This window comes from Cavia porcellus, unplaced genomic scaffold, assembly GCF_034190915.1.
Source record: "Cavia porcellus strain 051 isolate PalLab524CR breed Dunkin Hartley unplaced genomic scaffold, mCavPor4.1 scaffold_9, whole genome shotgun sequence".
In the NCBI taxonomy this organism is placed as follows: Eukaryota; Metazoa; Chordata; class Mammalia; order Rodentia; family Caviidae; genus Cavia; species Cavia porcellus.
Genome location: NW_026947492.1, coordinates 2,480,502 through 2,552,590, shown reverse-complemented (window position 1 = coordinate 2,552,590; position 72,089 = coordinate 2,480,502). Strand labels below are relative to the sequence as shown.

Below are 72,089 nucleotides of genomic sequence, written 5' to 3'. Positions count from 1 at the left end.
ACCTGGGCAGCCTCTGTGGGCCCACCCCTCCAGGTCAACCTACTGAATGTTTCACTGCTAGGGTGTACCCCCAGGCACAGGGACCTGATTTGGGCTAGCCTACAGGATCTTAGTCCGTGGAGTCACCAGGCCAAGCGCTCCCCCCACTCCTGCTTGAGAGAGGAATATGTGACTAAAGTCACTGCAGGGCTGTGTTCCGGCTAGTCTGCCTGTTCCCAGAATGTCCTTTGTTGGAGCCTCCTGGTCTATGGTAGGGTCCCCATTCCTCTCACTCACCTCAGGTCGATGCAGGGCTCTCCGCCAGTCCCGCTCTCAACTCCGTCGCTGATTCCTGCTCTCAGAAGTTTTGCATGTCTCTTCCTGCTGTGCTGATTCAGACGCAGCTGCGGTAGCAGGAAATTCAAGTCACAGCTTTCAGAGGCGCAGGTTCCAGCTTCGGTGCTGAGATTTTATCCATTCTGTTTATAGCACTGGGATTGCATTTCCAGTTGGTTTGTCTCAGCTTAGTTCGTTCCTGGATTGGCATGGTATATCTCCCCTTGCTTAGGACTCCTCAGACCGCACCATTCCTGGATTCTACGCTGGCTAACTCAGAGAGCCTCTGTAGCTACTGTTATCTATCCACCATGTTCTCCTGGCTATCCTTAGTTTCTTTCAAGTAGTTTTGCCAACTTTCCATGGAGTTTTTAATTTCCTGGTAATCTCTTTGAATCTGCTTCATGTATTCTATATTTTGTTTATATTCTTCATCAAATGGTTCTCTCCTTTTTTTGAGCTCCTCCCTTCTTTTGTCTATGTCTTCTTGAGGGGTGCTTAGCATCTTATTTATTAATCTCATTATATCTTGCTTTGGCTAAATATTTCACTTTTGAACTCGTCTTGAATTCTAAGTTGACTATCTCAGGGAGCCTCTGTAACCTGCTGTTATCTATCCTCCATCTTTGCTTGAATCCCTCCCCTTTAGTTTTCGATAATGATCTTTTTTCTGATGTTTACTTTGTATATTTTAATAGTTGCTTTAATATTTATGAAATATACTTTTAACAGCACAGTCCAACTTCACATATTATGCCAGTTTATGGATAATATAAAAATTGGACAGAAATACATTTTAATTTTCTATTTCATTTCTTTACACCATTGTGGTCCTTCATTTTATGTCTACATGTATTATAAGCCTCAACACATTATTTTTGTTTTAAATGCTTTTAAGACCAGACAGACTGACCTCCATCTGCTGGATGCCACCACCAGAAGGGTCCTTCCTGTGTGCATCCAACGTGGGCAGAGACCCAGCAGATCCACATGTGCCTGCCAGGCACTGCTCTGCAAGGCTTTTTGCTGCAGGCAGGCAGCACGGGCAGAGAAAGCCAGCAGATCCACCTCTGCCTGTTGGGCATGCCACTGGAAGACTCCTTCCTGCAGGCAGCTGATGAAGGCAGGAAGAGCCAGCACGTCTGCCTCCTCCTGTCAGCAGTACCACCAGAAGTTTTCCTGCGGACAGCCAGAAGGAGTAGGGACATGCAGCCAGGTGAGTCCTGCACTTGTAGGCCACCATTGGAGGCCCTTGGTTCCTTTGAGCAACCATTATCCACTGGGAGAATGAAACAAACACGCCTGTGTGCCTGCAACAATCACAGGAGTCCCAGTGTAGACACATGGGCGGAGAGAAGCAGCCTCACCGCCGCACACCTGGCCATTGGGGCAGCCCAGTGTAGCTGATCAAGTCTGCAGAGGACCACCCCATGCCACGCTACCTCCCTGTAAATCTGGGTTTAGAGGAACCCAGGTGCCTGTTCCACCCCCCTACACCGTGGAGGGGCAGCCAAAGTGGGAAGTGCCTGGGGTCCCACAGCCAGATTGTTAGGAGGAACCCAGGAGAATGTCAAGACGAAGGAGGAAAAGGCAGTCTCAGACCTCCAGCCTACACGGAACAAGTCTGGGAGACATAGTCGTGGGAAAAAAAAGGAAGTCACACAGCTGAAATCACTGAAGGAATAGCAAGGGAAGAAAGGAAACAACTTCACGAGATTGTAAAAGCAAGAAAATTAGAAATAACATCTCAGATAAAAGAAGAAATCAAAACAATGAAAGAATTGCTCAGCATATCTGAAGAAGACATAGATAAAAGAAGAGGAGCATAGGAAAATGATGGAATCCTTGAATGAACAATATAGAAAGGAATTGCAATGCATGAAACAGATTCAAAGAGAGATCCAGGAAATTAAAATGTCAACTGAAAGCTGGCAACACTGCTTGAAAGAAACTGAAGATAGACTTTTAAACCTGGAAGACAGGATTGCAGCTAGTGATCATATAAGGAAAGAGCTCTTAAAAATAACAAGGAATCAGTAAATAACAATTCAGTGATTACAGGATGATGGAAAGAAGCATCATTTCAGAGTGATAGGTGTCAGTGAACAAGGGGAGGTCAACACAAATAAAGTTAAACGGCTGTTTACAGAAGTAATAACAGAAGACTTCCCGAACATGGGAGAAGGATCTGGCATGCAGATAAGTGAGGCATACAGGACTCCAACTAGCCATAAGCAAAGTAAATCCACACACAGACATATCATAATCAAGACCCCAAAAATCCAGCACAAGAACAGAATATTAAAAGCTGTTAGAGAAAAGATCACCTATAAAGGAAAACCAATCAGAATCACAACAGAACTGTCAACACAAACCATTTAGTCAAGAAGAGCTTGGAGTACTGTGTGTCAAATCCTCAAAGAAAACAACTTCTAACCCAGATTGATCTACCCAGAAAAACTATCTTTCAAAATTGATGGAAAAATAAGATACTTCCATGATAAAGAACAACTGAAGGAATTCAGGATCACCAAACCAGCCTTACAGAGAGTGTTAACGGGTATTTGAGAGAGAGAAAGTTTACCATGTTCCAGGAACAACAGCAGAGGAGGATCACCCAACATGACAGGCAATTGCATGAAGGGGAAAGTGGAGGGCCAAGAACAGAAGGCTAGCATGACACAGTTGAACCAATGTATGTTGGTTGTAACCATTAGTGTAGATGGCCTCAGGTCAGCAATAAAAAGAAGCACAGGGAGAGTGGATCAAGAAAGATCTATCAATACACTGATACAAGAATCACATTTAACTGGAAAGGAAATTCATAGACTGAAAATTAAAAGAGAGAAAACAATTGTTCCATGTGACAGGAGACCAGAAAAAAAGCAAGAGTAAGTTATCCATCAGTCTCAGAATGAATAAGAAAGATTTGGTATTTTCATACAATGGAAATCCTAGCTATAAAGTAGAATAATCTCAAAGTTCTTGTAGGTAAATGATGCAACTGGAGATCTTGTTCATGGTCAAAACAGTTTGAACTCACACAGGTGAACCCTAGCATAAAAACAGGAGGAGTTAATGGGATCCAGAAAGCAAAATAGTCATTGTAAAAGTGATAGGGAGGAGATACCTGGGAGGGAAAGGTGATAATCTTGTTAATTTTGAATTGTCTTGTCTTAACTCTTGTATTGTCACAGTTCTGTTAGGTTTGGCTTTGTTCTGTCTTGTTTTGTTAGATTGTTCTTTGTCTGATGGCATGGGCAGCTATTTTGAACATAATGGGATGGTTATGGTAATCATGATTGGTTTCCAATTACCCTATTTTGAAGCCTTATAATGCTTTCATTCATTTGTTTAATTGGTTTTATTCTGTTTTGTTTTGGTTTTATTATGTGTGATGGTATGAACAACTATTTTGAAGAAAGTGAGACATTATGGTAGCCATTGCTGATTTACTATCTTCTTGTTTTGAAGTTCTATCATGCTTTTATTCTTTTGTTTTGATCGATTCTATTCTGTTGTGTTTTATTTGATTTTATTAGGTGTGATAATATGAACAACTTTTTTGAAGGAAATGAGATATTATAGTAACCATTGTTTATTTTCTGTTTTCTGGTTTGGAAGTCCTTTAATGCTTTCAATCTTTTGAATGGTTTCCTAGTAGTTTGTTATGTTTGATACTATCGTATGTGAAGATATGATCAACTATTTCAAAGAAAACAAGAGACATTATAGTAGCCACTGTTGATGTCTTATGGTCTTGTTTTGAAGTCCTGTGTTGTTTGTATTGTTTGGTTCTGTTCTGATTTGCCTTTTTTTGGTTTTCTTTTGCTTTTGCTGTAGTTTATTTAAAATAAAAAATGACAACTCAGAAAATAGTCATTTAACTTATATACAAATTTATAATTGACAAATTAAATACATGCATTTATGATTTTCAACAACTTTGAAATTTTTCACCAACTGTTTCTTCAAAACACATATCTAGGTACCTTGATAATTTCTGTGTGGTTTCTCAGTATCTGTTTTTTTTCCCAGTTTCTTTTTTTTGGTTTTATTTTATGTGTCTTTTTAGTATGTCACTGATTTCACTAATCTTTCCTTCTGTGATGTCTAACTTGATGCTAATCCTATCCATGAACATTTTCTTTTGTTTTTTTTTGTCTCTAGAAATACTATTGAGTTTTTTAAAAATCTTCCATAGCATCATATGTTCATGGTTTTCTTTAGATTTCTAAACATATTGAAAATATTTATAATAGGGTACTAACTCCATCATCTTTGTCCTTTTTGACTATTTGTACTAGTTGATTTTATCCTTATTATAAATCAAATTTTATGCTCATTTTTATGTTTATTCTGGTAAGTATTGGATTATGAACATGGTGAATTTCATGTTGAGTGCTAGATTTTGTTTTATTTCTTTAAAAAATATTGGGCTTTGTTCTAGTATGCAGTTAAATTACATACAGTTTTGACAAAGATTTTCACATAAGAGCAAGAATTTTTAAAACTCTTTAATGGGAAAATTCTGGAGTAGTTTTTTTTGCATGATTAATTTTGCTTCACTCCAATGTACAACTTATCTGGTATCCTAAAACTGAAAGTTCCACAAATTCATCAACATCTTTCTAATGTTGGGTATTAAGAATTTGAAAGACAGCCTTTCCTGTGTGATCTCAGTTCTGCTTGGTAATTATTCTTTCCCCAGAAGCTGATTTTTCCGTGACCTTGTGGAGTTTCATTCTGACACAAAGATTTGTAGTGAGTTCAAAACTCAAGCAGACCCTGCCCAGATTTTTGTTGATTTTACTCTATGTTGCTCCCTGTCCTTCATGTTCTGTCCTACAAATTCTGTCCATCTCAATATCTTCAAACTCTTCAATTCAGTGATATTTCTGGGTCTGTGTGGGTTTTGCCTGTCTGTGTTATACGGTAGAAATTGTCTTCGAGCTAAAAGCTGCGGCTTTTGTTTTCACGTCTCTCACGATCACAGCTTCAGGCTACTCATAGTTAAATATCTAAATCATTTTTTGCCTATCTTCCTAGTTTGTAGAAGGTAACCGGAAAGACTCTTATTACCTCATAGACAAAAGGGAAAATTCCAACTAAAACTTTATTAAGAAAAATCTCATGAACATAACACCATTTCTTGTATAGTATTGATACTCTTCCATGTCAGTGCATAATTTTAATCATTTCAGTTATATTTGAAAAATTTCTGGGGGAAGTTATAAAATTACAGGATGCTCAAAGGCTTTACATTTCCAATGCAGAAAACAACCAACCAGATTTAACTCAGTTGTGGAATCTGTGCCTTGTTCCTAGAGAGAAGCTCATAGACTACGTAGGTTAGATTCTCAGACCTTAGGAAAATTTTTAGAAGCTGCAGGTACAGTTTAATGCCTTACGCAGAATGCAGGGTTGCTATCTCCTTTATGAGGAAAAAGATACTATTGCCGTTACGGTCAACTGCATTTAGATTCTATTTGTTTGCTCTTGTCCCTGTTGTAGTGATGATGCAACATATTCCCCAGTATTCTCACTCTAGGAAAAGAAAACCTTGGCCACAACTGGAAAGAGAGTGCTTAGTTCAGATACTTCTTCAGAAAAAGGCCAACAGTGGCTCGCTTCCCAATAATGAACAGTATAGCACAGCAAGCAGTTTACTAGCACTAAGAACGATGAAGGGGAATGATGATGGGATGTGTGTTACTGGATGAGCTAACCAATCTTTTAAACAATATTCAGTGGGTACTGGGGTATGAAAGATGCAAAAATCTGTTGCACTAAGATGTTCCTCTTTTCTGTTTTTGAGTGTTCTTTTGCTATTTTAGAGGGTACTTTTTGTTAGATCCACTCCAGTGCTTAACAAGATGTGCTACTGCTTAGCCCACTGAGCATCTGAATACGAGCTTTTCCAGTTTCTATTAGGAACATGCATCCATCATTTATAGTTGATTAAGAACTAAAGTATGATAGCTCTTCTCAGATATAAAAAGAGATAATGAACTCGAGTGAACCAGTTTTGATTCTTTATCTGTTCATGGCCTAGGATCACTCCCACCATTTTGTGTAGGTTTGTGTAATACCATGTAGTTTCAGTGAAATTTTCTGCTTAAAGAAAAAGTATCCCAGAAGATTAGCCCCATCATAGAGCTGAAAGACTACTTGTCTTTAAGCATTTTAAAAAAGACTGATTATCTTTAGAGAGCTGAAAGAATTTATTCTGTGACCTCACAGACTAAATTTGTAGTGGCTTTATTGGAATATTTGATTTTTAATTTCAATAAATTTCTATAAAATGTTAAAGCATGGCTATTTCAAAATCATTACAACTGTTCCTTGGTTAGCTACAACTGTATTCTAGCACTAGATGCTACTGTTTAACATTATTGGTTCTATTTAGTTTTGCTTCCTAGTGGTATAGAGTTCAAAAAGAAAACATACAGATATTTGGATGTATGTTAAACATGCTAGTTCATTTTGTGTCATCAAAGCAAGGAAAAATATTATTGAATATCAGTTGGAGAAGGCATGCCGGATTTTATCAAGTTCAAGAAGAGAAATTTAGCAAGATTATAATGTTAAATAGTTTAAGATGATAGCAGCTAAAAGCAGTTCTTATGGGCTTTCAGGGCTATATAGTACAAATATTAGAAAACTGGAGGGTATGCCAGCTTGGAAAAGCAAAAGATCTTCTGATCCTCTGACATATTCCTCTGGGTGACTACTTGGTTTCCAGATTAGAAATGAGCAACTTGTTTTTCTAAACATAAATGGAGAGAGCAATTCTGAAATTTCTGGGATGGTGTAACTGAGGTAAAGGAGCTACTTCATGAGGCTGTGGAAGAAATCTGATCAGAAGTAACAACTCAGGTTAAAGAAGCTGTGAAACATAATAAAAGGGTTGCTGAGCATCCTGAAAGGCATAAATAGAAACAACGAGCAGCATAGGAGAGTGAGGGGAACCTTGAAGGAACAATATAGAGAAGATTTGGAATGCGTGAAACAGACTTAGATCTCCAGGAAATTAAAATCTCCACTGAAAGCTGGCAAAACCACTTGAGCAAAACTGAAGACTGACTCTCAGACCTTGAAGATAGCAATTGCAAAATGAAAGATCTCTTAAAAATAACAAGGAACCAGGAAATAATCTAATGGCAGTAAGATGATTGAAAGAAAAATAATTTAAGAATTATAGGCATCAGCGAGAAAGCAGGAATCAACACAAATTACATAAAGAGATTATTTATAAAAGTAATAGCTGAGAACTTCTCAAGCATGGGAAAGGGACCTGACATATGGATAAGTGAGGCATATAGAAGTCAAATTAGCCATAACCAAAATAAATCTACACCCAGACATATCATAACAAGATCCCAGAAATTCAGCTCCAGAACAGAATGTTAAAGGCTGTTAGAGAAAAGAAACAGATCACCTATAAAGGAAAACCAATCAGAATCATGACAGACTTCTTTACACAAACCATCAAATTAAGAAGAGTAAAGTATTTCAAGTCCTAAAAGACCACAACTTCCAACCCAGATTGATCTACCCTGCAAATCTATCTTTCAAAGCTGATGGAGAAATAAGGTACTCACACAAACCAACCTACAAAGAGTACTGAAGGATATTCTAGAGAGAGAGAGAAAAATTACCACAGTCTCAGGAAGAGCTGCAAAATGGGTCACCAAGTGGGGCAGGCAGTTGGATGGAGGGGAAAGAGCAGGCAGCCAAAACAGTGTTGCAGACACGAACCAGTGCACATTGGCTGTAGCCATCAATGTAGATGGCCTCTATTCACTAATAAAAAGAAGCACAGGCAGAGTGCATCAGGAAGCAAGACCCATCAGGATGCGGTGTACAAGACACACATTAACTAGAAAGGAAATTCATGGATTGCAAGTCAAAGGGGAGAAAACAATACTTCATGCCACAGGGAACAATACAAAAGCAGGGATAGCTTGTCTGTCAACTGAGAAACAGGTAAGAAAGGTGCGGCATTTTCATACAATGCTACTCAGCTAAGGAAGGGTATTCTTGTAGGTAAATGAATGAAACCTGCAATCATCCTCTAGGGTGATGGTTTGGACATCATGTTGTCTCCCTAGTACAAAAAACTGAAGAAGTCAGTGGGGTCCAAAGTGTACAATCGATATTTCGAAAGTGAAGGAGAGGAAACTTCTAAAAGGAGAAAGTGGTAGCCAATGTTAATTTCTTATTATTTTGTTTTAAAGTTCTATATCATCCCATTGTTTTGTTTTGGTTGGCTTTCTTCTGTTTTATTTGTTTTGATTTTAATAGGTCTGTCCCACTGCTGTTTTGAAGATAACAAGAGGCATTATGGCAGCCATTGTTGACTTCCTCTTGTCTGTTTTGAAGTCGTATATTGCTTTCACTGTTTTGTTGTGATTGGCTTTATTATGTTTTGTTTAGTTGAATTCTCTTAAAAAGAAGGAAATAGGACAGACAATACCTGAAGTAATAAATAAATTGAATACTTAAAAAGATACTAGTGTTCTAAAATTCAGGGCTAGCATCTTACTGTGTGTGAGGATTAAATGAATCAACCTATGAAAAGTAATTAGAATCGTCCCTAGCACATGGTAAGGTTCCATGAGGGTTGGTACATCTTATAGCATTCATTAGAATAAGCTCCTGTTCTCTCTCTCTCTCTCTCTCTCTCTCTCTCTCTCTGTCTCTCTGTCTCTGTCTCTCTCTCTCCCTCTCTCTTTCCCACTCTCTCTGTCTCTCTCTCTGTCTTTGTCTCTTTCTCTCTGTCTCTGGCTCTCTGTTGTGTCTCTGTCTCTCTCTGTCTCCCCCCAAGGAACAGAACTCAGGAAATGCTTGTCAGGAAGGTGCTGTGCCCTGAGCTGTATCTCCAACCAACTCACGCTCCCTCCCAGTCAGTCCCTCATTGGGAAGGAAGTGGGAGGTGGTGGACGGGCTGAGGCAGGCCTTGGACAGTCAGCTCCTAGCAGTCTTGCCATTTGGACCGTAACACTGTATTGTATTTCATCATTAAGCTGGAAGCTCATGACGAAGCCTTCTGAAGTGACTGACTTGATCTTTTCCGTGCAAACTATTTTTTCCTGTACTTTGAACTTTAGCTTCGTTTCTGCCTGTTCTGCTCTTTTCTTTGAATATTCTAAGCAGAATAAAGAAAAGACAACATGAGTAAAGGAAGAAAAGTGATAAGGAGAAAGGAGCTTTTGAGTAAGAAAAAGAACTAAGGTTAAGAATTTCGCCTCTGAGAACTGCAGGCGTCTGTGCATCAGGCTCCCTGGAAGGCCCACAGTCCTGATTCCTGTCTTGGATCCTGACTCGGTGTTCTTCAGTGAGGCGCTTGCCCTGGCTGCCCTCTGCCTCTCTTCCCGTCGTCTGTGCTTCCCGTCTTTCTTTTCCTTCCCTACTTCTTGTTTTATGGAAAACAGATAAAGCAGAATTGCATAGTACAATATTAGGGAGATAACAATAGTTCATACATTGTGTATTGTCATCTTCAAAACAGAGTACAAGACCTGGACATAAAATTCTCCAATTTGTATTTGCTCATTTCCTTTTCAATGATCTATGAGATGCTGACAGTGTACCTAACTTGCATATTTTTCTCACTTTTCCCTTTCCCTTATCCTAGTTCCTTCTACCTTTTAAACAATTTCTTCTCATTTCATAATACCTATTGTACATTTTAGATCCTATTTACTCTCTCAATTTCTTACACAAGGGAGACAATGCGATGTTTGTACATGTGAGTCTGATTTATTTTACTTATGAATATGTTCTCAAATTACATCCATTCATCTGCAAAAGGCTCAAATTTATCCTTCGTTATGGCTGAGTAGTACTCCATTGTATAAAAAGACCACATCTTTTCTTCTTTTTTTTTTTTGCTCTTTTTCGTTTTTTTATCGGTACCAGGGATCAAACTCACGACCGCCTGCTTGCAAGGCAGGTGCTTATGCCACTGAGCTAAATCCCCAGCCCCTGTGACCACATCTTTTCTATCCATTTCTTGATTGATGGTATTCATGTTGTTTCCAAGATTGGGCTATCTCAAATTGTGCTGCTGTAAACATGGGTGCACATACATTGCGGGGTGTGTGTGATGTTTTTACTCTTCTGGGAATATACCCCAAAGGAGAATAGCTGGCTGGAATAGGACCTCTAATTGTAGGCTTTTGAGGAATCTTCATACTGAATTCCAAAGTGGTTATTTCAGTCTGTACTCCCACCAATAGCGGAGAAGGGCTCTTTTCCCCCACAGCCTCTCCAGAATTTGTTGTTGGTTGATTCATTCTGGAGTGAGTGTTGTTTTAATTTGCATTTCTCAAGTGACCAATGATGTTGAGCATTTTTGCATATATTTATACATTATTTGTATTCCTTCACCTGAGAAGTGCATATTCATCGCAGACAACCATTTTTGGATTAGGTCTTTGAATTTGGAGGAGGGATCTAATTCTTTTCAGTTCTTTATATGTTCTAGATAGAAGTCCTTTGTCTAAGAGAAAAGGTAGTCTTTTCACTCCATTGGTGATTCTTTTTGATTTGCGTAAGTTTTTTAATGAGATTATATCCCGGTTGTTGATTCTTTGAAATATTTCCCATGCAGTTTGGGTTTTATGGACTCTGCCTAGACCTGAGACTTCAAGATTTTTATCTACTTTCTCTTCCGGTAGATTTTATGTTTCTGTTTTAATATTTATTTATTGTTTTGTTTATTTTTCTGTCTTAATATTTAGATCTTTAATCCATTTTGAGTTGCATTCAGTGCATGGTGATAGTCATGGGTCTAGTTTTAGTCTTTGGCATGTAGAGAGACAGTTTTCCAGTGAGCATGTTTGACCTTTTTGTCAAAGATAAGGTGACCGAGTATGTTTGGAGCTGTGTCTGCATTTTTCAATCTGTTTCACTGTTCTTGAAATCTGTTTTTTTTTTTTTTTGCCAGTACCAAGCTTATTTTATCATATTTACTTTGTAGTATGATTTCAAGTGAGGGATTGTGATGCCTCCTGCCTGCATTTGTTGCCCAGTATTGCTTTTGCTGTTCTAGGTTTCTTCTGGTTCCAAATGAATTTTAGGAGTGTTTTCTTTAGTCTTGTGAGGTATGCTAATGGTATTTAGATCAGGACTGTGTTAAATCTGTCCAACAACTTTGGAAGTATGACCATTTTCATTGTCCTGGCTTTTCCCGTCCATAGTAAGGGATAACTTTCCAATTTCTGATATCCTCTTTGATCTCTTTTTTTCAGAGTAATGTAATTTTCAATATGTAGATCTTTTACTTCATTTGTTAGATCGATTCCTAATTTTTTCATTTTTGGATGCTATTGTGAAGAGTGTGATTTCCCTAATTTCACTCTAAGTGATTTTGATGCTTATGTACAGGAAACTGTTAACTTTCAAGCGCTGACACTGTATCCAGCTATGCTACTGAATTTGGTTATTAAATTTAGAAATCCTGCAGTGGAGTTTTTGGGGTCTCCTATTTGGAGTATCATGTCACCCGTGGACAGTGATAAATTAACATCCTCCTTTCCTATCCTCATTCTTTCTGTTTTTCCTCTCCTAATTTCTCTGGTTAATGTTTTTAGAACTGTATTGAATAGGAGCGGTGATAGTGCACAGCCTTGTCTTGTTCCTGATTTTATTGTGAAAGCTTTCAGACTTTCTGTAGGATTTTAATCATGAATGTGTGTTAGACTTTTCTAACACACATTCAAGATTTTTCTGCATCGATCAGGTGACTTTTGTTCTTGGCTCTGTTGAAATGGTGTCATGCGTTTATGGATTTGTGGTCATGGTGTATAATATTCTTACTGATTTGTTGCATTCTCTTTGCTAGTACTTTATTGAGGATTTTTGTGTCTATGTTCAATTTGGAGAGTGGCCCGTAGTTCTAGTTTTTTTCCTTAGGATTTTCTCTGGTTTTGGTATCAGGGTAATACTTGCCTCCAGGAATGATTTAGGGATTATTGTTTCCCTTTCAATTTCATTAACGAGTTTGAAGAGTATTGGGATTCAATCTTTCCTAAATTTCTTGTAGATTTCAGCCATGAGTCTGTCAGGCCCTGATCTTTTCTTTGTTGTCTTTAATTACATTTTCAATTCCATTGACCAATCCTGGGTCAGTCAGAATTTTTCTATCTTCTTGATTCAGCATTGGAAATTCATACATATCTAAGAATCTGTCCATTTCTTCTGTGTTTTCTATCCTATTAGAATAAGCATTTTAAAGAAGGTATTGATTATCTTACAAATTTCCACAGGATTTGTAGTAATTTCACCCTTTTCATTTCTCCTTACATGAATTTGAGTTTTTCTCTCCTTTTTTGATAATGTTGGCTACAGATTTATGAATTTTATTTATTCATTCATTTAGAGTACCAATTGTTTGATGAAACATTTTTTGTATTGTTTTGTTAATCTCAATTGCATTAATTTGTGTTCTGTTCTTTATAATTTCCTCCCTTGTATGGAATTTGGGCCTGACTTGTTCTTATTTTTCTAGAAAACTTAGGTGCAACATTATGTTGTTTATTTGTGCTTATTTTGTTTTCTTTTTCTTTTTTTTCCCACTGGTACCAGGGATTGAACTCATGGCCATGCGCTTGCAAGGCAGGCGCTTACAATGCTGAGCTAAATCCCCAGCCCCTGAAGAAGGTATTTTTAAGTTTTCATGTGTTTATGGAGATTTTTGTGGTTTATTTTTCTCATTAATTTCCAATTTCATTGCTCTATGGGTAGATAATATGCATGGGATAATTTCAATTCCTTTGCATTTACTTTAGCAGGTTATATGGGCTAGTATGTGGTCTATTTTAGAGAACGTCCTATGTGCAGCTGAAAATGTATATTCTAATGTTGGGCGGAACACTCTGTAAATATCTACTAAATCCATTTGGTCGCAGATTTAGTTCAGTCATATTTCTTTGCTTTTTTCTGTCTAGTTGATCATCTCTTTGTGAAATGGGATATTAAGTATTCTGATTTTAGTTGTGCTGTTGCTTGTTGAATTTTTATGTCTATTAATGTTCATCTTACATAGTTGGGTGCTCTCACTTTTAGTGTATACATATTTATGATTGATATTTCTTCTAGAATTTTCCCCCTAAAAAGTATGTAGTGACCTTTTTAAAAATCTCTTTTTAAATTTTTTTTTATTTTAAAGAGGTTAAGACAAAAGAGGGCATAACAAAGCAGATCAGAACAGATGTAAGCAACACAGCACTTCACCACAAGACAAGCCATAATTTACAGTAACTACCATAATGTCTCTTTCTTTGAAATAGTTGAGCATTACTTCAAACATAGTATCAAACATAACAATATAGTATAAAACCATTCAAGAGAACGAAAGTATTACAGGGTATTCAGAACCAAATAACAGAGAACAAATACTGGCTACTATATTATGTCATTTTCCATAGAAAATTTGTTTACACTATCACACATAATAAAATCCAATAAGATACAATATGATAGAACCAGTGGAAACAGAAGAACAAAAGCATGGTAGGATTTCAGAGTAAGATAATATTAAATCAGCACTGGCTATTATAATGTCTTATTTTCTTCAAAATAGCAGTTCATACTATCGTAGATAATAAAGTCAAACAAACCAGGAAAAAATCATTCCAACTAATGAATGCAAACATTATAAGGCTTCAAAGCAATGTAATGGGGAATCATGATTACCATAAACTCTTATGTACTCTTACCATTTCTTATACTAGGGAGACTATACGGTATTCATACATGTGAGTTTGGCTTATTTTGCTTATGAGTATGGTCTCAAGTCGCGTCCATTTATTTATAAATATTTCAATGTGATCATTCTTTATAGCTGAGTAGTACTCCATTGTTAAATCTCTTTTGATCATTCATGGTTTGAGGTTCACATTGTCTGCAAACAGAACAGCTGCTTCTTTCTGGGTTTCTGTCACATGGAGTATTGTTTCCCACCTGTTGACTTTTCAGTCTATGAGGTTCCTTTTGAGTCAATATGTTTTTTGTGTACAGCGTATTGTTGGCTCCTGTTTCTTGATCCATTTGGCCAGGTTGTTTTTTTGATTGATGAATTGAGCCCGTTTTTGTTGTTGGTATAACTAATATGTATGAAATTGACTTTGTCTTGTTATTTTCTTTCTATTGTTTCCCTGATTTTCTTCTCTGTTTAATTGCTGTCCTGCCTGGTGGTTTCTTTCGGTTGTTCTTGGAGTTGTGGTCATTTTTATCTCTATCTAGAATGTTTTCCAGTATTTTTTCTAGGGTTGGTTTGGTGGTCATGGATTTCTTCAGTTGTTCTTTGTCATGAAAGTGTTGTATTTCTCCGTTAATTTTCAAAGATAGTGTTTCAGGTTTCATCAAGTGGGGTTGGAAGTCATTTTCTTTTAGGACTTGCAACACCTCACTCCAAGTTCTCCTTGACTTGATGGTTTGTGTTGAGAAGTCTGCTGTGGGCTTTCCTTAACAGACTGTTTCCTTTCTCTAACAGCTTTTAACAGTTTTTCTGGTGCTGAATTTTTGCAATCTTGATTATTATATGTCTGGGTGTAGGTTTATTTTGGCTATGGCAAACTGGAGTTTTATATGCCTCACTCATCTATATGTGATTCTGTTCTCATCTTTGGGAATCTTTTGCTATTACTTTAAAATTTTTTCTTTTGTTGTTGTTGTTGGCTGGGGGCCAAACTCACGACCTCGCACTCGTCAGTTAGGTGCTTGTGCTGCTGGACTAAATTCCCAGGTCTTTCTGCCATTATTTATGCAAATAGTGTTTTATGTCATTTGTGTTGACGTCTGCTTTTTTCATGATACTCGTCATCTTTACCGTTTTTGCATTGTCTCGGTTATGTTGAATTGTTATTTCACGGTCCCTTGTTATTTTTAAGAGATCTTTCCTTTTGTGATCGCTAGCTGTGATCCTTTCTTCAAAGTCTTAATGTCTGTCTTCAGTTTTGTTCAAGTGGTCTTGCCAGTTTTCAATGAAATTTTTAATTTCCTACATGTTGCTTTGATCTGTTTCATGTTTTCTTATTTCTTTCCTACATGGTCATTCACGGTTTCTATCATTTTCCTTTGCTCTCTCTTTCTCTCTCTCTCTCTCTCTCTCTCTCTCTCTCTCTCTCTCCCTCTCTCTCTGGTATTGGGGATCGAACTGAAGACCTTGCACTTGCCAGGCAGGTGCTTATGCCACTGATCTAAAATCGTCGGCCCTCTCTGTCTCTCTCTCTCTTTTAAACCATGTCTACTCCAGATGTGCTGAGCAACTTCTTTATTATGGTTGCCATTTCTTCTCTTACCTGAAATTATTTCTGAACTGGCATCCTCTATAGGCTTATGGATGTTTTTGGACTTGTTTCTTTGCTTCTGTTGCTAGCATTTCTAAAATTTCAGGTGTGTGTCTTCCATTTTCCTCCTCTTATGATGTCTCTTGGACTTATTCTGGGTTGGAGGTTTGAGATGCCATTTTGCGTCTGTGTCTTGTCATTTTCTCTTTCACAAATTTTAATTTTGTTTCGTGTGTTGATTCTTGTAAGTTTTTGTAGTATGTAGCTATATCACTAAGTCAAGTCTTCTCTAGGAAAAGTCTGTTCTTGAAGGATGTCTTCTGTGTGTAGGAAGTTCTTGGTTTGTGTCTGTCTCAAGAGCTTGTCTTCCCAACTAACTAAGAGTGAGATATTGATATGTTTGTCTTGGTCTCTAGTCCTTTACTGCTGAGCTGTGGGGAAGCTATTATCCCAGAGCATCCCAGTATTGTTACGGAAGGGTAAATGGCTGATCACAACTGCTGCGATATCCTTGTTAAAGTAGCATAATTAGCAATAACAATAGCATCAAGCCCACTTTAGAAACTAACAAATTTGTAGGTACTAATTTTGTGTCTTAAGCCATAGGAGCAAAATCTATTATATAACAGAACCAGCCATAAATTGGGAGATTGTATGCAAAGTGTTTCCTCTTGGTAGAGTGGTTTCATCCTGTGCTGGGTAAGTTTAAAAAGGATTGTGGATAAAAGGATGATAACTTAAAAGGAAGTAGAAGCAATTCTGGAAGACAAAGGACGATCATGCAAGCACTGGAAGAAGAGGGCAGCATGAAGGCGTAAGCAAGGAAGGGTCTGGATTTGGTCTCTGGGTTGGGGGGCTGGGATTAGTTTTCTATGGCTGGAGTTCTACCCAGCCATTTAGAAAAGAGAAAAAAGAAGAAGGAGGAGAAGGAGAAGGAGGAGGAGGGGGAAGAGGGGGAGGAGAGAGAGAGAGAGAGAGAGAGAGAGAGAGAGAGAGAGAGAGAGAAGGGGCGGCACCACCACAGATTCTATTCTCTGTTTTTCCCCAAGCACAGTGCTAGTTTCCCTGGCTTTCCTCCGGCTGGCTCTTCCTGTTCTGGCTCCTTTGGACTGTCCCCCACTGCTGGGCCTGCTTGCCCCTCCTGTGTGTCCTAGCGGGATCCACGGTGTTGCCGGGATTCCTGCTGGTTGCTTGGTCCTGTGCGTTTAAAGTGGAGGAGCCAGGCGCCTGGATTCTCTCTCCTGCCCATTCTTAGATGGAGATCATTTGACGTTTCTTTGTAATTATTTCTGGGTTATTTTTGCTTGTAGTTAGAGATGATGCCACTTCAACATTTTGAAATTGTTTAAAATGTTTAAATTTTGAAACCTAAATTTAATTAGTTTACATATATGTTCCTTAGTAGTCTAAATTTATGATACTTGTATAAAGTTGGTATTTATAAAGCTATTAGAATATTTTGGTTTTTTATTTATGTTTATCTTATAGGAGTGATATGATGTTAATTTTTCATATCTATAGTAATGTGTTTCTAAATCTTTATGATATATTTATGGTATATTTTATAATTGGGCATATATGTTTGTGATAGATAATATTTATTATGAGTTATGTCTTCTTATCAAAAGCCTCTATGACATTTAATGCTTTTTTCCCTGGATTTCTACTTTGATGCTTGTATTGTGATTTATGGGTTTTTCTTCTATTTTTCTTTTTTGCAGTGAATATTGACTTACTGTGTCTTTATTTCACTATCAACTTTTCTGAGTCACTTTGAATATGTATCTCACATTTTTAAGAATTAGGGGTTGAATCCTCACACTAAACTACATTCTGAGCCCCTTTTTACTTTTTGTTTTCCGACAGGGTCTCCCTGAGTCATCTCCATCTGTGAATCCTTCAGCTGCATTTCTTGTTGTCAATATGCATCTTCGTGGTATTTTTCTAGAGATTACATGGGTTGTGCTTTCTGAGAGCTTTCATATTTGATTATGTGCTTTATATTGGTATGAAAAGGACATTTTGCTGAGAGTTAGAACTCTTTTTTTGGCACCAAGGACCAAACTCATGACCTTGCACTTTGCCAGGCAGGTGTTGTGCTGCTGAGCTAAATCCCTGCCTAAAGATAGAACTCTTGAATCATAGCTATTCCCCTTAAAAATTAATGTGAGTCCATCTCCTTTGGCTTTTAATGGACTGCAGAGAAAACGTCCACTCCAGCTTGCTTGTAAGTGCATATGTGGGTATGTGTTCCCTCACAGATACTCTGGAGGTTGGAAAGTATCTACTTGACAGTTTAACACCTGGGATAGGATAGAACAGGAGTGTGTGTGTCAGCGAGGTCACATGTGGACCAGAAAGGAAAGAGGGATCTATAAATCTGTCACGGAGATTATGTTAAAATTGTTGTACCAGAGGTCAGATTTCTCACGTTTGTTTTTTCCGTTCACCCTAGCCTGTACTCCAGAGACACAGGATAGGGGTAACGTCCTTTGGGATCCTCTTTCCTGGGGGTTCCACTTGCCTAGAAGGGAGACGTGTCCTGGCATTTTGGGGGGCCGTACTTCTAATGTCCACGTGTATTTTAATATAACAGTAGCCAGATAGATAAAGGTTTAGACAAGAGAAGACTTTTGGAGCCCCAGTGTTGCTTGGTAGCCCTACTCCAATACACGCTACAGTTGTTCTACTAGAAAAGTGACCCTGTCTCTGTCTTTTTTATGGTCCCTCTTGCTCTTTTAAAGGTGACTTAGGGTCCTGCTTCCTCTCCTTTGTCAGGAAAGCACTTTCCAGCATCAGCACACCCCTGAAATCCTGGGCAAGGAGCGCGCTGAACAGGCCGCCAGCTTTCCTGGCGTCCGCACGGGCTTGCTTTGCTGCCCTAGCCGGAGAGGCTCTGAATCCGTCGTTCTAGCCCTCTGTTGCTTCTCCTTAGCTCTTGTGTTTTTCCCCATCAGGGATTGCTAATGAAATTTCTCAAGAGCTGCTTAACATCTCACAGTGCTGCACAAGAAGAGAAAACCCTTCCTTCCGGGGCGCAGGACTGAGTGGGCTCTCGTGAGAGTGTCTATCCTGCTTTACCTTTACTTACAGACAGCATCATCTGCTCACTTGCTGAGGTGTTGGCAGTATAATTTATTTTTAGTACTGAGACTTTGTTCTAATAGTTTATCTTTAGGATTTTATCTCTTTCTGGGAAAAGGATTTCAAATAGACTTTTCATTTCTTTGTAAAAGGCTAGAGAAAATAGGTATAAATTAAAACTTTTGCATTTTCTTTCATTCCTAAGAATCAGGAACACTCTGATTTCCATAAGACGTCTTTGCAAATTCGTTTTTTATATTGTTTTCAGCATAAGATTAAGCTCATCCAGCCTTTGATGGATTCAGATAAGTTTCCTCCGGACTCACCCCCAATCTGAAAATGCTCATTTGGTCAGCCATGTTGTCCTGAACCTGGTAACCACAGCAGCTCCGGAGGGATGGGGTGTGTGCCTGACAGAAGTGGCGGGAGTGCTTGCAGCCACCTGGAGCCATAAATCATGTGACTCAGTCAGTGTTCCTGAGGTGATCATGCTCTCTTAGAGACACAATTTATTTTGTAGATTATTCCTGGAAAAATGTCATCTCCCTGGCTTCTCTGTGCCTTCCAGGGTACTGCTGGATATCTATCTGCATCTATCTATCAGGCGTAAGTACCCTCAAAAAGCTAACAGGTTTCAAAAATAATTGGAAAGATAAATCTCCTGCAAATTATTATACAAAAGCAAACATGAAGAATCTTTGGGTTGTTATTGCTGCTGTGTATTTTTGTTACTATAGTTGATGAGTTGGCTCTAATATTGTTGAATACTTGTGCATTGATTTACAATTTCTTGTCCCTATTCTTTAAGTAATTCTCTGCTAAAATTATTTTATGTACTAGCAGCTACATTTCAGCAGTTTTCAACATGGCACCTTAGCTGTCTTCCTAAGTGTTATCTTTAAACTATTCCTACCAAGTGAGATTTAGATTTTGAATGTTATCTATTTATATCATCTTTTTAAAGCATTTTATGGTAAAATTATGCACTTGCATTTACCTTGTAAGGAATTAGAGTGGTATCCTTATTTAGAACATTTTCATTTCTTTCTGACATTTAGTAAGCTGTTAGAGAAAACTGATGTGTAGCTTGCTGTCTTCCAGTTACATCAGTTGTTTGAATCAGTGAGCTGAGTGTGAATACATTAAACTTATTTTTAGAATGTTCTTTCTTATAAATGCATCATGCACGTCATCGTCTTAGCCGCCTCACGAATGTGGGAAGTGAACTTGTCAGATATCACTCCCTTCCCAGGGTCAAGCTTAATTGAAACTTTGAGAAGGAGATAGGGAACCACTAAAGAAAACTCCAAGTGATTCAAGTAGTGATATTTATAAATCTCTGAGTCAGCCATGACTCAGCACGGAAGCACCAGCCCCAGGACACAGTTTGGTTAAAGCAACAGTGTAAAATTGGAGCTGAGACCCGTTGGGGCTCTTGTTTGACATGTTGGATATTGGCATTCGGAGCAGGCAAAAATTTGGAGGAAAGACCCTTTCAGTCTAGAATCATTTGTGTAACTCTTACAAACTCGAGCAGTAAACTGCCTTACTGATTCCCTCTCAATTAAAAAAATATTAAAGGCAGAAAAAAGACATCATTAGTTAATTTGAGATTAAAGTTTGAGGTCTTCTTAGATTTTTTTAAAAAATTAGCATTTTTAAAAACTTTATAATGTGTCACAACTGCCTACTATTGGTCTTACAATACCTGTTTTATAAATGATGGGCTGAGCTTGCACAAGTTAAAAGGCTTTAATACAACTGGCAGACAATTTTCAGTCAAGATTGCAATTCCAGTGTTTGCTATCAGACAGACCCAAGTTCTCTACCCTGTGGTGCTTCGCATGACTGAATGAAGTACAATAAATTGCTGATCTTAACTAGGCCACTTCAAATGAGCCAAAATTCCAAACCCAATTTTGGTTTAAAGTAAACTCTCTCAAATTTTAATTGCTAAGTGATAAGAGGTAACATTAGACATCATTTTAGATTTTTGGAGGATGACAATAAAACCTGTCTATCTTTATTTTGGTACTGGTAAAATTATATTTGGCAATTTGTTTTCCCTTTTGAATTTTGAAGACAGATTCAGGTCAAATTTGTCATACATGTGATGACTCCTAATATGTATATCTGAGAACCTTTCCTTCAGAATTACAGAGGATTACAATGAGTTTTCCCAGTGTGTATGTGAGGGGTAAAGATTTGGGGCTTATTCTAGCCTTTGGCACTGTGGGAACAGACTGCTATGGGGCCAGAAAGGGGTCAGAAAGCCTCAGGCAGAGCAGCACTTTGCAAGGCAGCCCGTCTGTCCGGTTCCCAGGGTGGGACTCTGCACAGTGCAGCCCCATGTGGCTTCACAGCAAATCTAGCTCCTTGCGTAATGAGACCATTTTGACTGCTGGCCAAGGAATGTTAAGAAAGAGAGACAGATGACTGCAGAAATCCTGCATTTCACCCTTTAATATGGCTAGCACTTAGAGCTGCAGAAAGGAAGCCTCACGCTGGAGTTCAAAGAGCAGGCGTCACGTGATCATCCACACTACTGCCTGAGAGCCAGAGAGCTGTCAACTTTTTATTTACTCCAGCAAGAATGTTAAAAGAAAGAAACCGCTACTATCTACTCTTATAAAAGTAACGCCTCTTTAAAGCTAAAAGGAGGAAGGTCGTTACATAAAGGCTGACGTTCACAGTCAAGGGCAGCCGTGTTCTCCTGTGACCCCAGCACTCTGCGAAGCTGAGACACGAGGATGACAAGTTCTGCCTGAGCAACTTAGCAGCTAATGAGCCTCTCTCTCTCTCTCTCTCTCTCTGTGTCTCTCACTGTCTCTCTCTGTCTCTCTTTCTCTCTCTCTGTCTCTCTCTCAGTCTGTCTCTGTCTGTCTGTCTGTCTCTCTGTGTCTGTCTGTCTCTCTATGTCTCTCTCTCTCTCTCTCTCTCTCTCTCTCTCTCTGTCTCTCCCCCTAATCTCTTTCAGAGATTGACCATGGGAACTTTGTACTGAGCTATCTCTCTATCCTTGTGAAAGAGAGAGGCAGGCAGACAGACAGACAGATGCAGAGACAGAGATAGAGACACACAGAGAGAGAATGAATAACCTTTAGTTGAAATAGATTTAATGTCTTTCCAGACTCACCCTGCTGCTCTTATCTCACTGTTTGCCTCTCCCTGTCAGGGGTCAGAGCTGCCTGCAGATGACTGCTGACCACTCCTGCAGGTGTAATGCTCTGAAGCTGAATAACGGTCCTAGGGTTTTGATTCATTCTCAGATCTTAGAGAAATCTTGGAAAATTTACCTTAAAAATGTAGCCCAGGACAGGGTTATAATCCATATTGAAAACATGCTGAAACTGAAGAAAGGCATGTTTGCCAAGTCCTGGAGCTGACTCTGGGGAGGGGCCCGAAGAGGGTACAGAGAGATAATCCAGCTCCTCTTCAGGGCTGCAGCGCTCCTTACCCCAGAAGATACAGTGTTGGGTAGGCGCATCGCAGGCCGAGAGTCGGAAGCCCGCTCCTCCAGAACCAGAAGCCTCTGTGTGGTCCACTTTGGAACAGCCATCCCTGGCATTGTGCAAGCAGTGTCTGAAAGCCAATAGTGAGGTCTCCAGGTGTTTCCCTGCCTGCCTGCCTCAGTGGGCCTGAGATCCTCTTGATGGACTCACCTGAGCTCACAGATGCCGTGCGTGTCGTGCGCCCAGGAGATCAGCAACTGTCAAGACCAGACCAGGCTGCAGTCTTTTAAACTAGAACTACACCTAACAGTGCTCTTCTCCAAAGACTCGTTGCACCTGAGAGTCTGTAGCCAAGAATAAACCTGGCCATCCACAGCGAACACAGGGATAAATAAAATACAAAAACTGTGAGTGACTATTTCATAGCTCACGATCCAATCAAGGCCCGTGTCTTGAGAAAAGATTTCTAGTAGGTTTTGCTTCGTGCATCAAGCTTTTGAAATATTTGGGACTGCAACTCTGTGAGTGTTAGACCTGCTTCATAACTAATGCCTTCGTGTTTTATCTCTTTCTTTGTCTTGCTTAATGCTCTTGGCCTCAAAAACTGCAAAGTCGGCTGATAAAGACAGTGGTGGCTGCTTTCCTCACCTGCCGCTTTCCCTGCTTGAAAACAAACGTTTTCCTGACGTGTTTATTTACTTCCCCCAACATTAAAAAGCACTTTAAGTGTGTTTTGAAAATAGGAGCGTCTGATTTTTAAGTCCAGTTGAAAGCCCTTGTGTTCAGACGAATCCAGTCCTTCCACCTGTCACGGAGTGTCTGGGCCTGTGACTTGGTTTCTTCCATCCTGTCTCATGCATGTCCTGTTGTTTTCACTGTTAGTCTTCTCTTAATGTTGGCCGCACTAATCCTCCCCTTTCCTTATTAAATGTAAGGATCTTACCCTCCTGCCTGGCTTTTCTGGGGTCACTCTCCCACCCTGTTCACACCTGGGGCACCACTTACTTCTCTGCCACTATGTAATGTGCGAAAAGGTGCCAGCCGTGGCCTCCACTACAGTGTTTTAGTCCTCACTGCCCTCATCCACTTTTATAATGTTTTTGCTTCTTTATACTAATTTATATAAAGCCTTAAGAAAGTTTTACTTCCTCCTCTATGTACTCCATCCTCTCCACAGTTTTGTGAGTTTCAGAAGCTTGTAGGTTTCCTCTGCATGATGTTCCTTCTTTGTGTATAAATATTTATTTTCTGATTTTCCATATATATAGGCACATGTACATGTGCACATGCCTGAGTATACGGTGTGTGGGGGAGAGACACAGAGAGACAGACAGAGAGACACACCCCCACCTAGGTGTTTTCTCCCACCTCTGTAATACTGGGTACTCTTCTGACTTGTGTTTTATTGTCTTAGAACCCTCTCCGAAGTGTTAATGAATATGCTTGCACACGCGCCTGTCTTTCACCCCCAGAGGTGAACTCGGCTCTCTCAGTGGGCGGGGCACTGAGGCTGGAGGCCTGAGTGTTTTACGTTCTTTGGTCATCTTCTGTCTCGTGCGTCAGTCTAATTTGTGTTGGTTCTAGTATGTAATGTAGTTATGTCTGGCAGCCTGAAAATATTTTTAGACTTGAATTTAAGAACTTTGCCAGGATATGTCAAAGTGTTTATTTTACTTTTTAAAATTTCCTCACTAAATCCTGTCTGAAATTCAAGGACTCAAGGAGCACTTTAAATTTGCAGAACTGAGTCTTTCTTCAAGCCAGGGAACGTTTCACCTTTTATTTCCTTAGTTAATGCATTTCTACATCTGTCTTTCCCTCCTGTGGAAGTCATATTATTGTTTCACTCTCAGCATCTGTCCTCCAAACTCCTAAAAACTGTGTTGTAATGTCAATTCCTTTGTATTTTTACTTTGTTTTGAAATCTTGTTTACTTGATCTTCCAGGCTTATATCCAGGCTCCAAAAGAGACTAACAGCCCTTCTAGTTCATTGTGGGACTATGAGAAGTTAAAATACACACACATACACACACACACACACACACACACATACACACACACACACACTCATGCACAGCAGTGACGAAATGCAACCAAATGGATTAGGAAGCTGGGGCAGAGAAAATTCATCTTCCAAGATCATACAACTAGTGTTGTACCTAAGATTTGAAGTCAGGCCACTTAGCTGTTAGAGTTCATAACCTTGACCACCCTTTTAGTGAAGACTATGCTTGCTGTTGAGCCTGTCAAACCAATTAAGGCACTAGGAAGATAATCACAGGGTAGGATTCTGGATGCACTGTGAGACTTGGGCCAAAATTCTGCTTATCACCTGACTTCTGTAAGTCCCCATTGGCCACACTGACATTTTGGATTCCCAGGAATGATCGTCCACTTAGAGCCAATTTTCAGTAGTTCAGAAAAGTTTTTCATTCCGTAGAGCACAGTCATCCTCGTAATCAGACACGTTCCACTTGGGGAAGGGTGGGTGGAGGATTCATGGCACTGTGGCATCATGTCCCTCCTCAAAGGGATCTACAACATTTTGCTATGGTGTCCTTTACATTTAAGTAAAGAAAAGAATTCCAACTTTGTGGAAATTAGACGTGAAATTCTTGACTTGAGCAAGTGGAAATACAGACACTATTGACTGAAAGGGAAAATTGCCAGTTATCCAAACCTGAGTGGTAGGTGGCGCAGAGATCAATTTAGGGCATTTTAATTTTGAGACATCTTTTGAGCAACCTCAAGGTGTTGGTGTGTAGATGGTTGCAGAAATGAACCAGGATTTCTGGACATGTAGATCTGGCAGATACCAACATACATAGTACTTAAATGCAACCTGTCCTCAGAGAGAGTTTGTGTGGGAACTGAGGAGTTTTACGGGACAGACCATGGAGAAAAGAATAGATAAACTAGCAATGCAGACAGCTCACGTGTCATAACAAACTCCAGACGGAGAGGTATTTCCAAAACTGAATGCGATCAACTGTATCAAATACTGCCAATACGTTAAGTCACATGAGAACTGAAAAGTGACCCCCGAATTTCATAATGCGGAGCCCATCAACGACCTTGGAAAAGCAGTGTGAGGACGAGATGTGATGAAAGCGTGATTATAGTGTGGTAACGAAACTGGGGAGGAAATTTAGAGACGGCAAGTAGGGAAATCTTTCAAGAAGTTTTGCACAATGAAGAGAATGCAGTGTTCAAAAAGAGCATTTTAATAAATGATAAAGATCAGGCTACATTTGTATATCACTGGAACTGACCCAACCAAGAGATGGGGAAACTCTAGAACAGAGAAGGCAATATTTCTAGAGAAATTTCTAAGCTGTTTAATTATGCATGTGAATCAAACCACAAGCTCTAAACCATAGAGCTTGATTAGTTTATCACCCTTTATTTTATCGTATTGCCTTCAGACGTAGTTGATCCTCACTGCTAAATCTTTGTTAGAAAAATAGGTCTTTATGGACCTTCCTGGGGGGGAAGCTCCATTCTTAGTCTTATGTTTGTTATTGATGCAAATGAACTTCACACGGTGACTCATGAGAAAGCCCTCTGAGAACACCATCAGCCAGGGCTCCAGCCAGGGAGATGGGGCGAGGAGAGGGAGACGGCTAAATTCTAGGAACTAGAGAACATTTGTTTCCATTCTTCATGAGACATCAGCAGCATCGCCCGCCTTCATGCAGTTTGTCTTGCCCTGATACACTTACGTGCATTTCACTAAGAGACACCCGAGTTTGTATCTTCCATTTAAAATGCTGCAAGAGAACATAATCTAGACTTCAGCATACTGTCCAAGATCCCTATGACTTGACACCTGCTTACCTCTCAAATCGCCTTTCGTCCTAAGCTCCTTCCATACCTAGTGGCCTACAAGTGCCTCATAACTGGCACAGCCAAGGTGCCGTGGTGTGACATGCCTCTGAGTCAGTCGTACCGTTTGGATCACGCATGGACCCCAAAGCTTGTGCCCATTTTGGAACCATCATAAGGTAAAGAAACTTGAAGAGGTGAAGCCTAATAACCCTACTGGTCATATGTGAGTGTGCCCTTGAAAGGGACAGTGGGACCTAGGTCTTATCTTCTGTCCTTTGTGTCCTGACCAAGAAGTGAACGGCTTCTCTCTACGACACACTGCCTGATGGGATGCGATAGGTCACAGACAAAAGAACCCGGACCAAGATGAGCATGGACTGAAATTCCCAAAATGGCAAGTCACAATAAACTTTTCCCCTGTAAGATAATTATCTCAGGTGTTATGTTACAGAAATGGAGAGGCATTGGTCTCACGTCGTGCCTGGGCCATCCTTTCTCTCTGTCACCCTATTCCAGACCTCCTTAAAGACAGAGCTCACGTCAGGAAGTCAGTCATTCTGACACCCGTGTTACCTCAGCCGCCACCATCTTCTTCTGGCATTTGTACATGCCTGTCAGCGCTGCACGTGGACTATAAGCTCTGTGGAAATAGACACAGTGTACTATGCGTCATTTCATTACCAAATGTGACTCATGGTTGGAGCTCACACACGTGTTGTCTGACTGACTCACTGAATGTGTGGAAGAATTTGTTTTACTTGCTGGAAAAATGCAAGGAGTTTGAGAATGCTTGACATTTCTTACCATTAGCGTTGGCAGAGGCTACTCATCATGTCCTGTGTACTGTGGCTTCGGATTCACTACATGGTAACTTAGATTGATGTACGCAAATGCTTTCAAACTCTTAAGAAAAATGCACTCTGGGAGAACATAGTCAATTTGTTACCTAAAATCCATTCTTAGGTCATCACAGGGGAAGTGAATGGACCCCAGAAAAATTAGAAATACTTAGTGAAAAGTTGATTACAGAAAGCTTATTGAATGATTACTTATAAAATTTAGTATCTGTAAGAGAGTTTCACTGACATAAATGCCAATGACATAAGGTACAATTAAGCATTTACTATAGCAAATAAAGTGCCTCCAAGATACTGACTCTGAATCATATACAAAGAGGATACGTGTCGCTCAGAAACACACGGGCGTGACAGGCGGGACTCACTGGTCAGAGCCACACACTTTTGTCTTTACCATGTATTTTCAAGTCCTGCCGCACAAAGGTGAATAGACTACATCTCTTCTTCCTGGACCCCCAGATCTTCTTCAGTCCTCTGATTTTTGTTTTTCAGCCATCTCTGTTTTTACTATTTTTTTCATAAAGTCTTCAGTGGTCTTCTGATGAAAAAATCCATGGTCCCAGCCTACTAGAATCTCTGGAATATTTAATATATGAGCAAATAGCTATTTATTTACCACCTAACAAGTGTCAGCATTTGGCCCTGACTGGATAAGTAGTAATAAAAAAAGCAAAGCCTCGTGTCTCCCAAGGAGACCCACCGCAAAAACAAATCATAAAACAAACAGACACACAAACAAAAACAACTGAACAATAATCCTGACCATAGGTGGTTTATCATGTAGCAGATAAATAGGTATTGGGGCTGGGGATTTAGCTCAGCAGCACAAGCGCCTGCCTTGCAAGCCTGCGGTCCTGAGTTCGATCCCCAGTACCAATTTAAAAAAATAGGTATTAAATAAATAAGCACAAATAAGCATTTAATTAAAAGTAGTGACCAGGTGCTATAAAAAAAGAGCGGTGTCCTGAGAATAGTAACAGTGAACTCGAACGGAGGAGACCGGAAGAGAAAGTCCAAAAGGGGCGGGGGCCAGAAAGAAAAGAAAAAAGAAATAAAGAAAAATCCAAATGAAGAAGGTAAACTTGGAAATCAAAGATAACTTGGAAATTATACTTGATTGGACAACGTGAGTATGAACTTTGTTTGATCAGCGGCAGATAAAGACTAACTTACAGCACTTTTGGTCATACGGAGGTGATTCAGAAGAAGAGAAAGTTACTTAGTCATTCATACAAGGAGTGTGAAATTTATTTTGTATCCTGGCAGCAAACAGAGAAAAGATCTTGGCTTCCTGCTCAAGACACTGATTCTGCTAAATTTCATTCGACACACATGACGGACACTCACTAAAACCTTCTGATGCATAACGGTGCTTTCCAGATCTTTAGTGGTACACAAACACGAGTGTCTTCAGGTCTCAGGAACGCAGAAGATGACACTGGTGCCTGGAAGATGCTTTATAATTTATGGTTGCAGACAATCAGTGTGAAAGAGAAACTGATAGTGTTTTTTTTCCAGAAATGAAACTCTGTTTTGTGGTTTGCACATGTGATTAAAACAAGACCAGTGAAGGGGACTCATCACCCCTGTTTGGGCTTTCCTGGATCTCAGGCCTTTTCATTCCTTATATAGAAATAAAACAATCCAAAGGCTTCCCAGGGATTCTGATGTGCAGCTATGTTTGAGAATGTCTCAGCAGGCCTTATTTGCCTTCGGTTTCTTTTTACACTTTAGACAATTTTTTCTATGAAAATTAAACAATTAAGAATCATTAAAAAACTAAGCTGATCACTTTTTTAAAAATTAGTGTAGGCGCAGTCATCACGTTCCTTGTGTGGACTGTACGTGGACACAGCACGTCTCAATCGCTTTTTCATTCCTTTGTCCTCCTGCTTCGCACCTCCTCTGGGTCCCCTCTCCACAGGAGAGAGATCTATCTCCTTGCTTCCTATTATCTCTTTTATTTTATTCTTTGTTTATAATTAGAATATCTCAAATGATCATTTTTATTGTAACATAAAAAGAGGAGCTCAGGAAATCTCCGTCAGCAGTGACGGTGATCTTACCGTTCTGATTCCATCAGCCCACATCGCGGGCATGGTGAGTGCTCAGTAACCCCGACGCCACGGCTGGCTGTGGCTGGAGAATTCGGAATTTATAACTAAGGGGACGTAGTGTCTACAACACAGTCCGCATCTAATGTTCTTACTGATGGAACACATGTTCCGATGAGCGTTTCCTAAATAGACTCCTGGGAGCCATGTCGTTTTACCCAATCTCCCCTCATTGTGTCCTCCTTTTCCTCTAGCAGGTGTTTATGTAGATTCATAATCGATAATCAGAAACCCTTGAAGCCAGATGTGATTTGGAATTACAGATGTCTCAGACCTCAGAAAGGATACAATCTGCATTCCGTGTTTTAGATACCTCCCTTAGAGAGCATGTTTGGAAGAACATGCTGTAATGAAACAAAGTCTTTGTATTTCTACAGGAAACTCAAGACTGCTCCATAAAATGTGTTGAATGAACACTGTAAGTGGCCTCACACTTGCTTGGTTCAGGTTTTGTCACAGAGTGGGTTGCTGGAAACTTCGTAACGAGAAGCCTTTAGAATTTTAAAGCTGTTTGCATATTGGCTTGTGGATGCAGTATGGAGGGCTTTCTTTTTATTTAAAGAAAAAGAAAAAAAGGTAGAAATAATACCAAATTCCAAAAAAATATTAGCACTAAGAAATCACTAGTTGAGAAATTACATATTGTCCTCTTAGAAATTGTTGTTCAAGTTATTAAACCAAAGCATGAAAAGTGAACAATGAGAGTGAAAACCGTTCTGTTCAAGGATCCAACAAAAACTTAGTAAATGATCATCTATCTTACACACTTACACATATATGTACTTTCCTTCTCTTTCATTTTTACAATATCGATTATACATTTTAGATATCACTCTTTATTTTTATTATTTTTTTACACTAGAGGCAATGTGATATTTACTAATGTGAGTCTTGTTTATTTCACTTATGAGAATAGTCTCCAGTTGCCTCCATTTACCTATAAACACCTCAAGATCATCCTTTTTATAGCTGAGTAATATTCCATTGTATAGAAATGCCTCATCTTTTTCGTCCGCTCTGCGGTTGATGGGCATTTTGGTTGTTTCCAAGCTCTGGCGATTACAAATTGTGCTGCTATGAACATGGGTGCACATATATATCACTGTGGTATGATGTTTGCAGTTCTTCTAGGAAAATAGCTAAAAGGGGATAGCTGGATCAAATGCTAGTTTTTGAGGCATCTGCACACTGATTTCCATGGTGGTCTTACACACCAGTCTACGCTCCCACCAACAGTGGAGCAGGGCTCTTTCTTGCCCACAGTCCTACCAGCATTTGTTGTTGGTGGATTTCTCGATGTAGTCGTTCTTCCTTTGTTAACTGAGAGATTTTTTGCTGTGATTTCCTCCACAGCCTCATGGCTTGTTTCCTTTCCTCCCTTGCTCTGCTGCAGAGGTTGCAGGTGATGTCTTCCAGTGTCTTCTGTGCAGGGGTCTCCTGTGTGTGCTCTGGATGGCTTGGAGGTCTGAGATGGCCTTTTGCCTTTTGTCTTTTCCAGCTTTTGGTTCACATTTTGGTCTTCTCAATCTTGCCAGTCTGGCCTGTCCACTGTGTGAATTGTAGTCAGTGTCCTACTGTGTGTCTGGCTTTCAGCGAGTTACTGTGGGCCCCACAGGGTGAGGGAGGGACCAGTCTCTGAAGTCCTCCTGCTGGGCTAGCGGGCTGAGCTCTGGATTCTTTTTGGGCTAACTAGCCTCAGGGTACTGATGGGAACCAGCTCTTAGCTTGTTTTTGCTGTTTCGGAACTTTCCAGGCCTCCAGACCAGCTGTGACCTGAGCCAGGGTACTTCTGTGTTACTGTGGGTCTTGAAGGCCAGGTGGGTTCCAGCGGGTAGGAGGAGGCCTCACTGGCACTCTTGTAGGCCCGCCTTGGGTCCTCTGGGTGGAGGCGGAGCTCGCCCTTGTGGTGGGAAGGAGTTGCCGAGGCTCCTGCAGGTCTGCGGGGGTCCTCTGGGTGGGCAGAGGGTTCACCGAGACTTTCACTGGCCTGCCAAGGTCTGCCAGGTGGGTGAAGTTCTCACCCAGACGCTCGCTGGCCTGCTGAGGTCTGTCAGTCCAGGGAGGGGTTGTTGAGACTGCTGCCTGCCTGCCAAGGTCCTTCGGGTCGGGGGAGAGCTCCTGGACCCACTTTTCTATGATATATAATTATATTCTTTTCAGATATAAAACTGGTTATAATTTGCTTCTCTGCAACTTTGCATGAGAGAAATATCCATTTCTTAGAGGCTAGTCCAACTTCAGGCCAACTTACCCTATTGAGCAGAAAAAGAAATCACAGGAAATAATACTAATTCAACTCCACAGTTGCCAATAATAGAAAACTTAACAGCATAAATTCAGATCCGTATGCTTCTATGGTCATTAACCAAGAATGGTCTATTTAAATACTAGTATCCAGAGAAGGTATGATTTTTGCCTACAAATTTATTTATTACTATGTATTTTCTTTCTTCCATCAGACTACCATTGTCCCAACATTAATTCTAAATTTTACGTCTGTTTGTTTCAATAATCCTGAGAAACAATAATAGAATGCTTGCATACTTTTTTTTTTTTTTGCCATGAAATGATACGTGGCTGGTAATGTCATCCACCTTATTTCCAATTCCTCTAAGCCAGTTAGGGTTAGGTTGCAGCAAAGGCCACCTACAAGCAAAGAAGGGATGAAATCTTCAATCTCTTTTGAAATCAAGAGGTCACTCTTTTATGTCCCATTTCTTCTCACTCTGTAAACAGCTCTCATTGATGTGCTTTGGGGAGGGCTCCTCACTGAATATGGTGTCTGCTGTGCCAGTGGTGACGAATGTCTCATGAAACAGACACGTCCACCTGTATTGTTTGTTTATAGTTCTTGGGTGTGCAGGCTTTCTGTCTCTCTCTGTTTCTAGGTCTTTGGTTTGTGAGAGGGCTTGCACCTCAGAAGTGTTGCTGGGGCCAGTTTTCTTGTCCTAAATCTGGCATCTTTTTCCTGCTAAGCTAAATGGTGTCTGTTCATCCAAAGTGTGTATCTGAGCACCTGTCACAGGGATCTAGGACAAGGAAACACACTCAGGCATCAGTGGAAAGTGTGTGTGATTGACAGGACTGTGCAGCTATACAATTCTTAATTTTTGTTTACATTTCATCTGTTAACTTAATGGTATGAGTATATATAGTATTGATTCAACTAATAGAGACACCCTAGGGTTGAAAATACTTCTTCACTGATGAAGAGTTTCCAAATGATTATTGTATTTCAAAAGATACTCACCACGTTTTGCCCATATTTCCAACCCTAGCATGTCTTGTTTGGATGCACCACTGTCTTCGTTTAGTAGGTGTTTTTGGTCCTGGATTCCTCATTCAAAAAAAAAAATGAGCAGATAATAGAAGCTTTTGAACCACATTTTCATGAAGATGGCAATGAAGTGTAAGAACATTTGATGCTGATTTAATTCATTTTGCCCTGGGAACACACAGTGACCTGAATAATAAATACACTTTAAATTGGAAAGTCACTGTTTCAGTGTGAGTTATAATGTTAAAACTACATCTTGCATTTCTGCTGATGGGTAAGAAGATCTTTATCAGGTCAATGCGACTGAATCATGTTAATGTATCTTGCTTTTTTAAGAGAAATAAAATATTTAAAATAATTTTAAGGGTTTGAATCTTATTTTAGAAATGATGAGACTGCATTCCAGGAGCTATAAATCTAGGAGTTTCATAGTAAACAAAAGACAAGCGAATAGTGGAGTAGTTAACATTTACATAGGCCATTTTCCAGAAAAGCTCATTGCTTTGGAGCTCAGCACGTTTTCACGTAAGGTTAGTGCTAACAGAAATGTGGCTTTCTCAGGCTAGTGATACACATGCAGTTGTGGGGCACAACCTCTGTGCACCCAGGGGTTGGTTCAGTCATGGATTTAGAAACTGGTAGATAGGTCCTTTGCAGGCACTAGTCTCTGCTGTGAGGGCAGGCTGGAGCATGAACACTGCAGGTACGTTCCGGTGATAGCCCTGGGCTCCCAGCCTTTCGGTTTATTTGGGGCTGATTAATACCCACAAAGCCACGTTCCTCTGACTTCTTGCATGCTTATTGAATCTGTGTAATGCTTTTCAGTTTCCTCACAACCACCGCGCACCATATCCCTCCAGGACTCCTGACAACTGTGTAATAGATCTGCCTTACATCTACTCTTTCCTGATGTGTTTTCATAATGTAATCACACTGGTCTTTTATTTTATTTTTTAATTTTTATTTTATTGGTATATGTTTATAGTACTTAGTGATTACACTTTGTAGGGATACCAATATATATATGCAAGGACACAGTTATATAAATTGTAAAGGCACAGTTATAGAATAGCAAACTTATAGACATGTTATATCAAGTTAAAAATCGTATGGTAGCCTCTGCTCTGCTCCTGCTGCTTGTCACATACACCCGGCTAACTTCAGTCAGCCTTGACTGTCGGGGTGCAGCTGCTTTCTTCTGCTCGTGCACTGGGCCAATTTGCTGTTCCAACTTGCTTCAAGGACTTTGTTGAGGATGAAGTAACCCAGGCAAGGACACTTTTCACTTTGCCCGCTCCACTTAGCCCCTCTCCTCTCCTCTCCTCTCCTCTCCAGGATATGACAGCAGCACTTCCTGTTAAGTAAATATATTTGGAGTGAACTTGATGACAATATGTGACTTAATTCATGTAACAACCCGCCATCTTCCTGTGCTTCCTGTTTGTAAACTGTATTCAAACTGGACCAAAGCTGGCTCCTGCCTGGCGATTTGACCCTGCTGTAGTCCCCCAGCCCATGGACATAAAATCTATACAGTTTCCTTCCAGATTCCCTGAGGCAAAGAGTCTTTCATCCGGTTTGATACTGATTTTTCTGCAGCAATTTCTCTTGGGAAGTTGGTACGTAGACGCAGGACATCATAATTCTGTTTCTCAGCTTTTGCTCCCTCCCCCTTTTCCCTCCATCTCTCGGTCCCCTTCACTTGTGCAAAGGATCAAGCTCCTTATTTCTTGTTATGTTTTATTTTGCTCTTTATTTATATTTTATGTTTTTTACATAAGAGAATCAATGAGGGTCTGATTTATTTCACTGAATACTATAGTCTCTTTAAGAGGTCCTTTTGAAAGGAAATCATAGCTATATTGAAATCTGCCAGTGATTTCTTATTGTCCTGACAATAATCCTAGATCCATAATGAGGTCTCTAAGGCTGTTGTAATATGGTCTTTCTCCACTTCTCCAACCTCATATTGGGCAATTCTGCATACCAATCTTACTTCTGCTGCCAGACTTTTGGGTGCTGGAATCTCCTTCTAGAAATATTTTCTGGTTTTTTCCTGTTCTGGACAAATAATTGGTCAAGACAAGTGCAAATGTAGTGAAGCTTTACATTTATTAAAGGTTGGAAAAGAAAAGTGTTCTGCAGAACAACGTGGAGCCAAGAAAAAAATAGCTCCCCACGGGACAGTGAGCTACTCTGAGAGGGAACACCAGCTACGAGCTCCTGTTGTATTTTCTACTTACTACTCAGGCTGCTGTTGGGTTTAGAACATCCCACGGGAAGCCTGCTGGGGTTCTTGGGAGAAGTCCACGTGCAGGGTGTTGAGAACGGTTCCGTGCATGTGTCCTGGGATTTTGTAATTGAAAGGTCACGCCTGCTTCCTCAGCCACCCTGACACGCCCTAACCTCCAGCCTCACTTCCATTCTAGTGTGCACCATCCAGGTGTATGTTTGTGTATTCAGTGATTGCATTTCTCCCAGAGCCTTCAGGCATGATGTTTCCATTTCCTGAACACTTTTCCCTCGGTTCTTTGCCTGGTGTGTTCTCAGAGGGCCAGAGTAAAAACTCCTCATCACACAATGCTTATGGAGGCCTTTAATAGACTGATTAAAACAACTAGACTCATTTTCCCTGGTAGTCTTCAGCATGCCCTAAACACACGGCCATTGTTCAATGTTTCATAAAATGTCATTTTGCAGATGTTTATAAGTTTCTTAGAGCTAATGTTTTCTTTCATTGTAGCTCAAATTATAATCCAAATATGAATTACATCTTGATAATTCTTACCAGAGTAAAGAAGCTAATCAGTATATTTAAGCTCTATGAAATGTTATTGTTAAGTGAGCAAATCACTCTCCCAAACAAGTGGCTATAACGAAAAGAAGACTATTTATTGACATTTCAACAAGCAGTAATAAAACAACTAATACAAATTAGATGCTATTGAGAGGTCATTGATGGCAGTCTGTAGGGCACAACTAGTCCAAACGTTTTGTTCAGCCCATACAGTATTAAAAACAATTTTTGAGACAGTATTTAAAAATTGAGTGAATAAAAGTAATTAAGACTTGCAGATTTTCCTAACACTTGGGAAGCTCTGATGATCTGAGGTTTGTATTTTTCCACTCTGTTAACCATCAGCTCAAGTCGAATGGAGGGTAGAGTTTGGTTTTGGCCTGTTAAGCTGCAGATTGCTGAGACCTACCCTAGGACATTTCTCATGCAGCAAGTGTGGGATGGGCCCCAAATCTGCGTTTCTGTCAAGTTCCCAGAGTGACACTGATGCTGCTCCCCAAGAATCTACACCTGAGACCTTGAGAATCTCCGAGTTTGGAAACGTGCCTCCCAGCTCACCACATTTCTGTTTCTTCCTGATCCTTCTCATCTGCGTATCCAGTGTGATTTATTTGCATGCTTCTATTATTACTTCTGGTATATAGAGAAATAATTTTCCCTCTGTGTCTCTCCTGAAAGTAAGGAAAAAGCCACCGAGGAATATTTCAACCTCTTTACTTGGGGAACATTCGGTGTCCTTCACTCGTGTGCATTTTCTACATTGCTCTGGAACCTTCTGAGTTTGGAGCACAGTTCTGTGGAACTTTTCACAGCAAAAGAGTAAAGTTGAGCTATGGAATTTTGACTTTCAGGCCAGAGTTTTAGACCCTGACTGCTGCTTCACAGCTCTGTGGCCCTGGGAAGCTTCTCATGTGTCATTACTCATCTTTAACAAAGACTTTAAGGACACCTATCCAATTGGGTTATTGTAGGGTTAAAAAGCTGAGTGGGATGTGCCTAATACACAGTAAGTGCTCAAGAACCTTTTCTATCAGTGTTATCATTGATATTTTAATGTTACTGGAATTTCAGGGGAAAAAGTCTGGCTCTGGGGGCCTCCAATATTCCAGGCCACTCATCCCGTAACTCCAGTCATAAAATGAGCACCGGCGGAGGACAAGAAATCCTCATGGTGGTGCTGAGAAGCACGAAGCGGTTCAAGATCTTTCTTTAGGGTCTTATAAAAAGTGAGAACAAAGGTAGGGTCGAGGGTTTGCATAGCTTGAAAATACGGAATTCTGGTCAACATGAGATAGAACCAAGTAGATGAGATGGAATATGTATGTGGAATATAATTTTTGAACTTGTGCTTATAGTGTCTTGATGATGTAGGTAAAGATGTCTCTTACTGTACACATGTGGAGCCCAGAAATCCCTGGAGTGGAGACAAAGATCTGAGAGCCACTAGCTAGCATGGTTGTTAAAAGTTCCCATAGTAGTTGGCATGTCACAAGAGTAGAGTTTTTAATGGGAGGAAAGGCTAGCATGCAAGGAGCACTCATATTTTTTTAAAAAGAAGAAAAAAGAGCTTACAAGATGACTGAGAAGGAAAGGTCAGGAAAGCAGGACAAAGTCAGAAGAGTGTGGCACTTCCTGGGACGAAGAAACTCCTGAACAGGGAGGATTCAGCCATATTTGGAAGCTGGCCTTTGATGGTGACACTAACACTGATGCATGATTTTTTTTTTTAGCAGTCTTAGCTATCAAAGTATAGAAGAGGAAAAGGAATGGTCTAGCAATGAGACGTTTGCAGATATGCTAAAAGAGAAGAACAAGGACAATGGGAAATCAGCTGTGAAGGAGATTAAATTTAAAGTAATATGATGTTGAGTGAGTAATCAAATTTTGGTTGTCCTGAGACTCCTGAGAGGAACAGTTGCAACAAATACAAAATCTAGCACAATGAAAAACTAAATAGGGATTCATGCACACTCATAGTTCAATAAATTAAGGGTTGAGTAAAATACAAACCAAGAGGAGTTCCTTATGATGTGAACCTAGATCTACACTCCAAGCATCCCCTTTTCACTCCAAGCATCTCTTTTTCCTAATGTGTCAATAAATATTTAGCACTGTTTCTTTTCCAAGAAGATGTTTTTAAAGAGCAAACTGTTGTACCTGTATTTGTCTATCAGGGCATAAGATAACCACACATAAGTCTAATGATATTCACACATAAAAAATAATTTTCAACTTTTGTAGTTGGCTTTTAATTTTCTAATACTATTATCCTTAGAGCTACCACTTATAGCACTTTTAAGTGTGTTAGTTACCAGTGGTTTGTATGCATAGTAGGTCTATGCCAGCAGCACGGCCCTGGAGGACTGGAGGTTCCTCTTATCCTGCTGTGTCACTTAGGCAGGGAATCTAAAAGGTAATGAGCCAAACTGCCTAGACAGTGCACAAAGCCACCTTTCCTTGGCGTACTAGCACGTCCCCAGGGGAAGCACTCAGAAGGAGGAACCACCCTGGACCCCCGGCTTTTCTGATTGTCTCGTCTTCATTCTCGTTGCTTTCCTCTGACCTCAGAGAACCCTGTTTAGGCAGATAGCCGGGGAGATGAATGCCCTTTGAATTGTGCTCCCACACATGCGTTTTGCTGCACACCACCCACCATTCTAAGTTCCACCTTTTAAACATTCGGACAAAAGTGCTCATGGGCCATTTCTGCTTTCTCCGCCGTGTTGCTTCCCTGAGGCAGCTAGCTGAGGATCGCCTCTGTGCCCAGAAAAGGGAAAGATCAGTTGATAAATGTGCTACAGTAACCACTCTACCACATCCGCATTAGACTCTTTATTCTTGGGCGACAGAATTAGAAAAGTGGTATGATGTGAAAGGAGTCATCTCAGACCAGAGGTCCAGCCTGGTAGGAGGCCGGGAGATGGCTGGGAGCCTGCGCATTAAGGTGCAGTCTCGTCTTTTGCTCTTTCTCCATGAGGTGGACCGTTCTGTGTAGTCACAAGCTGTTGCCATGATGTGCTGCTTTTCTGAAAGCACAAAAACTGCAGGACCAACCAAGTACAGGCTCACAGCTCCAAAGCTATAAACAAACCATTTCTCTCTATAAGCTGATTATCTCAGGTATTTTCTGTAGTAATGGAAGACTGACCAACACAGACATGCTATGCTGGATTTTGCATATACCCTTCTTTCCATCTAGTTTGTAAACGCTTTGAATTCTACAGTATGTGACTGACTACAAGGCTCTGACTAGCTAGTATCAGTAAAACTTATGATAATGGGTTCTGTAAACTTTCAGAGACCGCCCACGATACCTTAATGCTCCTGACCCCAAGGTGAGAGACTGAGTGTCACCAATGACTGAAATACGATGTTGAATCATGAACAGAGAGTTGAGAGTTGATCAGACCTAGCCAGGCAGAGATGTGAAAGGTTCAGCATTTCAAGAGAAGAAATATAGTCAGGTTGCCATCAGATAATAGTTTTCAGTTTGGGTCAATATTATTTCTAAAGCGTCTCAAAGCTAGAAGTCCAGGGCTCTTTTATCTCGATGTCTGACATCTGTTACTACCTTCTTCAAAAACTGCCCACAAAATCTTTTCCATCCTTGACAGCACAAACCTACTAGCTTCATTTATCGATGGCAAAGTTTTAGAACCTCTGACTTTACATTTTTGATAAAGGTGACCACACATTTAGCACACAGAAGTCTGGGGCACACTTAAGACCAGGAATGCGCCTCTAGGACACTGCTCCAGGAGGGAGATGGAGAACAGAGGCTCAGTTTAAAAAGTCTCTGCTTGTGACGCTTGAATTGGAGCTGCTTTTTAGAATCCCACCTAAAAATGGCGCAAGCTCCGTTTGTAGCAATTCTGACCTGAATGGAGGTGACCGGTGAGTCCTTCGTAGGCTGTTATGATCAGTATGAAGGACGTTTCATTCTTGGAACACTATTATATAGGACTGATGTTTATCTCCCAGACATGAGCTGAAGAGATAGTTACCAGTATTACTCCTTATAATCATGCACTCAAGAGGTACAGCAAACGCCTTTACATTTGTAAATCCAGAGCGAGGTCCTTCCCTCACACCCACCAAATTGATAGATAATGCTGATATTTAAATCTGACTCTGAAAGCCTCGAAAGACTGCAGCATCTATTTTCAGATTTCTATTTTACAAAAATGTCCTACCTTTTATGTTGTATTTTTTAAACCAATTCAATCAGAAAAGAACTTTGATATTGTAAATACCTACGCATCAGTTCCTCTACTAAATTAATCAAAATATTTAGGCATCTTCACAGAAGCTTCTCATATGCATAAAACAAGGCAATAGTTATTTACTTCCTGGGACTATAATGTGTTTCAAGAAATCTCTCTTTGACTTGTACAATAGGAATAAAAGCTGGTTTCACCGAACTGTTGTCAAAATAATGAATGTTTTGAAAACACCCGGAGTGGAAGCTTGCCCAGCACTCTCCTTCAGGCTCTGCAGACTATCTCCCCCACCGAGTTCTCAAAGGAAGGCAACTTCTTCACCCTCTCCTGTGCTTCCTGCGGAGCTGGGCCCATCGCCAGTGCGAACAGAAAATGGCTAAACTGTTAACAGGTTAACAGCCAACATGATGTTCTCAGCATCTCTCAAAGTTATGTAGGAAACCAGCGAGCTGAGCAGCAGCCAGAGAGCACGCGTGGGAGTTCACTAAGGCTTACGGTTACACATGCTGACATCTTTAAACTGGCTTGAATTTCCTAGGGACCCTGCGTGGAGTTGGACCAGAAGTTTGCTGGGTTTGAGTGGGACAGGAGCGCTGGAGAAAGCTGGGTCTCATTAAAGATGTGCTACATCTATTTCCCTCAGGCACATTGGCCCTGCAATGATGACTTCAGGCAACATGGAAAGAGCTGTGAATCTAAAAAATGTCACACATGTTAATCCTTTTAATACATTAAGAATGCTACCCGGTATTAGCATTCATATTGCTTTCTTTTGGATCATTTATATGCCTTTTAAAAATTCTACTGGTAACCTGGTAAGTTAATTCTAATTCTAGGGAGGTAAATTAATCTATATCCCATCCTACCCACTAGACTGAAGAGGAAGAAACAAAAACAAAAACACCCCAACCAAACAAGCAAATACCAACAACAACAGCAACAAAAAACCAACCACCAAAACCAAAAATGCCCCAGGAATTATGAGTAAATGTCTGTGACAATTTGGGTGTTGGGGAAACTTCTGATCATTAGTGACTACAGGCATAACCTCTTGACTGTCTACACTAATGTGGTGCAAGAGGATTCAGAGCTGTGTTGAAAGGTGCAGGCACAGGCAAGGGAATTTGGAAAACACAGAAGTGCTTATTAGCTTTCTGTGTCTGTGACCTTTAAGTAGCATGATATAAAAAGAACTCAGCATTGTAAAAATCATGTGTTTCAGTAACAGGGAAAATAGAATATAAACATATAATCTTTATTATAATAAATATATAAATACACATAGACTATGAGTACAGATAGTTGTGAATATAATCTGTCTGAAACGCATTTAGGGTTTACAATCTTTATTGTTTGCCATCTCATTCAGAAATGTGTAATAGAGCCTGTTATGGTTTGTATCTGGAAGTTCCCTTAAAGCCTCCTCTGCTCGTAGAAGCTGAGTGGATAATAAGGCCGTGATACTCATTTGGGGATTAGTCCACTGACGAGTTTAGACCTAAATGTGATCTTGGAAGGTGAAGCCTGGTAGAGAAGGGGACCAGCAGGGGTGTGGCCGGGAAGGGTCCCTCCTCCTCCCTCCTCCCTTCATGGTCTTCCCACTTCCTGATGCCCTGTCCTGAGCCTTCTCTCTTCTGCCTTGCTTTGGAGCCAGCTGAGCCTTTGGACTGAAACCTCCGCAAACTGTGAGGTAAAATAAATCCTTCCCTCCTTACACTGATAGATGTCAGGTATTGTGTCTCACTGATGAGGCAGTAACTAAGACACGTGTTACCAGATATTGATGTGGATTAATCTCAAGAAAATGGAAATGAGTTAGAGGGTGAAACCTGGAGAATGAAACGGAGTAGAGACTTGGAAGAGAGATGCGTGTACTTAGCACAGCATCATCTGGATGGCTTGGTAACAGACCAGAAGCGATGGGCAATGCAGTAGCAGGAGAGCCCACCCGAGGATGAGGCAATGCCAGTCTCGGCATCTGAGTGTTTCAAGTGACACTGAAGGATCAAACCAGTGCTGTGTGATAGAAATGTATAGTTTAGAAGCTTCTAGTAGCTACTTATAAAATAAAAAGAAGCAAGTGTAGCAGATCCCATCGATTTTATATTTTATTGAATCTAATGTACACTTAAGACCTTGTACCAACACAGGGCATTATATCCCTGTGAAATATGCAGCAGCCACGTGTTGTTACGGCTCTGGACAGCACAGAAATCAGCCTGGCTTTGGCACCGGGGAAGCTAGCAGGGCAGAGGAGGCCTGCAGCACGGCCGCATGAGATGGCTGCTGAGACTCACGGAACAGAAAATCAAGGCAATTCAGTTAAAAGCTTTTATCTCACTTCTGATCACAGCTACAAAAACTAAAATATCACTGAGATACTGCTTATGTGTCAAAGTAACCAAGGTTGTCCTGTTTTCTAGTTGATTGAAATATGCTAAATCGCATACGGTACTGGTGGCAGTGTAAACTTTTGGAAAACAACTTTATAGTTCATATCAAGAGCTTTGTATTTTTTTAACTTCTAAGACTATCTCAAGAAGAAATAATAACAAAGTAATAACATTACAAAGATAAACCAAAATTTAGGAAAATTTTGTGTAGCAATATTATTAATATCATTATTAAAAGAATAAAAATAGAAGTACTCCCAAACTTAGAGAAATCTAAATTAAAATAGAAATACATCCACAGAATGGATGTATTTACTAAAGTGTTTTTTAAGGAATATATAATGACATGAGAAAACACATGTCTTAATCTGCTGTTACCTCAATAAAGCTGTGTAAGCATACACAAAATCTGGGTTGTATATGATTTTAAAAATTTGTTTTTCATGCATATGTTTGCTGGTTAGCTAGAGTATAGCTCTGCTTTCACTTGCAGGACTGGGTATGCTGTCTGTATAGATATATGATGCGGTTACACTCCAGTAAATTCTTCATAAGTTGAAAATGTAGGGCTGGGGATTTAGTTCCGCAGCATAATCACCTGCCTGGCAAGCGCGAGGTTGTGAGTTCAATCCCCAGTATCAAAACAAACAAAACAAAACCCCAAAAAACAAAAAACAAAGAAAATGCATTTAATACACCTAATGCTTAATGTACCAGTACCAGTACTAGTCATTTGCAGTACTGTACGTTAACATACATGGAGCTAACTGGGAGCTGAAGCTTGCTGGTACTGCTCAGCATTGGAGAGGGCATCTTACCACATATCTGAAGCCCAGGGAAAGATCGACTTGAAGGCATATTTCCAGAGTATGCACTGCTTCTATAAGACAATCTAAATGAAAAGAAATAATCAAGTCGGACCATCTTAAATTGAGGGCCGTCTGTATGCATTTGCAGTCCAGGTTTAAGGGACATCTGCTGCAAAGGTTAGGTCCTTCCATGGCAGACTCTGTCATGCAGAGGGGCAATAAGGCCCCACAGGCCTGGACACGCACATGCTGACGTCACGTCTTCTGTGTTCTCATTGGCCAGAGCAAGTCACGTGGCACTGCCTCACCCAAGAGGTGAGAAACTGCCCTAGACCTGCTGTATGAATGTGCAAGAATTTGTTGTGCATGATCGACAGAAATAAAGAGCTGGCACCAATCTAGCATGGCCTGGTCTCCATCATAATTATTCAGACCCCTCCAACCTTCAGATCCTCACCTGCACTCCAGGGTCCTCAAATATCTTATTCTCTGATAGCACTTGGAAATTTAGATTTCATGTCAACTCCAAATATACTCGCTCAAGCTGGGTATGGTGATGCATGCCTGAGGTCCCAGCTCTCCTGAGGCTGAGGCAGGAGGATTGCTGTGAGTTTGAGACCATCCTGTGCTCAAGGGCAGCCTGCACTGCATAGTAAGACCCTGCCTCAAAAAGACAAACAAAACAAAACAAAACAAAACATAGCCCCCCAAAAAACCAAATATGCTTTCTCTCTCTATGAGGACCTTTAAACAAATCCCCATCTCAAGACCTGACATACTGTGATGAACCTACATCACCTTACTGTTTTCCCCAGTATTAGGACTGGACACAAGGCCTTATGTCTGCTGGGTGAGTGTTCTACCACCGTGCTACATTGTCACCCCTTTGTAAAATCTCATTTTGAGATAAGCTTTGGCTAAACCGTGTGAGAAGATCTTAGACCTGGTTTCTTCCTGTTTCAGCCTCCGAATACTGGGATTATGGGCAGGCACCACTGTGCCTACGTCACCTTGCCGTGTTAGGGCATCTGATTAGTAACCTTAATTATCTCTTCTACCTTCATCCCCCTTCGCCACATAAAGTCACAGGGGTTAAGACACAGACATCTTTGGGAGGCTGTTATTCTGCCCAAGACAGCCACAAAATAGCTGTTCTGACCACATACATCTGTAAGTAATATTTCCTTCTTGGAGTTTGACAATGTCCATCCGTCCTGTAAAGACTCAGCTCTTGGAGTAAAGAAGCCTTCTATTTAACTGCACCCAGCCTAAGGCCTCATTCCATTGTTACCTGTACATTTCAGAAAGCTGAATAAATGTCAGAGAAAAAGAAAGCACTGGTTTCTTCCCTGAAGGAATTGAAAGAAAGCTTTTTATTTTTTCAAACGTGAATTGCAAATTAATACTGAATTTATTAGTACTGAGGGAACGCAGGGCAGAAGAGTGAGAGAAAACCTCTCTAGAAGCCAGCAGGACCTATTACAAGGCAGCCGGAGCCCAGCAGCAGGCTGGGAATCTGTGCACCCTCGGTCCGCCTTCCCCTGGAGAGGTGGTGGCTCCTGAATAATGTTTTAAATTTGAGGTCATTTTCTTAGTCTCTGTGACTCTCTCTCTTATGTACATTGGGGTTAACATTTTCCTTTTCATCTAGTACCCTTAAGGAGTTTTAAATAATGTGAACATGCTCTTTGGCATCCACATAGAGTTGGTAAGACATAGTGCCAAATGTTAGGTGGTAATGAAGACTAGCTCACCAATATTTCATTACATATGTGACTTTTCCATTACCTACTACATAAATCCTGGTGACCACATCCGGTATTATCCCCATAGCACAGCAGTGTCTTTTATCTTTGGGTATCTCATGTTGAAACCAAGAAATACAAACAAGAGAAAGCGGATACTTATTTTTAAATTTCTCAGAAAGCATTTGTTTTCTGTGGAAAGCATAATGAATGCTTACAATAAAGAAGCCTTGGCAGGTCCCTCTAGCTGCAAGATTATTCGTGCGGCAATTATGTTATTGATGTCAGTCTGTTTTTGTGATAACTATTCTGAACCCACTCAACAAAGCATGGTGTAATGCTCATAGTATTCCTCTGGCCCTCTCTTGCTAAGATATCTATTCACTTTCTTGATTAGAGAAAGTCAAGGAATATAGACAGATTAGATAGTGATCAGTCAAATCTAACGAACTGGAACTTGTAATTTTAAAGTGAAGAATCACAAAAGAGTGAAATTGTTAGCTACTTTGATTTACATTCTAGATGATAATACATATCACAGTACAAACAGTCTCCAAGCCAGTCCCTGAATCATGCATACACGCAAAGGATGAGTTCTGGTCATTGTATACTTAGCCAAGAACAACAGGGTGTCCTGGGTATGAGCTTACATTTGGTTTGGGATTTCTTTAGGAATTCAAGTAACTATGCATATTCCAAATGAGTATTATTATTTAAGTTCTAAAGGTTCTTACTGGTTTTTATAGATGAGTAACATAGTAATGTATTTCAGTTTAAAAATAGTTATTATGGGGGGCGGGCTGGGGAATAGCTCAAGGTTAGCTTGGCGGGCATGAGGCTCTGGATTCAGCCTCCAGGACCGAACTCCTCACCTCCAGAAAAGCATAAGTGTGGTTGTTTTACCTGGGCAAAAAAGTTGAAAAAGTTGTTAAAAGTTGTGCTCGCTGATCTGACTGAAGTTGAATCTTGTTCTTGTCTTGCTGTATCAAGCTTCGTTAGGATCTTATATTAGGCGATGCATCACCGATGAAGTCTATTTGAAGTCCTCTCTGTACGCAGCTGGTGTGCAAAATCCTGCGAACACCTACTTATTACGTGAAAGGTGCTTTATTCCCTCAACAGCAAGATGTTTTCCTCTCGTTTTCATTTGGTCTTGTCCATAGTATTTGGGCAAATAATTTGAATGTGTATAAAGAAAAGTTTAGCTGAAGCTGGTGACAGCAAGAAAATTGTAGCCTGCGCTATAAAGATATATAATCACCTAAAATAAAATTTAAAAATACGCATAGAAGTCAGATCAAAGAACTACGGCTAGAGACAAGTAATGAGAGAAAATGTGTGAGGGGCCTCAGCCTGAGAATATTCGGTTGAATCCAGGTCTGCCTGGAAAATGACTATTGTTCTCTGAATTGGACTGTTCAGAGAAAAGACTTTAAAAATTCACTAACCTCTGTTAATTTTAGAACAGAGAGGAGCAGTGTAGCTGATCATCTGAAAATATCAGATGACACAGTGTAAATCTATTTTTAGCTCTGTAACACCACCATGGGACTTTACTGTAGAATCCAACGTCTTTTGTTAGAGATGCCACAGCCAGTCACGACTGGCTAGCACTGCAGAAAACCGAAAATCACTTCAGAGAGAATTACTGTGGCAAGTAGAGAGTCGAGGGAATGGGACAGGCACTGATGGCTGCTTGGTTTGTTCCAGGAACGGAGAATGATGTAAAATTTTAAACCCGAAGCAGTATCATCTATGGAACTCAGCGGTTTCCACCATCAGTTACTGCGGAAGAAAGCAAGTCTTGATTTTGAATGTTCACACGTCTTGGAGATATGGAGCCTTACTTGGCTGGGTTAACAGCCAGCTCTGAGAGCCTGAGATGACTGCTCCTCCATTTCTCAGTCATTTCTTCTCAGTAGAATGCAAACTGTAAGAGGCGCCCTTTGAAGCCTGTTCAAGGATCCAGTCTTTAAGGATGATTATATAACTCTTAAGCCTATTAGGCATAACTATGGAACCCTTTCCCTTTTTATTTTTTAAATTTTACAGAAAGAAGCTTTAATTAGAATGTTAGAGGGAAGACAGGAAAGGATTCCAGTTTAGGTACCCAGAAGGAAAGCACGCTGATACAGGGGCTCTAACCAGCACACTTAAAAAGGCAAGAGGCCAGTTTTTGAGGATTACCTAATGGGTTGGGATCTGGTTGATCATTAGCTTAGTCTTGATATCATAATTCTGCATTGTTATGGGGGAAGAGACGGTTTAATTCCCAGCACAGGACTGTCTCTTTCTGTTGTGGTCTCTGTCGTGTGCAATGTTAATTAAAGAGATTGACTCACCTTTCTCTTTTTTTGTTGGGTCTTTTCCTGGTTTTGGAATCAGGGCAATGCCTGTCTTCATGAATGAGTTCGGGAGTATTATTTCCCTTTCAATGTTTTTGTTCAGTGTGTTTCTTGTACACAGAATATCACTGCATTTTGTTTTTTGGTCCATTCTGCTGCATCTTTGAATGGAAAATGGGGAACGTTCACACTGCTCGCTAAACAGCAAAACCTTGGTTGGCAAGCACAGTTCATTCTGGAGATATGCTTGTATTCTGAGGCCTTTGTATATCAAAGTGAGTTTTCCCATAAAATAATGGGAATTCAGATCAGTTGTTCCATAAATATTCATATAAAATGATTATAATACTGTAACATAAAATAACAAAGAAAATACAGACCATAAAGAAAAACAAATTAACCTACACTTACCTTCTTCTAGAACCTTTGTGAAGACCAGAGCGGAGGGTTACTGTAGAGGATGAGTGTCACTGTCGCTCGTGGGATCGCTGCTACTGGCTCCCTGCAATCTTTTTCTTTTCATGCACTTTAATAAGGAACCTATTCAGCGACACTTGCTTTTGCTTCCTTTTGAGGATTTTGCAGAAACTGACACTGTATTATCATTAAATTTATCACTTGCACTCTATACCCTTATTCTGGTAGTATTTTTTTTTTTTTTACCAAATTTTGCACTGTTTCCCACATTTTATATACATTTTACCTAATCTGAAGTGAGGAATTCCTCCCCCTTTTTCTCCTCCTCCTCTGCAGAGAAGAGATGTCCATCCCCTCTTGCTCTTGGGCGACAATCACCCACCACGGGAGGGAAGAAGGAGAGGGAGGAGGGCAGAGGTGTGGAGAGGAGCAGGGGAAGGAGGAGGGGAAGGGGACAGGACGGGACGGGGAGAGGAGCCAGTGACTCACTGGTGATCAGGTGACATTCGGCATCGCATACTACTCACACTGCCAAATATTGCTCATTTATTAAAATATCAGAAATCTTTGGTCATTTTGCAGAATATTCACAGAACAAGTTACTCACAACCCAACGTTTTGCTGTACTAGTTCTGAGAATATATCATTTAAAAACCTCCAAACTCAACCCAAAGCCAAAACGAAACAAAACAACACTCAAACCATTCAATCAGAAAATGAGTAAAGAGAATGTAGAGATACTTTACTGAAAATAGAACGGCAAACACGAGGGGCCAGTTAGCAGCGTGAATTCAGACCACAGTGAGCCATCGCTGCACAGCGACCTGAAGGGCTACAGCAACTGGCCAGGCTTCAGAGAAACTGACACTCACGGATTGCTGGGTAGTGACAGGGCACGCCCCAAGCGTGCAGGGTGTGGAGTCGGCCTAGCACACATTTGATGGCGCGGTTCCCTCTAGTGGTCAGAGCCTGGGCTGCTGGAGGAAGAAACTGGGCTGAAGCTAACAGAGGCTTTGCCCACTTCAGGGCTAACCTGGCAACATCTTTCCTAAGTGTTCGTCACGTCTTCCTGAGACTTAAGAAACAAGTCAGTCCACACAGACTTAGAGGGGAGCCTGGTCTGTGGCTGATAAACAGCGGTCAAATGCACAAATGTCTCTTTTCCTTTAATCTCAGTCCCCCCTCAGTACTTGTTTATCCTCTCTGCTGAGAAATTTCCCAATTCTCCTGAGAACAGCCCATTATGGACAGCAAAAATTCCTTTATCAAGATCTGTGATTTAGTAACAGACTGATATTTCTCTATGAAATTATTTTGCAATGGGAATATGTCCTAAACTCTGATCTATAAGTGTGGAATTAAAGGCTGTTAAATTTCAAGCACTGAGAAGTAAAAGCTGTTGAGGGCGGTTGCTCCAGCCACGCCAGCCTTAGCCTAACTCAGCTGTGTCTCTGAACCCTTGTCTTTGGGTTGTTCTGTGTTCTGGGGAGCCAGTGACGGTGCTGGCTTTATCCCTGATTGGGCTCCAAGATGGGTCTCACACTGCTGTCTCACAGCGGCTCATTTGCCAAGAAGTTCATTTCCCCAAATGCCTGGCGCTCATTTTCAGTTTTACTCTTCTGTTTGTCCCGCAGTGGAAAACTTATACAGATTATTGTGCTTTTTAAGGCGCTACCGCTTTGGCATTTGTTTCCTTAGAGTGGTGTTCAGAATAGCCTCGGAAGGAGGGCATGGGGAAGAGATGGCTGCTATCCTCTTTCAGAGCCAGATTTAGGTAGACTGAGATAAATGCACAACTTAAAGTTACCATTGCTTTAATGTGATTTTCCTTGATTTATTTTAAAGTGGATAAAATGGAATAAAACCAATGCAAACAAACCAGTATAAGAGATACAGGACTTCAAAACATTACAAAATCAACAATAGTTACCATAATGCCTTTTGATGTCTTCAAAATAGCTGCAGATAACTTTGGACATAGTAAAAGTCAAACATAGAATAGAAAACAAACAATAAAAACAGAACAATGAATGCAATAAAGGACTTTAAAACAAGCCTATAGCAAATCCAGAATTGCTACCATAATATATTATGCCTCCTCAAAATAACTGCTCCTGCCATTGGACTTGATGTAATCAAACAAAACAAAAGAGGATAAGGCTCAACCCGCAAAACAGTGGAGATACCCCCTAGATGCCACACTGCACACTGCTATCCTCTGAGCCTGTGATCAGACCATTGGTTCTAGACCTGCAGTGTTAGTGAAACACCAGAGCACCACAGGCATCCAGCTGCATTCCACCTCCATAGCTACCATCACGGCTGTGTTTCTCAGGATGAGCTTGTTGTTTGCAGCAGGTGTGTGTGTCTGTGTGTGTGTGTGTGTGCGCGTGTGTATGGTGCTTCTTGTTTGCCAGCCTGTATACCAGAAGGGGCTGAGGTCTGTCTGTTCCAGTCCAGCAGCAGCCTGCTTAATGTGATTTTCTAAAGCACAATTTTTACTTTTTAGTTGTAAAAAAGGACAGCCCTGAGTTGAAAGTGTAGTTTTGCAGTGATAGCAGAAGCCCACCCACACTGCCCTCACTGTATCAAGTGCTGTGTTAGTCGGCGTTCCCTTAGTATAATAAACAGCTGAGCAGCTCCACTTCCAAAGAGGAAGGGTTGATTTTGGCTCACGATTTGAGAGGGGTTAGTCTGCCATCCAGCAGCCCCGTTGCTTCTAGGCCTCAGCACATCGTGGTGGCACCGTGTTGCACTGCACAACTGTGCAACTCATGGATGGGGTGGAAAGAGAAAGAGGAAGAAATTTTGGGGTCCCGCATCTTCTCTGAGGACACTGCTCGCCTCCCAAAGTTTCTACCACTTCTAACAGTGCCATTCTATGGATCGAGTCTTTCATATATGGGTCTTTGGGGAATATTCAAGATCAAAACTACAGCAGGCACTGTGTTAAGTACTTTTATACAATGATTTCTGAAATCCTCATAATAACCTTTAACCAGATCTTAATTCTACAGCTGGAGATACGTAAGCACAGAGGTTACATACAGTGCCAGGTTTGCCTAGATGGAAAGCAATCCAATCTAAATCTTGGATTTGAGTAAAAAAGATCTGAGTATGATTTAGGACAAGTTATGGGGCATCTCTATGATTTCACTATCTGTGAAATGGGACTAGTAATTCCTGCTCCATGTATTGTGCTGGGTTACCAAGAGACCAATTTATTTTCCAAATATTTGTCAAGTGTTGGTCACATGTCTACAGGAGAAATAATTGTGATTATCAATCATATTTTTATCATAAATTTCATGTTTTAATGAGGCAGACAGGAAAAAGTAACAAAGTCATTGCAAATTCTGCTAAGGACTGTGAGGCTGTGATGCGTGGGTCGACTTAGCCAACAGTGCTGAGAGCAGTGCAGGGCCTAGAGTGATGTGAGTGCTGTTGCTTCACCGTCAGGGAGCAGGTGATCCACAAAAGCACAGCGGAGGCTGACTGTGACCTGAGACCTGGAGGCCGACTAAACCATAGAGAAACACGCAGAGGATGTGCAAATAGGTTGCTCTTGGTGAGATCAAGACATGTGGTGAAAAAGAGCTGTATCTGTAGACACTGAGAGGAGAACAGTATGAGGCAACAAAAGCTTCTGCACACGGAAAGGTAGAAGGGTTGTCAAAATTAGGGAGCACACGATGGCCAAAGCAACAAGCAAAAAGAGCAGAGTGGATGTAACACTGTGTGCGATTTTAGACAGAGTATAGAGCCACAGTTACAAAACCAGCATGGCACTGATATCAAAGCAAACATATAAATCAGTGGAACAGAATAGACAACCTAAAATAAATCCATGCATCCACAGCCAAGTGAACATGGAAAAAGTTACAAAAATACACTTTGCAGAAAGAATGACCTCTTGAAAAAGTGATGCTGGGAAGACTGGATATTCATATGTACAAGAGTAAAGCTTGATTCTTATCTCACATCCTGTATAAAGATCAACCCAAATGAATCAAAGATCTTAGCGTAAGATCTGAAACTCTGAAACTGCTAGAGGAAAACGTAAGGGAAACACCTCAAGACACAGATGCAACCGGTGTTTCTTAGGAGTCCAAAAATGTGGGCAGCAAAGCCAAAAATTGAAAAGTGAGATTACATTGAACTAAAAAATTTTACACGACAAAAGAAACAACAGAATAAACAGACAACCTTAAAGTGGGAAAAAATCTCTGCTAGCCATTCATTCGACAGAAGGGTTAATATCCATAATACATAAAGAACTAAATATTTAACATCAAATAGTAACTCAATTAAAATGGGCAAGTGATCTGAATAGACATTGTTAAAAAAAGAAATACAAATGACTAATAAGTGTATGAAAATATTCAATATCATTAGCCATTAGGGTAGGGAAAATTCAAACTACAATGAGATACACTTGAACCAGCTCAGTAGGGCTTGGACCGGCCTACACCAACTTTCCAGTTTCCTGCCCCATGCTTGGCCAGCTCCGGGGAATTGGGCCTGTCTGCCTGCACCCTGAACTCTGGAGACTGGGTGGCCTGGGGTGAGTGTTCCTGCACCATCCAGAGCCCCTGAGAGGAGGATCCTTGCTCCCTCCGACCAGGGAACTTTGCGGCTTCCTGCTGCATTGGACCAGCACAGCAGGGCTTGGCCCTGCCTGCCCCACCTCCAGTGACCCTCTCTCAATCCAGGGAACTGGGTGGCCAGAATCCCAGAAGCTGAGAGCATAGAAGAGGGTTTCCAACAGGCCCAGGGGAAGCCTTGGAATAACACTTGAAACATGAAATACAGGAAAATGACAAAATGAAAGACCAAAATACAATCTCAAGCCTCTAGCCCATCCCAAGAAACCTTAGGAGCTATGTAAATAGAAGAAAACATATTTCATACACCTGAAATACCTGAAATAATAGCAACTGAAATAAAGAAGCAACTTTGGGAAGCTTTAAAGGAATTCAAACTAGAAGTAATCTCCCAAGTAAAAGAAGAAATGATAAAAGAAATGAAGGAGATGCTGAACATATCTAAAGAAGAGACCGTTAAAAAATTTGAGGAACTAAACAAAAAGATAGAATCCCTGGATGAACAATATAAGAAACAAACAGAATACATGAAGCAGGTGCAAAGAGACATAACAGGAAATCAAAAATTCCATTGAAAGTTGTAAAAAACATCTCAATGAAAGTGAAGATAGAATTTCAGACCTCAAAGACAAGATTGCAGCTAATGAACAGGAAAGGAAAGATCTTTTAAAAATAACAAGGAATCAGGAAATAATAATTCAACAGTTGCAAGATGGTGTAAAGAAAAACAACATAAGATTGATAGGGTTAAATGAAAACATAAGACAACATAAAGGATGTCAAGAGGATATTTAGAGAAGTAATAGCTGAAAATTTCCCAAACATGAGATCGGAAACTGACATCAGGATCAGTGAAGCATATAGAACTCCAAATAGTCATAGTCAAAATAAAAATATACCCAGACATATAATAATCACCATCCCAGAAATCCAACATAAGAATAGAATATTAAAAGGTGTCAGAGAGAAAAGACAGATCACCTATAAAGGAAAACCTATCAGAATCACAGCAGACTTCTCAGCACAAACAATAAAGTCAAGAAGAGCATGGAGTGAAGTATTCCAGATCCTAAAGGATAATGATTTCCAAACTACACTGATGTACCCTGCAAAACTGTCCTTCAAAATCAATGGTGAAATAAGATACTTCCATGACAAAGAACAGTTGAAGAACTTCATGATCACCAAGCCAACCCTACAAAAAAATATTGAAAGTTTATATACACTTAGGAAAAAACCACTAAGCAAAGCAGACAATTAAACAGAACAGAAAGATAAAGATGCAACAGCAGAAAGATAACATGTCAACAATAAACCAATATATAACACTTATAACCATTAATGTAAATGGTCTCAATGCACCAATTAAAAGAAACAGATTGGCAGAATGGATCAAGAAACAACATCCGACCATATGTTGTTTACAAGAAACCCATCTAACCCAAAAGGATACTCCTGAAAGGCAAAGGATAGAAAACAGTACTTCATACAATAGGAACCAAAAAAAGTAAGGGTAGCTATTATGTTTGCAGAAAATGTGAACTTCAAACCAAGAATGATCGGAAGAGATAAAGAAGGTCATTACATACTGGTTAGGGGAAAACTTCAAGAGGAAGAAATAATAACCTTAAATGTATATGCACCAAATTCCAGAGCACCCAGTTATATAAAGCAAGTATTAATAGAAATGAAAAACCAAATTAGCAGTAATACAGTTATAACAAGAGACCTTGACACATCAATTGACACCAAGGGACAGATCAACCAGACAGAAAATCAACAAAGAAATAACAGAACTGAATTGCACCTGTGAACAAATGGACTTGATAGACACAGAGTGTTCCATCCAACAACATCAGAATACACATTCTTCTCAGCAGTACATGGGACATTCTCTAAAATAGACCATATACTAGCCCACAGAACATATTTAAATAAATGCAAAAGAATTGAAATTATCCTATGCACGTTATCAGATCATAGCACCATGAAACTAGAAATTAATGATAAAAGATGCTGCAAAATTTCCACAAACACATGGAAACTGAATAACACACTCTTGAATATTCAGTGCATCACAGGGGAAATTAAATAACAAATTAAACAATACCTACAAGCAAATGAAAATACAAATACAACTTACTGGAATCTGTGGGATGCAATGAAAGCCATCCTCAGAGGAAAATTTATTGCACTGAGTTCCCACATCAGGAAAACAGAATGAATACAAATAAATAACCTGATGCTGCACCTCAAACATCTAGAAAAAGAAGAGTAAGTCAAGCCAAAAGCCAAAAGAAGGGAGGAAATTATAAAAATCAGAGCAGAAATTAATGCAATAGAGACTAAGAAAACAATCCAAAGAATCAATGAATCAAGGAGTTGGTTCTTTGAAAGAAGAAATAAAATTGATAAGCCCCTAGCCTTTTTTTATTAAAAAAAAGGGAATAAAAAGCTCAAATTTATGCAATAAAGAATGAAAAAGGCAAAATCACCCCAGACTCTGTAGAAATACAGAAGATCATCAACACCTATTTTGAAAATCTCTACTCTCATAGATTTGATAACACAGGAGAAATAGATTCCTAGAAACATATGAAGTACCTAGGCTAGATCAACAAGATGTAAAACTGCTGAATAACCCATTTTCTATTAATGAAATTGAAAATGTAATTAAGTCCTTGCCTACACAGAAGAGCCCAGGCCCAGACAGATTCACTGTGGAATTCTACAAGAAATATAAAGAAGACTTAATGCTGACACACCTCAAACTCTTTAATGAAATTGAAAGGGAAGCAATTCTTCTAAGTAAGTAAATATTACTCTAGTATCAAAATTGGAGAAAGACCCAACTAAAAAAGAGAACTACAGGCCAATCTCCCCAAAGAACACAGATGTAAAAATCCTCAATAAAATATTGGCAAATAGGATGCAGCAAATCATCAAAACATTATGCAACATGACCAAGTGGGATTCATTCTAGGCATTCAGGGGTGGTTCAACATATGTAAATCAATAAATGTAATCCACCATATCAATAAAACCAAAAGTAAGAATCAGATGATAATTTCTATAGATGTAGAAAAAGCTTTTGATAAGGTCCAACATTCATTCATGATAAGAACCTTACAGAAAATTGGAGTAGATGGTCTTTACCTCAATATAATTAAGACGATCTATGACAAACCAACAGCCAGTATCATACTAAATGGCCAAAAACTGAAGGCCTTTACCTTAAAATCAGGCACAAGGCAAGGATGTCCCTTATCATCACTCCTAGTTAAGATAGTACCAGAAATACTAGCCAGAGACATTAGACAAGAGAGAGAAATAAAAGGGGTAAAGATAGGAAAAGAAGTTAAATTATCATTATTTACAAATGACATGATAATCTATATAGAAGACCCTCAAAACTCCATTGAAAGACTCCTAGATATAATAAATAAATTCAGTAATATATCAGGATACAAAATCAATACTCAAAAGTCAATAGCATGTCTATACACTAACAACAAGATCACAAAGAGAAATAAGAGAAGCCATACCCTTCACACTAGCAACCAAAAAAATGAAATATTTAGGAATTATTCTCATGAAAGAAGTGAAAGACCTATTTAGGGAAAATTATGGTACACTGAAAAAAGAAATTGAAGACGATCTCAGAAGGTGGAAAGACATCCCTTGCTCATGGATAGGAAGAATAAATATTGTGAAAATGGCCATTCTCCCACAATTGTTATACAGATTCAGTGCAATCCCAATCAAAATACCATCAACATACCTTATAGATCTAGAGAAATCACTCCTAAATTTCATCTGGAACCAGAAGAGACCTAGAATAGCAAGGACAGTTCTAAGCAGTGAAGGCAAGGCAGGAGGCATCACAATCCCTGACTTGAAATTATACTACAAAGCAACTAGTAAAATCAACATGGTACTGGAACCAAAACAGAGCTAAAGAACAACGGAATAGATTAGAAGTTACAACCACAACTACAAACACACTCAACCACCTTATCTTTGATAAAGGGGCCAAACATGTTCACTGGGAGAACAACAGTCTCTTTAATAAATAGTGCTGGAAAAACTGGCTCTCCATATGCTGAAAAGTAAGACTAGACCCAAGCCTATCACCATGTACTAAATTAAAATCTAAATGGATCAAAGATCTAAATATTAAAACAGAAACACTAAATCTATTGGAAGACAAGTTGGGTCAAACCCTTGGGGACATAGGGGTAGGTGGAGAGTTCATGAACAGGAATCAAACCTCATGGGAAATACTTCTCAGAATCAACAACTGGGATCACCTCTTATTAAAAAGTTTCTGCACATCGAAAGAAATCTCTAGCATAGCAAAAAGGAAACCCACAAACTGGGAAAAAATCTTAGTGAACTGTCCCTCAGACAAAAGACTTCTGTCTAAAACAAACAAAAAAAAAATTTAAAAAAATCAGACCCCCAAAATTCAAAGATCTAATCCAAAAATGGGCATCTGAGATGAATACACAGTTCTCAGATGAAGAAATACAAATGCAAATAAATACATGAAAAAATGTTCATCATCATTACTCAGAGAAATGCAAATTAAAACCACACTGAGATTCCATCTCACTCCTGAAAAAATGGCCAGGATTAAGAAAATTACCAACAACAAATGCTGGAGAGGCTGTGGGGGAAAAGGAACTCTCCTGCACTGTTATTGGTGGGAGTGTAAACTAGTGAAACCATTGTGGAGGTCAGTCTGAAGATTTCTCAGAAAGCTGGCATCGGAAGTCCTATTTGTTCCAGCTATTTCACTTCTAGGCATATTCCCAGAAGAACTGAAACATCATACCACAGTGATACATATGCACCCATGTTTATAGCAGCACAATTTGTAATAGCTAGATCTTGGAAACAACCTAAGTGTCCATCAACTGAGGAATGGATAAAAAAGTGGTATTTTTATACAATGGAGTACAACTCAGCTATAAAGAATGATCACATTGAGTTATTTATAAATAAATGGATGCAGCTTGAGACTGTACTGATAAGCGAAATAAATCAAATTTACATGTATAAATAGCAAATAGTTTCCCTTGTGTAAGAAATGGTAAGAATACATAAAAGTATGTAGTAATCATGATTCCCCATTATATTGCTTTGAAGCCTTATAATGTTTTCGTTCATTAGTTGGAATGGTTTTATACTGGGTTGCTTGATTTTATTGTCTGTGATGGTATGAGCAGCTATTTTGAAGAAAACAAGACATTGTAATAGTTAGTGTGATTTAATATCATCTTGTTTTGAAGTCCCACCAAGCTTTTGTTCTTCTGTCTCCATCGGTTTTATCATGTTGTATCTTATTGGATTTTATTATATATGATAGTATAGAGAAGGAGATAATATAGTAACCTTTGTTCATTTTCTATTAGTTGGTTCTGATACCCTGTAATACTTTCATTCTCTTGAATAGTTTTACACTGTCTTGTTATGTTTGATACTATGGTTTATGAAGGTATACTCAAATATTTCAAGGAAAGAGACACTATGATAACTACTGTTATGTAGGGTTGTCTTGTAGTGAAGCAGTATGTTGCTTAAAGTTTTCTGTTCTGATGTGTTTTGTTATGTCCTCTTTTGTCTTAATCTTAAAAAAAACTGAGATACCCTCCAATGCCTGTCAGAATGACTATTATCAACAAATCCCCCAAAATTCAAAAGTAAGAATGAGGAGAAAAAGAAACAGTTGTACACTGTTGGTTGGAATGTAAATTAGTACAGTCACTGTGGAAAACTGTATGGAGTTCCCTCCAAAAGTTAAAAATAGAACTACTATATGATCCAGTGTAATATACGTTTGAATGTGTATCTGAATGAAATAAAGCATGTAAAATAGCCGTATTTATTACACCTATATGTATATCTTCCATTTTCTTCTACATATCCTGTTTTCTTTATTCATATATATATATAATTGATATATATATATATATATTATGGCTATATATTATATGTTTATATTATAGATTATTCATCCATAAAGAACAATGAAACTCTGTCTTTGGTAGCAAAATGGATGAAGTTGGAAGACATAATATTAACTGAAATATACCAGATAAAGAGAGACAAACGTCGCATCTTTTCTCTCACGTGTGGAAACTTATTTTACAAAAGGACCTGACCGTAGAGGAAGGACTAGTGGGAGCTGGGAAGGGGCTGGAGGGAGGCTGGAGGGTAGCAGCGGGATGACGATCGCCAGCGCAGCGTGTGTGCACAACACACCTCATTAATTTGTACAGTTAACATGTATTATTAATAATAAAACTGACAAAATTGACTTTAGGAAGAGAGCGGAGGTATGAACTACTCTTAAACAAAAGTACAGATACCTTTGCTACCCTTAGATCGGCTAAAACCAAAGATTTCTTGAGAAAAAAATGTTAGTTAATAAACACTCATTTCCCTGATTTCCATTTCCTTCTTTAACCTAAGAACATGCAAGTTACTTCCCTTGTTTTTCTCAAGTTAGAGCTATTTTTCCTCTGTCCTCCCTCTCTTCATGCCTTAACTGTTGTCCCTATTGCTGCAGTAAACACAGATATGCAGATGTCTATTAATGCTCAGTTTACTCCACATATATACTCAGGAGGAACAGCTGGATCATGAAAAGCAACAGTTTTATCTTCTTTGTAGCTGGATAAAATGGGAGCCTTTTTAGATAAAACAGTTCTTGCTAATTACCCTTGGACATTATCTATCTATCTATCTATCTATCTATCCATCTATCTATATGTCTATGTATATATGTATGTATCTGTCTATGATCTATCTATCATCTATCTCTGTCATCCACCTAGCAAACCTCTCTCTCTGCTGTGATAGAGATTAAACTAAGGGTTTAATCCCCATCCATTTAAAAGTTTTTCATTTATTTATTGTTTATTTTGAGACAGGGTCTCGCTGAGTCTCTAAGTTGCCGACACGGGGCTCAAATTCCTGATCTGCCTGGCTCAGACTCCCAGAATACTGAGATTACGTGCATCAGCCACAATACTTGTGTCTTGTGGGTATTTACTAATTTTAGTGAGCCCTAGATAAAGAGTTTTAAGTCTGGCTGTGGGAGCTGTGCTTATATCAATCAGAGAAAAGGTGGCAACAGAAATACGAGGTAAGTATAGCAACAACTGGTTTGTTTTGCAGATGACTGTCTCTACAGTCCTTTCAGAACTGATCCCCACCCAAGTCTTGCTTCTTTTTCATAGAACGCTACATTCTGAATAGAAATTAGAAGGACTTCAGGGAATTTCATTGTAATGTTTCAATTGTCTTCTTTTTAAAGATGCATCTGCCTCTTGAGGGCTAAGATAGATTTAAATATTTCTCATGAAATTGGATAAAAAATAATCAGTCTTGACATTTGCATTTACAGCTGCTGCATTATAAACACACACACACAAATGTAGCTGGAAAATCTTTGCATAAAGGACTATTGCATTGAGTTTCTCATTCAAAATAATCTTATATGTGTCATTAACTAAAACTCACATATTTTAAAATGACCATTTTGAGAGTTCTCTCTCTCTTTCACATACACACACACACACACACTCAATGACACAACATAAAATTATTTAATTTCAGCCTCTTGCTTTTGACACAAGCTTGGTAGAAAGTTTAGGGGTGAAGTGGAAAGTGGTCACGTACCCAAGCAAACCGGACCGGAACTTTCATCTACCAAGAAACACTTGTATGTAGATGAGAAAATACTGAACATTTCTGACAGCAATTTAATGTTGTGCATTTAAAAGTCATCTGACAGTTTTAAATATGGAAATTTTAGTTTCTCATCCACATCAACAGATACTAGAATTTCTATAATTCCTTATGGCTGTGTCAGTCTTGAGGCACATGATGTCTTTGGAAAGTGAGACTCAGCAGAAAATTTTCCATAATGATTAGAATGTTTAAAAGAAACAAAATTACTTTTTTATTATAACAGAATAGCATCTGAAGTCATTAAAATATTCCCCCGTCTTAACCCTCGGCTCCACATGGAGGCTAAATTTGATTACAGAAGTATTGTATAGCCTAAATATGAGAAGCATAACCTGATAGGTTGAGGCCAGAAGAAGTCATGTGATTGTCTTCTCCTACTAGGTCTGGCCTCCCTTTTCAAGGCACTTGTCCAAAGTTATACAGTCAGATGGGCAGGGCTGACCGGCAACTCATACTTGGGACATTCAATCTAAATTTATCACGGGTTTTAAATTGTTATCTCAGACTGGGAAGCTCCTGCCTTTCTCAGCTTCTCTGAAATTCATTTAATATTGCAAATATTGTTGTTTTGTTTGAGACAGGGTCTCTTTATGTGGTTTGGGCTGGCCTTGAACTTACCATGTAGTCCAAATTGGCCTCGAACTCTAGGTAATCTAGCTTCTTAGCTTCCCGAATGCTGGGATTCCAGGCATGCCCCACCATGACTATAATCATGGTGATGCATGATTAATAATAGTATAAAATACATTTCTGTTGAAAAGGAGTGTATTTTAGTGTCTAAGCAGTTATGTTGACTTTTACACTAAGGTTCTTTGGCACAGAAATACAATTTACATACAGACAGAAACAAAGCATCTGTGTGATAATCTAGCTTTTAGTATAGTACGTATTGTGCTTTCAGTAATAAATTGTACTACTACTAATAAACACAGAAGCAAGAACCAAGTCTTAGATATGAAAACCACAGAAAAAGGCTAGGATTTAGCTCAGCGGCATAAGCGCCTGTCTGGCAAGTGTGAGGTCATGAGTTTGATCCCCGGTACAAAAACAAAACACAAAAAATCAAATCACTGAAATTCTTAATTTATTTAAAGCTATTGTTTTCAATTATTTTGTTTATTTGAAATCATTACATAAGGAAAGCATTACATTTTTGTAATTTCTTCACTGTTACTTGCTACTGGAAGTATAATCTAATTTAGAGAGAGAATCTTTATATAAATACATTCCCTTCTTCTAGTTTATCTCTATAAACAGAAATACAATGATTTTCCTTAAATTTTATTTATGAAATTGAGAAAATATGTGTGGCATTAAAAAGTTTTCTCCTTGAGATATAAGTAACTAATGTCCTTTGCCAATAGCTTCTCTCAAAATTGGTAAGTAATGAGATTGGCTTCTTGGAATTTAGTTGACAGGGCGAGAGATTTAGGGTGGGGAAAGGTTTCCAGTGATCATTAATTGGTTATATATATATTTATGTTTTGATTCAGGAAATAAAAGTCAAGAGCCCAGAAATGGGATGTTTATTATTTGTGGGTAAAGGCAGGTCAAGGAGCAGAACTAGCCACTGGGGAGACAGGACTCCACCTTCAAAGGACAGGCGGGCACATGGACTGGCTGGGACGTGTTAGCACGGTCACCTCGTCCTCTCAGTCCAGCAGCACCAGGAAAAAAATAGTCTCACAGCTGTTTCTAGAGAGCGGTGCTAATCGATGCGAAACTTAGGGTTTTTTTTTAAAATTTTATTTAAAGAAAGACTAAACAAAACAGAAAATGGGTAGAAATAATACATACTTTCAAAGAAAAAATAAACAGTAAGAAATCACTAGTTGATTACAGATTGTGCTCTTACAGTTATTCAAGTTACTAAAATGAAGCATATAAAGTGGGGATTCAAACAGTGAGACTGCAACCAGTTCTGTTCAACTATCCACCAAAAGTTTAAAAATATGGTTATCAATCCTATACACTTAAGCATACATGCAGTTATCCAGACCTTCAATTATGTTGAGATTGAACAAACCCAATCAGTCTAATATCTTCTGAACAAAGAATAATACTATTACTGGGTTTCATCTTATGACCCTCCAGGATCAGCACTGGGTACTTTAGTGTTTCTTTTTCTTCAAAGTATTTGTTCATTTCATCATGTGTCATAAGATCAGTTCTCACAAACTGTTTATAGATTCCACACATCACGAGTCTTAACGTATATTTCTATCCTTTCTATATTAGAGGGAGAAACAAAACAGAGACAAAACAAAACATATTCCTATAAACACATGAAACAAAATAAACATATAAGACCGCTGTACAAAGTTTTGTACCATGGTTCCTGTGTTGTCTCTTGTTATCTCCAATAGAATTGGCTATATCATCAGACATAGTATAATTGAATATATCAGTACATAACAGTGTTAATAAAAATAGAAATTTGTATATAGTATAAAACTTCAAAACAGGCAGTAATCAAACCAGAATGTGTATCGTAGTGAGTCTTGCCATCTTTAGTGTAGTTGCCTATACTCTCAGACTTGACATTATCAATCATATCAGTTTTGAATAAAATCTGTCAATACCAAAGAGCAATCAAACAAACCAGATTTAACTAAGATCAGTCATGATAAAACAGTATAAGTCATACAAGGTTTCAGATTACGTTAATAGGAAATTAAAGATGATTACTGTGCTATATCCTGATGTTTTTGGGATAGCTGTCTGTGCCCTCAAATCTAATGCAAGTAGACAAACTGGGACAGAATAAAATCTATCTAAGCAGAGTGATGCGAGTAATGTGGGTTTTAAATCCTGACACACTATTAACAATATCTTCTGCCATCTTTTTTAAGACTCTCCCTCCCCTTTCACTTCCCCAGTACACTGTGTATTTTTGGGTCTGACCAAGACCTTTGGTTTTAAATTGGGGGGGGGGCAACCTGCTATTTACCTAAGTGGTTCTGAATCTTCTCTCTCCTGGACTTGATCTCTAATTATATTCCTTTACCTATTAAAGCCTGTCTTTCCAAACTATCCACAAATACTGGTCTAGCTGCCCCTGTTACTCTCTGGTTCTCTGTCACATAGAGCATTGTTTTCTCATATTTGGTTTTCAGTCCATTTACTCTTTTTCATGTTAATTATATTTCCTATAAATAGCATCTCAGTGGGCCCTGCCTCCTGATCTACTCCACGTGTGGTTCTTTTTTTTTTAATTTAGTATATCAAGGTCATCTATATTAGAGATTATAATCAACTTTCTCTGCCTCATTTCTGTTATGCTCTTTTTTTGCCATCAGCTGTCTGCTTATTTTTTTCATTCTGTTTTCTGCTCCATTCATTGAGGTCTCTCTGCCACTGTTCCTGGAATCCGAGTACTTTTCTCTCTCTCTAGAATGCCCTGCAATATTCTCTGCAGAGTTGGATTAGTGGTCACGAATTTCCCAAGTCCCTCTTTGTCTTAGAAGCATCTTGTTTCTCCATTAATTTCTAGAGTTAGTTTAGCAGGGTATATCAATCTGGGCTGGAGATTATTTTCTTTCAGAGTCTGGAATATTTCACTCCAGGCTCTTCTTGACTTGATGGTTTGTGTTGAGAAGTCTGCCATTATTCTGATGGGCCTTCCATTATAGGTTATCTGTTTCTTTTCTCTAACAGCTTTTAATATTCTGTTATTATATTGAATTTATGGGATCTTGAATATTATATGCTTGGGTGTAGCTCTGTTTTGGTTGTAGGTGGCTGGAGTTCTGTATGCCTCATACATCATAATGTCATTTCCTTTTCCTATGTTTGAGAAGTTTTCCTTAATTATTTCTGTGAAGTCTTTGTTGTTCCTTTGTCCCTGCTTTTTCACTCATGTTCTTTATTTTCAAGTTGTAGATCCTCTTGTTGTCTTCTAGCCTTTGTATTGTTGCTGCTTGTTTCCTTATAATTTTTAAAGTTTTTCCTTTTATAATCCCACATTGCAAAACTGTCCTCCAGTTTTTTTCTTTCAAGCAGATTTGCCATCTTTCCATAGAGTTTTTAATTTCCTGGTAATCTCTTTGAATCTGCTTCATGTATTCTATATTTTGTTTATCTTCTTCATCAAATGGTTCTCTCCTTTATTTGAGTTCCTCTCTTCTTCTGTCTGTGTCTTCTTGAGGTGTGCTTAGCATCTCTGTTATTAATCTTCTTATGTCTTGCTTTATTTGGCTAAATGTTTCTCTTTTGAACTCATCTATGAGATCCCATAGATACCTCTTTATGTCCACTGGCACCATGTCTGATATTGCATGTTTGCTGTTCTCATTCTCCTTTGTATTTACCTGTCCTGGGTCAATGTTCTCAGGGTTGGGGCCCGGGGACTTCTTGTTGTTTCTTCCCCTTCCCATCTTTTTTGTTTCTTCCAGGAGACCCCAGTTTCTTTCTTTGTTGGTTACAATTCTTCTGAAGCACGCTGGCTAGGTTACTCTTCCCACTGCAGTGTGCCAGTGAGTTGCAGACAGGAGCAGCATATGCTGGCCCCTCCCCTCCGGATCAGTCAAGCTGCTGAGGCCTGCATTGTATTACTGTGCCACCTCCCCTCTGGATCAGTCAAACTTCTGATGCCTTCACTGCTTTAGTGTGTGCCATTGCTGTAGGGAATTGATTTTGGATAACATATTGGGTCTCAGCCACCAGGTCGCTGAATCAGGCCTAGCTCACTATACCAATCCTGTTAGGGAAGGGAACAACTGATTGAAGTCACTGCTGCCCCTTGTACTTGCTAGTCCTGCCTGGTCCTAGAATGTCATCTGCTGGAGCCCTCCTTTCTGTGGAATGGCTCCACTCCCATCATTCACAACAGGTCAAGGCAGGCTGCCCACCTGCTCAGTTCTCCAGTCGGCTGGCTGACCCCTGACCTCAGTGTGACTGCTCCTCCAGTGAGTTGAAGCGGCTGGACCTCAGACTGCTCGGCAAGTCGCCCACTGTGGCGGGAGTACTGAACCTTTAGCTGTTTCAATAATAGCACCGGGACTGTATGTTTGATTGGTTCTTCTTACCTTAGTTTCTTCTTGGGAGGCGAGAATTAATCTCCCTCCTTTTGGGGCTCCCCACACTGTATTATGTTGAATTCTAAGTTGACTATCTCCGGGAGCCTCTGTAGCCTGTTGTTATCTATTTGCCATCTTTGCTCCACCCCTAAAAGTTAGGTTTAATGTTATGAGTAAACCCTAAGGACTCTTTTTCAGGAAGGTTTTAAATGTAAGCTGGTTTGATAAATATACGGGAAGCACCTGCATTGGCTTCCTATTGGGCATTTCCTTGAAGGAGTATTGTTTCTACCCTGCTGAATATCAGTGATGGAAGAGGCTCATTCACCACACTCTCTTATTCTGGCTGTACCACATTTCTAACCATTCTTCAAAGGTCGGATTCCAACTTTTAACTCAGCGTTTACTGTGTGCATTTAATTAGCTGTGCTGCAATGTCCTGTGGGGAAATAGATCATGTATCATTTCTCTCCATCGAAACTCCTGTATTCTTAAATCTCTCAATCTATTCCTTTGGTGTCCTTAATGCTTTTGCTACTTGTGACTTCTTCCCTGTGCTTCAAAACCTCAAATTTAATCTTGTCTTACCCAGATTTAGTCAAGCAGTACTGACCCCTTTTTTCACTGTATTTCCAAAGAAAAGTTCTCTTATTGCAAAGGACACTTTTAAATATTGTATTGCACTTACTGATTTACATGTACTATTGCCACCGTGTTATAAATTCATGTCTGAGTCATCCCTGAAATTAGGTCTCATAAAAATCTGATGGCTGTTTGCCGTAGGGAGTTTACTCTTTCTTTAAAAAGGGAGCATGCTTAAACAATTCAAAATTGTAGGAGGCAAACATTAATTCATTAATTGATTCAGTGAATTTTTATTAATTTTATGTTTTAGTCTGATGAAAGAAATGAGTAAGACTTGATATTCTTCACAGAATTTGAAACTTGGGCTTAGAGAGAAGTGTTAAATTGTGGATTATGAACATTATTTGTGATTAGTGTAACCCTACAGGAACGCACACTGTGAGAGACAGGAGAATGGGCGCAGGGAACAGTATTCAAAGGTCTCGAAGTGACAGAGCTTTGGAGAAACAGAAATGCTTGGTGCCATCGATGGAGGAACAGCTAGATTGGATTGGCAAAGATCAGCTTGGGGACCGACACGGATCACACTGGGCTTTTTAGGTCACGTTAAAATATTTTAAAATTGAAGGAATTGCCAAAAAACATTAAGCAAGACTGCAACATAATCCGGTTTACTTTGTTCTTACCTGGCACGGGGTCTCGCTGTGTTGCACAGGCTGTCCTCACAGCAGATCCTCTCGTCTCATCCTCCAGAGTGTGGGGCCAAATGTGCACCACTACAGCTGACTTCAGCTGAAAGAAGAATACCCCAGCTTCAGGGGAATATTGGGAGTGAGGAGGTAAATCAGGAGGGCACACAGTTATCCCTAGTCTTAATGTGTGTATTTATGGTATGACCGATGTCATTGGTAATAACGACCGCATATGGATTTGGGAGACTTGTAGGAGCTGGGCATCACAGGACTTAAAGATTGTGAGTAAGTGGGTACGTGGAAGTTGTGAATTATCAGTATAACAGGAAAACAAAACATCATAGTTGACTTCTGTCACCTTTGGATTGAACAACTTTGTAATGGTTGCCACATTTTAAATGTCTATATAGAATATTAAAAAGAAACATTCCCAACTCCAAGCTCTTTCATTATTCTTTGGAATGCAAAATTCCTTTGGGTGTTTGTAAAATATTCAAGCGATTCCTATGCAAATTGAAGGACTCTGAGGCCGGTGGGAGGTGATCTTTTAAGGCATTTTTGGAAGGGAGGGTTTGAGGCACCAGCCTCTGCCCAGGAAGGGGCCCTGAGTGCCTGGACCTGTCTGGAGAGGGCTCTTCCGAGGAGGCCGTGAGACGGGGAACCGGGAGACTGGCAGAAGAAAGGCGCAGCTCGTTCTTACTGCCAAATGGAACAATTTTGCTGAACACTGAGGAGGTACTAAAAGCAATATATCAGACCGTTTCTGGAGACGCCAGGTTGGCACGCGTGCACACGCGGTTCACACGGATCCTTCCCTGTGCTGCAGCTGAGACCTTCGCCATCACACCTGGCTTCCCAAGCTCAGGAACCAGCAGGGGCTTCCCTGTCACTGAGAGCCGTTTCCTACAGTCTTCTCTGAAACTCCGAGGGCAGCAGCCCAGATGAGGCGTCTGTGACTCACCCTCACCACTAACTAAGGCAATAGAGTTAAAACGCGTCTCTCCAGGTTTTAGCCCTCCGCCACCCCACCTGTGCTTCCCTCCATCCCACACTCTGCTCTAAACATGAGCCGCCTTCTCCCAGGAAGCTTGCACCCTCCTAAGCAGCACCAGGTGGCAGTGCAGGACTCCTTCCCTGCCTGGACGAGGCTCCCGCAGGGCTGCGGCCCACAGCCAGGCCCGGCTTCGGCTTCCCACTGTTACTGGAATTAAACGCGGAGAGAATACCAAAGAGGAGAAGCAGCACCGTTAGCTAAATGCTGCCTCACCCGTTCAGTCTGCTTGGTATTCAAGGCACACGGAGGAAAAACGGTTTTCCAAGCACGCTTGTCTTGTTTGATGCAGTAAATGCATTTTTGCTTCCCGTATAAGCCATAAAATTAATTTCCATTAATTGAAACCTCAGTGAATGTTATTATTAAATTGGGGATTCATCTTTAAAAAAATAAACTGCCCTTCGGTAGTATTGCTAGCTTTGGAACATAGCAAACCTTTTAAAACAACCCTTTAGGGAGAATTTTTAAAAATTGCTAAAATATTGACAGTCACATTAAAATCTTTACAACTCATTCCAAAACACCGGCAGTATTGTGCTATATCCAAGTAAGTCATAAAATAGAAAATATTAAGAGGAAAAAGATAGTACAGTACTGGCTTCTTTAGAAGTCGTTGATCAATCTTGTACTTATTCACTTCTCAAACTTTTGCTTTTATTCAATGTTCTCATTGCCTTCAACTGCCTTATGTCTTGTATATTAAGCATAATTTAGAGAAAAAATATTTTTTCTTTGATTAAATGTGGACTCTTTCCAAGTATTATCTCATGGTGATCTGAGTAATGTTGTATATATTTACCAGATAGTGGATGCTTTTCATTAAGTTATAAAGCTGTTATGCAGTAAAATTTACATAACTGGTGATAGTTTATAAAAATTTTATTTGCATTTACTATCTCACTTAATCTTTAGAATCGTATGTTACGTAGGGATTGTTATTACCTCTATTTTCCTGGGGAGAAAAAACCGGATCAGAAAGACCAAGTAACTTGCTCAAGGTTACACACATTTTGAGTGACAAAACTTGAAAACAAATCTAGGTTCTTTTACTTTAAACTATCTTCTAAATAATTTGCATATTTAAAAATTATGTTCTCTTATTTAAAAGAAACATGGAGGCATTTAAAGAAGATAAAAGCAATAGTCTGCGCTTTCTAATGCAATGGGAAACCATTGAAGGATTTTAAGCCAAGGGATGGCAGGTGTGTATTTTGCTAAAGAAGCTCTGGTTCCAGTGTGGGAGGTGGTTTGGAGACCCAGAGTGTAGGTGTGGGAGACTGGTTGGATGGCTGCGTATCAGCGGTCCAGGGAAACTGGGGAGCTTTGGGTAGTATCAGTTGACGTCAGAAACACTGGGAAGATTTGAGAGCTATTCAAATACTGGAGAAAAAAGAAAGAGAGGATCAGGGTAAATATTAGGATGGGCCAGTGATTGGTTGGAGGCATTACTTGCTGAAACAAAATATTAGGAAAATATCTAGTATTTGCTGAAATGTTATCTGACTGCTATTCAGTCAATGAATGAAAATCCTTGTTAGCAGAAATGTTTCTAAAATTTAAAATTGCAATTAAGGATTTCTCTTTTTCCCATGGCACCATGTCTGTCTATATTTTGGTGTTTGTACTGACTGCTCCACCCAGTCGTGAGTTACATGTCAGTAAATATATGCTGAACAAATAATTAATTGGCCTGAATTTGCATTTTCTTTCTGTTTTATAGCCTAAAGGATGATTTTCTTATTTAAAGAGGGGGAAACTCTAACATATTAAACAAGATATCTAAGCCGAAAATAGAGGCAGGAAGAGATTAAGAGATACTTAGAATTCTAATTTGCCTTAGTTCATGTGTGTGGCAGTGTGTTCACATGCACTGAGGTCATTAGGTTCCTGTACACGGCACATAGTTACTTTCCGTGACCACTCCTCGTCCCCCTCACGCTTCATCCTTGATCTCTTGGCTCTTTCCCATTTGCAAGACATTCATCCTCCCGTCTCCTGATTTCCATCTTTATTGTCTTTGTACTTTATCTTACTCAAATGAGAGAAACCATACAGTATTTAAGCTTGTATGTCTGGTTTATTTCATTCAACAAACATGTAATAATAAAGGAAAGAGACACTTAGAGGTCTAATCCAAAATAATGAAAGTTCTAGCACTAGATACATCACCTAATAGATCAGAAAATTCTTCACATGTAATCTTGGAACTATTCATGATAATCTTTAAGAAATCATAGAGAAAGCCAGATACATCAAATGAATAGAAATGAGAAAACCCTATAATTCTAAGTAGGAAAAATCTTTAGTTTCAGGAACAATAACTCACCAATTCTGTATAAACCATGAAAATAGTAACTTACAAATCATCCCATTTATTTATTCTACAAAAATATATTGATTATTAAGATTACAAAGATGAGTAAGATGTTTAGCGTGCTCTCAAGGAAGTTACAATTTCACTAGGGGACACAGAGACATGAAAAAAATGTAACATCATAAAGGCATATATTATAATGGTGGTGTACATGTACTGCTATGGGAATGCAGATGAAATACAGACATCAATTCTGTATGAGTATGTGGACAGGAAGTGATATTAATCTTCAAATAATGAACATGTATCTTCATTAATCAAACAGGAAAGAGTATCAGAGGCAGCAAAAATATACAATCAAGTTATGAAAGAATTACAGTGTCCCTGAATAGATGGAACGGAGGGTGTGCAGGGGAAGTGATGTGGGATGAGTCCAGGAAGACAGCTAGGACGGCGGGGGAAAGGTCTCACCTGGAAGCCATAATCAGAGACCAGAGCTTGATTTATTTTTCATCTTACTTTACTTTTTGGATCTTGATTTAGTTGAAAAATTTAGGGCACATTTTTTGAGACAGTCTCACTACGCAGTTCAGGCTGGCCTTGAGCTCACTTGGTAGCCCTGGATGATGCTGAATTTACAATGATCCTTTTGCCTCAGCCTCCCAAGTGCTGGGATTACAGGCATGGGCCACTATGCCTGACTTTAGGTCTCATTATTTTTAAAAAACACATGGTCTTAAATATGAAATGATAGTTAAGAATAAGGTACTGTGGTTCTTAAGACATGTCATTATCTTATTCAGAGAAAGAAGACCAATAAATAGTAAATGAAATATATTTGTTTAAGTTTATAAAGAAGTTTTTCAGCAAATAATATTTATAATGTATAATCAATATGTAAAAACCAGAAGCCTTTTCACATTTATTGAATAGGAGGAAATTACAGCGAAAACAATGTCCTTCACAACTGCAAGAAGACATAATCTACCGCGTACATGCTTTCAAGAATGAATTAGGAACTAAAGAAATAAATCAACAAAATGTTAATAGGTGATGTAAAGATGGCTTAAATATCTAGAAAATCATATCATGTCATCCTATGAGTGTAGTCAACATTTTAGAAATGCCCACTCTTATTATTTATCTAGTTAACATCATTTCAATGAAAATCTCAATGAATTTATACTGCAGAAGTACTAAGAATATTCAAAAGCAGTTTTGCAAAAAAGACTGAGATATTAAAAATAATAACAAAGATATTAGTAATAATAACAAAGATATTAAAAATAATAAGGCTATAAAATTGAGCTGATGTGGAACAGAACCAAACAGGCTAACACATCACTAGAACATTAGATAGAACTCAGAAACGTACTCTACTGTATAAATAAAAGGGAAAATCAATGGGAAAATGATTTATTCTATAAATGACAACTGACAAAATTTGTTGGTCACAAACAAACAAGGTAATTTACCCAAGTATAATGGCACCAGAAAAATTCATTTAATAGATGTTTTAAATTTGATTAATTTAAGATAATGTCACCACAATAATTGACAGAAGAATCACTACAGTAGTGGTCCAAAGGGCTAAAAAGACTGGCTGGTGGCTTTAGAATGTGTTTAGAATGTGTTTGGGTGGCTCTCAATAGCTTTGGTAGACTGATCTTAATTAAAAGGAAGTTGTGTAATTACTCAAATGTGATGTGTAAATTAGGAAATTATTCTATCATTTGGGGTACTAGTGTTAATTCAGAACAATCCAATCTCTTAACTTTATAAGTTGAGCTTATTGTATTGTATTTGGGTCAAGTTATATCCATGAGAAACTCTATAAAGACACTCTATTGAAAAGTTGGAGAATGTCAGATTGTACAAAAACATACAACTTTAGCAGTCTACAAGAAACATATTTCAACATAAAGACAAGACTAGATGAAAATAAAGAGAATGAAAAAGTTGTACCATGTAAAATCAGAAACCAGGCATGGTTATATTAATATAAAAGTAGACTTCATGTTTGACCTTAGCCAAAAGGCCAGGAAATGATTCAGAGTAAACTTAAGAAAAAGAAATAGTACCAGAAATAATAAGGATGGGAAACACAGAAAACACATGGTACGTTTGTCACTGTACAGCTACAGCATAAGTGATCATCAAGCAATGATCATCTAAGTTTTCACAGAATAATTTTTAATTTTTGCGTAACTGTCATCATTTTCTTGTTGGAAGTCTGTAACACCTTCCTCATTATTTAACCTTCTCCTAAATCTCTCTCTATGCTACCATCAAAATCATCTTTCTAAAATATAAGTCTGAGGATGCCATTATCACAGTTAAAATTATTTTTCCCTTCATCGGTTGAAACCAGAAATGTTTTTCAGATTCGCTCCAGCAAAGGTCTCTGAATACCTTGAAGACAGACGTATAGGATGTCTTAATGGGACAAACTTCCGTTGCTGGAATTAATGGAATTCCAATTCCACTGATGGAAAAATTCCATCAAAAAGCTAAGAAATGGCCAAGTGTGGTGGTCCACGCCTGTTATCCCAGCACTTGGGAGGCCGAGGCAAGAGGATCACTGTGAGTTCCAGGCCAGCCTGGGTTACAAAGTGAGTTAAGGGCCAGTCTGAACTGCATGGTGAGACCCTGTCTCAAAAAGACCAAAAAAATTAAGAAGTAACTTACAGAATTCAAAAGCTTTGTAGCTAAAATAACTGAGAAGAAATTGGGACTCAAAGAAAGGAATGAAAGTCAGAAAAGGGGCTGCTGTCACAATGACTGGTGAAAAATACACCGGATTCTACCTGCATGAAACTGTTGGACCATCCTGGGCCTTGGTCCTCTATATCATCTTTATCCCTGTTCTTGACCCAAATGGCACCGACCGTCTTAGCTCAGGCCACTGCTAGTAGAATACTCTGAACTTGGACAACATTTATTCCCTGCTCTGAAGCCTTAGAAGATCAAAATCAGGGTGCTGGACCATCCAGGGCCCAGTGAGGACAGTTTCTAAAAATTTACAGGTGGTCATCTTTGTATTGTACTTTGGAGAAGAGCGGCAAAAAAGAGTACAGGAGAGAGGAAGGGAAGAAGGGAGTGGAGGAG

The 72,089-nt window shown here is 39.4% G+C and overlaps 2 long non-coding RNA genes across 2 annotated transcripts; one reads left to right on the top strand and one right to left on the bottom strand.

The window, feature by feature from the left end:
• The first annotated feature begins 19,099 nt into the window (after positions 1-19,099).
• Positions 19,100-46,532, top strand: LOC134477518 (uncharacterized). The gene is made up of 2 exons (XR_010049542.1): positions 19,100-19,304; positions 45,902-46,532. It is a non-coding gene; the product is annotated as an uncharacterized LOC134477518 (long non-coding RNA).
• LOC134477517 (uncharacterized) lies at positions 33,220-47,381 on the bottom strand. Its single transcript, XR_010049541.1, has 3 exons — positions 46,948-47,381; positions 42,456-42,529; positions 33,220-33,581 (listed from the first exon to the last, which is right to left on the bottom strand). It is a non-coding gene; the product is annotated as an uncharacterized LOC134477517 (long non-coding RNA).
• Between the last annotated feature and the right edge of the window lie 24,708 nt (positions 47,382-72,089).